This window comes from Neoarius graeffei, chromosome 8 (assembly GCF_027579695.1).
Source record: "Neoarius graeffei isolate fNeoGra1 chromosome 8, fNeoGra1.pri, whole genome shotgun sequence".
Lineage (NCBI taxonomy): Eukaryota > Metazoa > Chordata > Actinopteri > Siluriformes > Ariidae > Neoarius > Neoarius graeffei.
Genome location: NC_083576.1, coordinates 4038069 through 4110157, shown reverse-complemented (window position 1 = coordinate 4110157; position 72089 = coordinate 4038069).

The window sequence follows — 72089 nt, the reverse complement described above, 5'->3', positions numbered from 1 at the left end:
TATTATATCAGTGCACTTGTTCTAATACATTATTGTTTCTATAGTAACAGCTCATTCACAGGGACTTGTTCAGCAGAGCAGAAACTCGGTAAAAAAAACAGAGTTTAAAAAGTGTGTAATCGTTGATAGAGTGATGTTTTTGTTAGGAAACGTTTAGGTAACATTTCTGGAAGGAGTCTCCAGTGTCAGTGCTTTCTAACAGTCAGAGATAAAAGCTGTAACTTTGAGTTTTTTATCATCTTCAATCTTATTCTATAACATACAGTGAAGGAGAACAGGAGATATCTTCCCCAACATTAGATGAAACTGTACCGTAAATGGATAAAAAGTATGTTGTGTTGTTTGTTGTTGAATTAATTATAAATCATTCGCAAATTGGGGGCGGCACGGTGGTGTAGTGGTTAGCGCTGTCGCCTCACAGCAAGAAGGTCCGGGTTCGAGCCCCGTGGCCGGCGAGGGCTTTTCTGTGCAGAGTTTGCATGTTCTCCCTGTGTCCGCATGGGTTTCCTCCGGGTGCTCCGGTTTCCCCCACAGTCCAAAGACATGCAGGTTAGGTTAACTGGTGACTCTAAATTGAGCGTAGGTGTGAATGTGAGTGTGAATGGTTGTCTGTGTCTATGTGTCAGCCCTGTGATGACCTGGCGACTTGTCCAGGGTGAACCCCGCCTTTCGCCCGTAGTCAGCTGGGATAGGCTCCAGCTCGCCTGCGACCCTGTAGAACAGGATAAAGCGGCTACAGATAATGAGATGAGATGAGATCACTTTAGAACAGGCTGCTACAGGAAAATAACCCCCTTCCGTGTGGTAACACAAACTTCCCTCCTCCAAGCCCCCACACTGTTGTTGATTATTTTCCTGTAACAGCTCAAGGCAGAGTGTTTTATTCAGTCCTTCGTGCAGCTTGTGTGTTTCTGATTGCACCTGAATTGGTAATGTGACATCTAAACTCGTTGAAATGCAGCTTGGCTTCATTTAGCATTCATAAAGCACACCACTGATTAGCTTCTCGCCCTGCTAATGCAATTGTTTGCACTTGTTCACCTCTGCTCTGTGTTTTCTGTCTCACACTCACTGCCTTGTCATATCCACATGGCAGGGTCTATGACCAAACCTCCAATGGCAGCGATTTCCCATCCTACACTTGTTTGTGAGCTGCATAAACAAGTAAGCATTCATTATAACATCATAACATGTTTCTTTCTATCCCATTAAACCGATCTCAGGGTCTTAAAATGGTTCCCAGTACCAGACTGTATTTGAGAAGAATCTCCTCTCCTTCATGACATCCATTAGCTTTGTTTCCCTGGAGATCGAAGCAAGTTTTTTTTTGGTTTTCTATCTCTGGCTTTGGTGCTTGAATTTCTGTTATTTTCAAAATGTCTGACTGATCTACTGAAACTCGATGCTACAATCAGGGTAGGGTAGACCCTAATCACGCCTTCATTCAGCAACCGAGGATTAAGGGAAGAGCCCAGACTGGCCAGAGTTCACGACAAAAGCTTTCAGGTGAATTCTTAAACTGTGCTACATGAACAGAATGGGGATGATTTCATGATTGGGCTGCCATTTAACCCTTAACTTTGCCTGCGATCTCCATTTTTATTCCTTTTCCATGAGGTAGGTGGAAGGACTGTATTTTCTGGTTGTCCATGCATCCATTTGAGATTCTCATGAGAGTGATAGCTCAAGAACGAGTAGCTGAATGTTTGTAGGGTTTATCATGGAATTATCACAGTAACCAGAAGATGAATTCACTGGGTTTTAGAATTGATTCCCAAAGGGTCAAGATCATAATAGTGTCCGACGTCAGTAGCACCCTTTTTGTTTGAAGTGTATTTTAAGTGTATTACAGGTTACAAGAAGGACTAGACATGTTGGTAGAGGTGGCATCTCTCTGAACATTATTAGAGTTGAGTTCTACTTGTTTGATCACGTCTGGTATCTTGTAGAGGAACACAAGTTTTGTTTCATTTTCCATCCATCCGTTATCTATACACTGTCAGAAATAGGGGTACAGGAGGAGTCCAGTTCTGTTCCCCAAGGTACAATTGGCACTAATGTACCCCCTAGGGCTCAATATTGGACCTCAGGGTAACTATATATAGCTTTTTAGGGCCAAACAGGTACAAATATGTTCCCAAGCAGCATATAAAGGGTACAAATAAGTATTTTAGAGAGAACTGATCCAGTGACAAGCCATTCTATCCCTCAAGGTACAATAATGTATTTACTCATCAGGGTTGTGAGGGAAGCTGGAATCAATCCCAGCTGACCTCAGATGAAAGGTATAGCAGGGTTTCGGGTGAGGAACACACTGGTTACGTCTAACATAGAGACGAACAACCATTCAGACGTCTGGGCAGTTTAGAGTAGCCAGGTGACCTGACCTGCTTGTCTTTGGACTGTGGGAAGAAACCAGTACACCCAGAGTAAACCCGCACAAGCATGAGGAGAACATGAAAACACCATACAGAAAGCCCAGAGATGGATACAAGGTTGGAACCCAGAATCTTCTTCTTGTGAGACTCAGTCTCTCTCTCTCACATCCCTGGAACATATACCACATGGTTGTCCAGTCTCATGTGTACGTTGTAAAACATTATTTCACTTTATTTATTCAAAAGTGCAAAGAATTGTTCATACCACAGCACGTCTCGATTCCAATCCATGGACCGAACTCCATTTCCCAGCAACATGAACTTGAACTACAAACTCTACCACATGACCAATCACATGACTCATACCTGAGCTCACAGCCAGATGATTATGAAGACAGCACACCTGCTCCCAACCACACACTTCCTTTAAACAAACCAGACTTCCATTTATTCACTGCCGAGTCTTACTCCTAGCATTTTTCCAATGATGATGATCATTCATTGTTTTCCTTATTGTGACTTTTTTTTTTTTGTGCCCTGTTCAGTCTGCTTGCTTATTGCCTGACATTTGCCTGTTTTTGATGATGATATTGCATTTGCCCTTTGGATGGTGTTTTCTTAATAACATGCTGCATTTGCCTGCATCGCTGTTCCGACAGCGAGAAACCTTCCTATGTGACCTGGATTCAGATAGTAAGCCTTTTTATTTGTAATTCACTTCAATTAAAAATAGAGAAGGAAGGAAGACAGTGGGAATGTAGCTACTGTATGCAATTTCTGTGGTTGAATCTGGTTAGATCCCAGAATCCACCAAACTGTGCTGGTTAAACTGGACATACTTTACTTTGAGAGTGTGTTTTGTTGAAGAAGAGTTAATGACCTTTAATTCAGGAAATAGCTGAAACGTTCCAGACTGTTCCTGACTTTGTGTTTAATGGGGCCAAGCAACACAATCCTGTAAAAGCCAGCAGTACACACTAAATCATATAAACATCTCTCTCTCTCTCTCTCTCTCAAGCAGCAACAAAGTAGGATCCAGTTACAGAAGAATCTAAAAAGTGACTCTCTAAACAGTGACCTAATGCTTCATTGGTAACGAGTGATTGATTATTTGATGACTTGAATTTGGCACCTAGAGTATAGAGTCTGAGTCTGTAATATGGATTAGAAAGTGAACCTTCTGGATCCCAAATGGTGCAAGAAAATGTCATGAATTAATCATCAGCATCTCTGAGCTCATGTATGTGGAAGACGGTGGATAGCAGAGGGAGGATTTCCTCTTGTTCTGTGATGTATAAAGTGCAAAAGTTTGCATATAACTTGTCAACATGACAGTAAACATAACTATAAATGATTACTAATAATGCAAATAAACATTACAGGCATTTAGCAGATGCTTTTATCCAGAGTGACCTACAGCATGCCCAGAGCAGCCTGGGGAGCAGTTGGTGGTTAGGTGCCTTGCTCAAGGTGACTTCAACTATTCCTGCTGGTCCAGGGAATCAAACCAGCAATCTTTTGGTCCCAAAGCTGCTTCTTTAACTATTAGGCCATGGCTTCCCTGATTTTAAAATTATGTTGGTCCAAATCTTCAGCACCTCCAAGTCCGAGGCCATGGTTCTCGACCGGAAAAGGGTGGCTTGTCCTCTCCAGGTTGGTGGAGAAGTCCTGCCTCAAGTGGAGGAGTTTAAGTATCTCGGGATCTTGTTCACGAGTGAGGGAAGGATGGAGCATGAGATCGACAGGCGGATTGGTGCAGCCTCCGCAGTGATGCGGCCGCTTTACCGGTCCGTCGTGGTGAAGAAGGAGCTGAGCCAAAAGGCGAAGCTCTCAATTTACCGGTCGATCTACGTTCCGACTCTCACCTATGGTCATGAGCTTTGGGTAATGACAGAAAGAACAAGATCGCGGATACAAGCGGCTGAAATGAGTTTCCTTCGCAGGGTGGCTGGGCGCTCCCTTAGAGATAGGGTGAGAAGCACAGTCACTCGGGAGGAGCTCGGAGTAGAGCCGCTGCTCCTCCACATCGAGAGGAACCAGCTGAGGTGGCTCGGGCATCTTTTTCGGATGCCTCCTGGACGCCTCCCTGGGGAGGTGTTCCAGGCATGTCCCCCCGGAAGGAGGCCCCGGGGAAGACCCAGGACACGCTGGAGGGACTATGTCTCTCGGCTGGCCTGGGAACGCCTCGGTGTTCTTCCCGAGGAGCTGGCCGAGGTGTCTGGGGAAAGGGAAGTTTGGGCTTCCATGCTTAGACTGCTGCCTCCATGACCCGGTCCCGGATAAGCGGAAGAAGACGAGACGAGACGAGACAAATCTTCAGAACACAATTTCTGCAGTGCTCCATTTTGTCCTTTGGCTCAATTTGCATCCTGTGGCTCATTTTTGCAACTTTCAAATTCTACAAAAAAATGGTGCAAATGAAAACCTGCATCATGAATGATTCATTTCCTCCAGGTGAGTCGAATCGCACAGCACCGACTCACTCTTTCATTTGAAAGATAACCCAGACCGCGTTGCTCAAACTTTCTCGAGTCGAATACAAATGCTGCGTTCTCAGATACTTAAAATACAGCATCAAAGATGAATCGCTCATCTGGTTCGAACCCTGACAAGTTAACACTGCACAAGTGAAAGCATCCTTAGATGCAGCATGCTACAGATGACTTGAACAAGAACTAAAGGTTAACACCACTGTAAAGTTACTGCATTAGCCCTGCTAAAGTGGAAATACAATCTAATCGAATCTAAGTGATTGCCTTGGAAAGTGGACAGACTTTTTTTCCTCTCCCAGGCAGGGGCATAATTGCCTTCATGCACTGAGGGATGTCATAAAACTCTCTTCAGGATGTGGTGTTCTAGGAAAATAATCAACTTCAGAGTGCTAACAGTAACTCCACATCACACTGCTTGATTGTTGATTGATTTTTCTGAAAATAACACAAGTGTTTTATTCCTTTACATATTGCATCTGCAAAACATAAAACAATGAAGAGGAACCATGTGTTCTGTGTTTGCTTTCACCATCACCAGTTGGGAGAAACCGGGAATGCCTACACAATCCTCCAAGGTTAAGATGACATCTTGTCGGTTCCCAACCTCCTGAACCTGGGTCGCTTATTTATGCGCTTGCACACAGGTACAGCTGACTCTCTTTCTGAAGGAAAATATGATCCAGGATTTGGGACATGGGTTTGTGAGTGTATTTATTTCCAAAGACGAGTGTTCCTAGCATGCCAACTGGGGAGGAAAAAAAAAACCAAAGAATAGGAACGGGGATGAGTCTTTAAAACAAAACATCTGTGGTCCTTGAAAGATGATTTAGGAAACAAGAGGGAATGAGTGCTGGCAAGCCACACAGTAGACTAATACGGCTTTCCTGTTTCTCCCATCTGGTGTGTGTTCGTTCGTTCGTTCGTTCTGGCCAAGAAGATTTTACTCTGAGAGAAAACAAACACCACAGTTTTGGTCCTTGGCAAATGATTTCATTGCGCTCCAGGAGTTCCTCAGTGCTGAGGGCCAGATATTTCATCTTGGCTCTCTTTTAGATAATGGTTAATTAAGAGAAGTATTGGATGTATGTAAGGACTAACAGTTGTAAGAACATTTTTTTAATTTTGCAGAACGTCCATGAATGCACCTTCTGACCAATCAGAACCCAGAACTCAACAGTGCTTTCAGTGATGTGATGTTTCTTTATCTGCACCATTGCAAGATTGTTTTTGTTTCTACAGTAATCAAGAACCGTTTTCTTTCCAAGGTTATGAGCCTGGGATAGGGTTACATCTCTGTAGTACCTGTTCCAGATCAAGTTGAGCGTGAGGTGTGTTTGTGTGTGCGGTCTCCTCCAGGCTCATGACCTTGGGAAAGGAGGTTGAGCTTCACTTTCAACACCAGGTTATTTGACACCTGCAATGAATCAATAGCGCATCCATCATCTTGGAGCTCGCGGCATCAGCTTCAACGCTGAGTTTTACTGTACAGTGTTCAGGAAGAAAAAGTAATCATTTACAGATAAATCGATGCCTAATTCAATGAGGATTCTATTGATTCATAGTTAGTTGGTTCTTTATGGAAGGAAGAAACTTTAGAATCTCACGGTTTGAGATTCTAAAGTGTACTACTTTTGGCATAAATTGAAAAAGTAGTTCTTTTTCAATGCTAATTCTATATTCTGCAAATCAGCTAATATTCAATGAACTGGACTTATGGATATAATGTGGGGTGTTTAATTTAAATCTAAATAAATGACCAAGCAGGGTATTCGCAAAAATATAGTTTAGATGACGTATTGAGAAGCGTACAGTCAAAATAATGCCATAAAACACTTCTTTCACAGCCTCCCAGGAATAATACAGATATTTAATCACTGTCTAAAAGCAGAGCTCCTGATGAGTTTATGAGCAAAATATTTCCAAGGGCACAAAATGAACCGCAAGAGAATGATAATAATATTGCAGCACTATGAATGAACCGTCGAGTTGTGTTGTGTTTTTCACATCAATAAGTCACTGCACTGTGTGACAGTGAGACCAATAATGAGATGTACATCAGTTACAATACATATTTATTCTCTTCTTTGACACCGCATGCCATGCGCCAGAAACACCATAATAAATATCGTCAATGATGCACTCATACACTACCGTTCAAAAGTTTGGGGTCACCCAGACAATTTTGTGTTTTCCACGAAAAGTCACACTTTTATTTCCCACCATAAGTTGTAAAATGAATAGAAAATATAGTCGAGACATTTCTCTGGCCATTTTGAGCATTTAATCGACCCCACAAATGTGATGCTCCAGAAACTCAATCTGCTCAAAGGAAGGTCAGTTTTATAGCTTCTCTAAAGAGCTCAACTGTTTTCAGCTGTGCTAACATGATTGTACAAGGGTTTTCTAATCATCCATTAGCCTTCTGAGGCAATGAGCAAACACATTGTACCATTAGAACACTGGAGTGATGCTGTGTTCATGTGCTATGGGAAGATGATATTTTCCAGTTGGGAAGTGGTATTTACCAGTGTGTTGTGTTCACATGCTTTTGTTGTTGTTGACAAATTAAAGATGGTGGACCAGATTCAGAATCAGGCCTGTTATTTGGCTAAAACAATTTATAGATTGCCTTGTTCATCAGCTGCAGCAGGAATATGAGTTATCAAAAGTCAAAAGGTAAATAATGCTGAATATTTCCTCATCATGACAAGTAGAGATTTTCTTAACACATTGAATGCCACGCAGTTTTTGGAAATTTGGCTGTAGCCACAATGAGAGTAGCCAGTATCTAGATCACTGTTGGCGTTCTTTGGACAGCCACAGAATATTTTGTATTAGGCTATAATATACATATTATAATAATATAATATCCATAACATGACTCATTTAAAAGGTGAGTCAGCTTTCCGTAGGTGAAAACCACTTCTTTCTTGGTTCATAAGCTAGTCTTGTACTGCTCGCCGCCATGTTGAAAAGGTTAAAGTTCATCTCATCTCGGCAACTCATGTATCAAAATTTTCCATGTCGGCGTTTGGTATTTACCATAATTCCCATAGCACATGAACGCACCATGATAGTTGCTGGAAATGGGCCTCTATACACCTATGGAGATATTGCACCAAAAACCAGACATTTGCAGCTAGAATAGTCATTTACCACATTAGCAATGTATAGAGTGGATTTCTGATTAGTTTAAAGTGATCTTCATTGAAAAGAACAGTGCTTTTCTTTTAAAAATAAGCACATTTCAAAGTGACCCCAAACTTTTGAACGGTAGTGTATGTACTGTAATGTTAAATCAAATGCACATGCAGAAAGTCACATTCACATTAGCACAAAGTTATTTCACTGGGACAGTCAGACTGGACATGTAATTTTGTACTGGTTGGTGTATTGAACATGTGATTGTACATGCTCAATATTGCACTTTGTCAGAATATCAAAAAATCACTTATCCATGGTCTATTGTTGGCTTGTTAAAGGGGGAGCAGTGTTTTACTGGGAAATACACCACTCCTCTTTTTCATCCAAGCTCCATCCGGGACATGGAGAACCAAAACCGTGACCTGAATCTCTCGGTCACTTGTGAGGAAATTGATGAGTGAGTTGTTTTGATAAATTTGTGTACTTTGTTTGTGAATGTGTCGATATAATAAAAAGAATCACACATTGGTTTGAAGATATGAAGTTTATCTTCTCGTGTTGAAAAACTCGCACGTTTTTCATACGAAATACATCATGGATCTGAGTGACGTATTTAAATAATATACCACTCAACACCAGCCAATATCGGATATATTCCTTTCAGCTAGCATGATACTGAACAAGTTTAAGACAAGTAGCTGAATGAAATACAACTGTTACACCATGAAAAAAGGCAGCCATTATTTATACACACTCTTCATATCAACATTCTCAAAGGCCAAAGTGAAATTACCTGCAAGTTGGCACTGTCAGCATGGCAGTGAAGTCACCTTCCAGCCGGTGTAGCATTCATCAGGAGTGCTATCGAGAGCAAGAAGCACAGGCTACCAACTGAGAAACTATTGCCGCTTTTCCACTACCAACGTGGCTGAGTTGGGCTGAGCCGTGCCGTGCTGAGTTGGGCTGAGTCGAGCTGAGTGGGGCTGTTGGAGTTGCATTTCGACTACAACCGCGCTGAACCGTGCTGGCTGGAAGTGGGTGGACACATTGGGTGGAGTTAGTGAAAGTGGGTGGACGTCACATGATGTCTTAGGCAGCGCAAACAGTGACATCAATGACCTTTTAAGCGGTAGTCTCACGACCCGGATAGTAAACAATAAACATGGAGGACATGGAGTCGTTAGTGTTGCTGGTCTTGGTGCTGTGGCTTGTTGTCACCGACAACGCCAACAAATACTGGCAAGAGCGTATAGATGAGGCGAGGCGCATAAGGCTTCATAATTCTCGTAATTCATAATTATTCTTCTTCCGGGTTTACGGTGTTTATAGATCCCAGCGTGCTCGCGGGGCATGTGTGGGCATGTGAGGACACTCCTCCTCACCAATCAGTGCACAGGGGAGTGTCTCCTCACACCCCTAGCCCCACTCGGCTCGGTTTGGCTCGCTTCAGCCCCACTCCAAAACCGTGCGAGTTTTGGGTGCTGAGTAAGGCTGAAGCGAGCTGAGTCATGCTGCTCTGAGGTAGTCGAAACGTGAGCCGTGTCGGGCTGAAGTGAGCTGAAGTGAGCTGAAAAAGGGTAGTGGAAAAGGGCCATAAGATTTCTGTCTCCAGACTCTTCTTGCACGTTCACCACAGTATTTTTCACTCCGACTTGGGTATTTTTCATTGTGTCATTTATTTAATTACTTTTCAAATCAACTACACACAGCAGAGTGACCTGGCAACCAAAATTTCTCTCAATCTTCCATGTTTAACAAAGCCAACCTGGCGGCCTTGTTTACTTACAAATTGTGACAATCACTTGCGAGCATGGAAGTTTTACATCTGTGTCTCTCTCTTCCAGTTTTTCGATGTCTGTTGGTATGTTTTTCTCTTGTAAACATGTGAAGAAAATCTAACGAAGTTTTGGTAGCCTTTCAGGTGTTCAATGCAGCTTTCTTTTTCCTGGCAAACAAAGAAATGGTTGTGCACATCGCACAGCAGAAAACCTTCTCTTTGGATATTTGCATCATCTCTGATGTCATGTTGTCGTGACAACTGTGCAATATCGTAAACCATAGTCAACACTCATTCTCCACTGGATGTGTCCAGATAGGATAAATAGCATATAATAGCAAATAGCCCTTTGTATTTAATCCTTCGTCTGTCAAATTTTTATTTATGTTTGACATTTTCTTGTTACTGTAACACGTGAATTTCCCCAATGTGGGATGAATAAAGTGAATCTAATCTAAAGAACATTTACACAGTGGTGCGAAGATATGAAGTTCTAGTATTGAAAATATATTTGAGTGAAAATCTTTGCGCCATCGTGTGTGTGTGTGCATGCAAGAATGCCGTTGAGCTGAGTACCATTGTTCAATTCACAGGAACATTTATTTGGCCAAAGGCTAAAAGCCATATTACTTTACTATTGTATGAAGACTAGTCCAAAGAGTCTGACTTGGCTCACACTCGCTGTTTTTGTTGTGTGTGTGTGTTTTCGCCATTTATTGAGCTGTGCCACCCAAGTCCAACCTAACCTTAAATAACTGGTGGCAGATGCTGGGAGAACAATTGCAGGGCGAGACACAATGCAGGGGAAAGAGCTCGGCTGAAAGCTTCAATAAGAAGCAGGCAGTTTTGCTGTCGCCAAGACAAAAAGCAGCTAGCGGCCATTTGTTCGAGTGGAACAGAAGAGCAATTGTGGAAGAACCGTAGCATGACATTGGGGGAACAAAAAACGCAAATGCTGCATGAGTGAGATAAGGCTGCACTGAGTAAGGGGGGGAAAATGTATTTCTCATCATGAAGTCGCAAAAACAGATTTGCAGTTGAGGATTGAAAAAAATCGTATACCTCATTTGGTTTTTCTTCATGAATTTGAACACTTTGGCATATTATGTGGAGAAAATGAGTTGTAGCAGTGTGTTGCATAAGTATCTCCCCCCCCCGAACTTTTTTCATGTTTTGTCACAAACTGGAATGGACTTAATTGAGATTGTCATGAAAATAACCAGAATAATGAAGTTGGAGAGGAAGAGAATCATCATTGATTTATGCAATCCTACTCATTACTGTGTTTATTTCTGGTGCAAATAGCTACCAAGCCAGAGCATTTTTTAACATAGTTACTGAGAGACCAAATGGTCTCCCAGTGGCCAGATTTGGTCTCCTAGTCAATGCCAAACCAGCTTCACTGGGAGACCAAATTTTAAACCAAGTTATGCCTTATCATTTGGTTCAATCAGTTGCAATTAATTAACCAAGTACCATGTAAGTATACATTTAACAAGGAAAACGAAGACCTATGTTATAAGATATACACACAAGATCATGTTGGTGAAGAAAAACAAAACTAAAATTTGGTTACTGAGACGGCTGATGTCAGAATCCGATGTGTAACTTTGAGTGTCTTTGACATAACATTTGTGCTTGGTAATTGCTCTTGATAGCTGTGTAGTCACTGTAGTGGGTTTGTCTGTATGGTGATTGGTGAACCATTTGGCATCACAGAATATGCCGCAGCGGTGCAGCCGCATGGACTCTGGGGTCTGTGATTGTATTGCCCAGACCAGTTGGTCTCCTAGTGGAAAATCCTTTAAAAATGCTCTGTACCAAGCTACAAATAATTAGCAGAATTAAAGTGCCATGTGATGACGACGTGTCAATATGAATCCACGTGTTCCTGGAAGAACCCAGCATCATCGCGTCCATCATCTGTATTTATTAAAAAAAAAAAAAAAGCCTTCCAAGGAATTGCACTTCATGCAAAGTGTAAGCAAATGTAAAGCGTTCTATCTGCAAGCTATAATTAATTCTGATGCGGAATTCAAAGTGACCGTGTACATGCACAAATATCAGTGCTGCTTTTGTTTTTTGTGTCATTTGTGATCTCAAAAGCAAGCAATAATCAGAGCATCTGTCCATTTCAGAAGCTCCTACCACAAACACAGCACACAAAGCATTTTTTTTTAATGATAATAATAAATACAAAACATAGGAAATGGTGCATATGTACTCTTTTTGGTTTTAATAGAACCAAACACTGTTTTTGTGTCAGGACCAGAAATGAAGTAAAAGATTTTATTCCTTATTTGATTTGTTTCAAAATCTACATGAAAGCTTCCCTCCCCATGTAATTAATAGCAGATACAAAACCTCAAAGCAACTTTTTTTTTTTTGTGTGTGTGTGTGTGAAAATAAAGAATTTATCAACAAAGGATGCATTTTTCTGAAACGTCTGGTTTTTGCTGATATTGCCATTCACTTGAGGCAGGCTAATATGCCATTGATTCTTTCTTTCAGCAAGCTTTACCGCTTTGGAACTGTATTTTAAGGTGATAATGGATATAATGAAAAGCGGAGTATCACAATGTATGTTATGTTCAGTGCTAAATCATTCTTGGAGTGTTTTGCTTTACTACAGTCATACAGCAAAATATCCAGTATTCCCAGAACTGCTTTCCTGCTTTTAACTGGGGTGCATGATGAGCAAGGAGCTAATCAAAACAAGTCTGGGATGAAGTTATGGAAAATTTATTATTGAGGGATTTTGGTTGTGAAACTTATCCCAAACTTTTTTGTGATAAACCAAGACTATTGGCTAGGTTAATGGATATTCTGGCTAAAGAAGACCACCAAATATCATTGAGCTGATAAAGAAGGGATCAGACACTTTGTTAACAATATTGTGAGATATTTTTGTGTAGGATTTTATATCATACACACACACAAAATAAAAATACACTACCGTTCAAAAGTTTGGGGTCACCCAGACAATTTAGTGTTTTCCATGAAAAGTCACACTTTTATTTCCCACCATAAGTTGTAAAATGAATAGAAAATATAGTCGAGACATTTTTCTGGCCATTTTGAGCATTTAATCGACCCCACAAATGTGATGCTCCAGAAACTCAATCTGCTCAAAGGAAGGTCAGTTTTATAGCTTCTCTAAAGAGCTCAACTGTTTTCAGCTGTGCTAACATGATTGTACAAGGGTTTTCTAATCATCCATTAGCCTTCTGAGGCAATGAGCAAACACATTGTACCATTAGAACACTGGAGTGAGAGTTGCTGGAAATGGGCCTCTATACACCTATGGAGATATTGCACCAAAAACCAGACATTTGCAGCTAGAATAGTCATTTACCACATTAGCAATGTATAGAGTGGATTTCTGATTAGTTTAAAGTGATCTTCATTGAAAAGAACAGTGCTTTTCTTTCAAAAATAAGGACATTTCAAAGTGACCCCAAACTTTTGAACGGTAGTGTAAATCCAAATAAATAGAATGGCATTTCAGTTCCTGGTTGCAACACAAACTCAAAGGCCATGCGGGAAAGTGTATCTCTCTGCCAAGCCACAGAATCAGATTTGCACCAAAATCTAATACTTTGTTCTTTTGCCCATGGCTCACCTTTCCTCCTAATTTCATCAAAATCCGTTCACTAGATTTTGAGTTACATTGGGAACAATAAACAAACTGCAGCAAAAACATGACCTTCAATAAAGTTTAGAGGTAAATATGGTAAAGTTCAAATGGGGTTAATACTTATAGACACATTCAATAGCATTCATTTTATTGATTTGCTTGTCAAAACAGTGTGCAAAGTAAACCTTCAGGCCTGATTGTGAGTGTCCTACACTGCCGACACATCCAATTATTTCAAAAAAAAAACCTCTGACGCTGCTTTGTCTCCTCTGGTTTGTTATTTTACTGATGCCAGAGAATTTCCTCTGATTTGCTGACTGAAAAGCATGAGGTAAGCAAGTTTCCTCTTCCTGCTCTGGCTCCAAGACATCTGATTCAGCTCAGGAAGGATTACCTCACACCCATCAGCAGGTGCTGTAAATACAGGGAGAGTAAAATAACAATGGCGGGACAGTAACAGAGCACGGTTTACAGTACACGGGATTAAAGCAGACGTGCCATGTTCAGCACTGCATGAGTTACTCTGCTCTACTGACTCAATTCATGTTATGATGTGCTAATTATCAGACAGAGCTTGTCGTTAGTCCTGGAGCAGGGATAAAAGGCATTATTTACAAAAAGACAAACATATTCATGTGTAGGGTGTGTTTACTCCAGGAATGAGTGGAACTATTGGTGACAAATCAGGTGTTTGTGTACAACTTCATGGTGCGGTTTAGGATCGGTTTGTTGTTTTCAGATGCAGTTTTGTTTGGCTTGCGACTTAATTCAATCGTGATCTTAAGTTACACTAGTGGTTGGATTTGAGTGAAATTTGGATTTAAGATCCATCCATTTATCTGTCAGGGTCACGGGGGCAGCTGGAGCCAATCCCAGCTGACTTCGTCTGAGAGACAGAGGAGCAGGGTTCTCCTTAGGCATGTCACCAATCAATCGCAGGGCTACACAGACGAACAACCATCGCACTCGTACACCTCTGGAGGGTTTCCAGTTTCCACACATCTTTGGACTGTTGGAGAAAACCAGAGACCCAGAGGAAACCCAAACAGGCATGATGAGAACATGCAAATTCCACACAGGAAGACCCCAGTCAACCATGAGGGGTCAAACTCGGAACCTTCTTGCTATGAGGCAACAGTGATAACCACTGCACCACGTGGATTTGTGATCATTTTCCCCCCAAGAGTCAATTCATTCATCTTCATTAAGCACTTTGTCCTGTTCAGTGGACCTGGAGTCCATCCCACACTGTAAAAAATAGAATTACTCTTTGTTCAAGTAATTCCATATTCACAATTGAATGGACAAGAAAATATGAATAATTATTAACGAACAGAAAAATCCACATCAAACTGATAGGGTGCACCTCAATGATGTGTAAATATACAATAGTGAATAATCTGAATTGAAAATACATAATTGCCACAGGTGTTTATTCAGCACATGCTCTTAATGACCAAGACACGGGGTTTCCTCTCCCAAATGCAAGGGCTGGGCAATGTGGTTCTCTCTCCGGTTGAAGCTCATGTTGTTGTGGCTCAGGTGGATAAGGCGCCATACCATAAATCTGGGGACCCAGGTTCGATTCCAACCTAAGGTCATTTCCCGATTCCTCCCCGTCTCTCTCCTGCTCATTTCCTGTCTCTACACTGTCCTGTCCAAATAAAGGTGAAAAAAGCCCCCCCCAAAAATTGTGATAACCTCAATTGCCCTTTTGTACTATTGTGAATGCCACTGTTCAGCAAAAAGAGAAATCTATGTTGCCAGAATGAGGTATTGAAAATTGACTTAATTAAGAATTCTTAATAAAGATAACAGTGTTATCATAGTTTGGATTATCATGGGCACATCATTGGCAAAACATAAAATTCTTAATGCAGACGGTTGCCTTGAAATTTCAAGTATTCTCAACTATTCTTTTTTTACAGTGCAGGAACACCACCTGCAATGTCAAGAATACAGTCATGAAGATTTCAGTTACAGCTTCACCTCTGAGTGTTAGAAAGCACTGACACTCCATCAATCAGTGTTAAATGAACACTTCCAGAGAGAATGCATACAGGCACAAGAACAACACCAAGATAAACTCAAAGGTGGTAACCTGAGCTCAAGATCAAATAAGGAACCGTAGAGCTGTGATATTCATCTCCAGCAGGGCTTTTTAAAGTGTGGGGCGCGCCTCCCCTAGGGGGCACCAGAGTTCTTCGGGGGGGTTAAACGTCAGGAAAAATAAACCAGAATAAGTTACTATTGTGGACATTTAGCGAACTTCAGCTAGCCTTTGCCAGAGACAAAATGGATCGATTTTTAGTACCTAAAGCTACAGTGAGTGAGGAGACAGAGTCTGGGCCAAGCAAAAAAAGAAGGAAGTATGACCACGATTATTTAAAGTTTGGATTTTCATGGACTGGATCTGAAGATGCACCACTGCCACAGTGTGCTGTCTGCCAAGAGGTGCTAGCTAATGATGCTATGAGATGTTTAAAATGTGTAAAACAAGATGTTTAAAAAAAAGCACAGATGTTTAAAATGTGTAAAAAAGATGTTTCAAAAAGCACAGATGTTTAAAATGTGCAAAAGAAAAAAATGTGTACAACAACCATTTTTTTTTAAATATGAATAGAACATTAAGTATAGCAACAACAAAAATTGTAAGGGGGGGGCGCTGTTGTTTATTTGCTCTCTGGGGGGGGGGGGGGGGGGGGGGGCGCTGACTCTCCCACACTTTGAAAACCCCCGATCTACAGTATACACTGATCAGTGATAACATCAAAACCACTGACAGGTGAGGAAGTGAATAACATTATCTTATTACAGTGGCACCTGTTAAGGGGTGAGATTAGGCAGCAAGAAAGAGAAGTCAGTTGTTGAAGTTGATGTGTTGGAAGCAGGAAAAATGGGCGAGCTTAAGGATCTGAGCAACTTTGACACATTGCGATTGCTGGGTCTGAGCATCTCCACAATGGCACATCTTGTGGGGTGTTCCCAGGATACAGTGGTTAGTACCGAACAAAAGTGGTCGAAAGATCCAAAGGACAACCAGTGAACCAGCGACAGGGTCATGGGTGTCGAAGGCTCATTGATTCATTTACATGGGGCATGAAGGCTAGTCCATATGGTCCAAGCCCACAGAAGAGCTCCTGTAGCACAAACTACTGAAAACTTTAGTGCTGACACCTTAATAAGACACCACCAGATTCCAGTATGACACCTTTTGAATCCCAGTAGAAAATCATCCAACCAGTGACATGCACATGTTAAACCAGTGTTTCCCAGATAACCCACGCTGGGTTGCCTGGTTTACAAACGATGCGGTGAGACAAACTCTCAATCTCCTCTTTTATTTGATTCATTTATCTTATAAACTAGATGACCATTTGGTAGAGTCCATACCTCCACCAAGCCACATATTCAGATTTGCATCAAAATCTAATCAATTGTTCCTTCGTCTATGGCTTGCCTTTCCTCCAAACTTCATCAAAATCCGTTCACTACTTTGAGTTATGTTGGGAACAAATGAACAAACAAAGAGAGGTGAAAACATAACCTCCTCCAACAAAGTTGTCAGAGGTAATCGTGTTAGGTCAGGCTGGGAATCGAACCCGGGTTGTTGTTGTAGTAACCCAGCAAACACCCACTAGACTAGGTAAAGGAATGACTCAAGTGCAGAGAAGTGAGGCCAAAGCTGAAGTTCAGTGAAGTTTATTAGCCAGAGCACAGAAGTTCAGGAACATCCACAGCTTGTGAAAAAGCAAAAATCGCAAAGGTAAAATTTCTATCAGTCAGGAAAGCCTAACACACCAGAGATACAAAAAGTTTCAAGAGTCCAAAATTCCAAAACCAAAGAGAAAGCAAAAATCCAAACGCTCAGGAGATACAAAAAAATGGCAAAGTTCCAAGATAACAAAAACTAGTCCAACAAGTCTCAAAAGAGCAGTAACCCAAAAACAAAAGTCAAAGATACACAGGACAAAACGTGACTCACAATCAAAACAACACAAAAGACTCAGTGACTAGAAACACAAACTGGGGTAGTATAACACTACGTTCAGACTGCAACCTGAAACGACCCATATCCGATTTGTTGTGAAATCCGATTTTTTTGTTCGGCCGTTCACATTACCAATTATATGAGACTTGTATGCGATCTCCAATATGAACAGAAAACGACCCAAAAGTGTCCCGCATGCGCAAATTGACACGTAATAAGCACATCTACGTAATACGTAAACAAAAAAAATGCGCACTCTTCAAGTTTAATGATTTCTTTTTTTGTTTGTTTTTTTGTTTAATTATCTGGTTAGTGTTAAAGTGTGAGGTCTCGTGTGTGTTTTTGTTTCTGAACTGAAATGAAAACGTGTAGCCTGGTAACGAGGGTTGACTCCTAAATGTCTCTCTAATTTCTATATACAGTAAGTGCACTACATGTTACTAGGAAGTAATGGATTTTTAAACTCTATATAGTGCACTCGAGCTTCAGTAGGCAGTCATTTGGGATACGGCCGCTGTATTACCAAACTCTTAATTCAGGCTTAATAATTTGCACATATTTATTTCGTCATATTAATAAACTTTTTCTACATTTTTATAAATATTTATTTAGATTGTTTATAGCCAGCTGAATTCTGCAACTTCTCTCAGCTCTGGCTCAAGGTGCAGAAACACCAGTGCAGTTTGCGATGGAGATGAGGCGAGACCTGGCGATGTGGTTTTTGTGGCGGCGGCGGAACTCACACAATAATCTGATTAATGTGGGCAGCAGACTAATGAGACCGAAGGTGTCAAATTACTGGAAATTTCCAGAATAATCTTATAATCTTGTAATCCAGGATGGTTTAAGTTATAAATCAGTTATAGAAACTGTTTTATTTAATCAGGCTAACAGATCAACATCCAGGTCCCTACCAAATCCACCATTAGCTTGATCAATTCTATAAAAGTCTATTTAAATTCTGAAAACTGTACTAATGTTGTTGTTTTCCACCAAAGAGGCGGGATTAGCCAACGCAGAATAGTGACGTTTGTCTCTTGTTGATGACGTGTAGGTCGCATGAATGCGACCTGTCCGGTCAGACTGCAGTCGCATGTGAAAATAACGGATATGCATCGGATTTAGGACCACATATCCAAGCGGCCTGGGTCGCATGTGAAAAAATCGGATCTGTGTCGTTCAGATTGTCAATAACAAATCGGATACAGGTCGCATATGGGCAAAAAAATCGGATATGGGTCGTTTCAGGGTGCAGTGTGAACGTAGTCTAAATACCCAAAGTAATTGAACGCATGACCAGGACAAAATTGGCAATTAAGAAAGGGCGGGACAGTTAACAAGGCACATGACTAACAAAACAGAGAAGCACATGGCTGTCAAAATAACAAACCACCTAGCTGTCAAAACAAACATGACAAGTCAAAGATACAATAGCGGCCTCTAGAGGCCAAGATAGTCCCAAAGCCTAACATTATGAAGACAAGACTAATTTTGAAGATAAGCAGGATAGTGGTGCAATGGTTGGCACTGTCGCCCCACAGCAAGAAGGTTCTGGGTTTGAACCTCACGGCTGACAGGGGCCTGCCTTTATGGAGTTTGCATGTTCTCCCTGTGTCTGTGTGGGTTTCCTCTTGGTGTTCTGGTTTCTCCCACAGTTCAAAGACATGCAGATTTGGTAAAATACCCAGCCACTGGAGTTGCACAAGCCAGTGCATACTTTAGCACCGGCCGCAAGCCCGGATAGACTGGGGAGGGTTGCATCAGGAAGGGCATCCGGTGTAAAACCTGTGCCAGAACAAATATGTCGAACAGATCCGCTCTGGCAACCCTTAATGGGAGCAACTGAAAGAAGACTAATTTTGAAGATGTATTGTGTGCCATACTGTTTTGAAATGTTACACTGAGTCACATTAAAGCAAGCATTTAATAAAAATGTACAAGTCTACCTCCAGTAGTTCCTTGAATAATGGAAAATGAACACAATTATTCAGATTTTATGCAAAGTACTGAATATTGATTTGATTTACATTAGCATGACCTTAAGAACAAACCAAAACAATGCTAAAACACAGCATCGTTGTCTCTCATCTCATCTCGTTATCTCTAGCCGCTTTATCCTGTTCTACAGGGTCGCAGGCAAGCTGGATCCTATCCCAGCTGACTACAAGCGAGAGGCGGGGTACACCCTGGACAAGTCGCCAGGTCATCACAGGGCTGCACATAGATACAGACAACCATTCACACTCACACTCACACCTACGCTCAATTTAGAGTCACCAGTTAACCTAACCTGCATGTCTTTGGACTGTGGGGGAAACCGGAGCACCCGGAGGAAACCCACGCGGACACGGGGAGAACATGCAAACTCCACACAGAAAAGCCCTCGCTGGCCACGGGGCTCGAACCCGGACCTTCTTGCTGTGAGGCGACAGCGCTACCCACTACACCACCATGCCACCCCCAGCATCATTGTGTGCACTGAAAAACGATTGTTCCATGTATGAAAAAGAGGTTTGAATGTTCTAATAATACCTAAATTATAAATCTGGAAAATGGAAACTGAGCAAGAAAATTCATACAAAACCCATTCAGTGTTTTTGTTCAATAAACAGTTTGGGAATCACTGTGTTAAAACATTGGGGTGTTTTTATATTGCAATTAAAAATGTTATTGGAAACAAAACCCAAGTTCATACCATTCCAACACCATCAGTAATGTAGAGAAACCTCAAATAGTCTCCTTTTTTTCAGCAGGACTGACAGTTCCTGACAGCTGTCAGTGATCATAAATGTCCACACGTTTTCTTTTCTTGCCCCCTTTTTCTTAAAAAGCCGCTGCACATCACACTGGAATTTCAGTCCTGAAATCAATAAAACATACAGTCTACTCTCATTCCATGGGCCATCACATCACCCCACACTTTCACAAAGATAAGCAAAGGAATAACTCTTTCCCTTCATTTCATTCCACAGATCTACACTAGGTTGAATCTTGCAGGATTCATGCACATGTCTGAAAAAAGTACATCAAGTATCAATATTACGTTCGATGTGGGACTCTATCCTCAGCTAGCAATACAAGACATCTTAAAATTCTCGATTCTGATTGGTCACAGCAGCTCTGAGAGTACTGCACAGGTTTTTAAGGATATATTCATTCTCATGCGTTCTTGTTTCTATAGTAACGGCTCATTCACATTTATGGAAGGAGTCTCCAATGTCCGAGCTAAAGCTGTAACTTTACAGATCTGTAACTGAGGAGTTTATGCTTTGAGTTTTTTCAGGAACATGATGAGCTTTTTTTTTGGTCTTATTAGCTTGATATGAGAGAAAGAGAGAGGTGTATTTTAATTTAAGAAAAGTTAATGCTGGTAAATTTGCTGTTGTAGGCTATAAGAGAAATAAAACACTACAAACCATGCTGTTCTCAGAAACTAATTGCTGCAGCAGTAACTCCAGCAGAGTGGGTTATTCCTGTCATGGTAGTGCCAAGATAGCACAGGACTACATCAGCCCCTGGAAGTCACGTGCCTCGCCCACAACTGTCTAGCTTCTGTTTATCTATTGTAGCACCCTCTAGTGACAGGATGTGACACTGACATGAGGTGCAAAAAAAAAAGTGGGTCTCGGGGTGTGAGGCATGATGCCCTTTTCAAAGGTCAAGGGAAGCAGCCTTGCAATCTTCCCAGTGAGGGAGGGCATTGTCTGAACTTGTAACCGCTGGCAAACGGAGAAATGCAGCAAGTCAGATGGTGGCATTCAGAAAGACGTACTCCTACTCATTCTGGGCGCTCATTAGTGGCCGCCAGGTGTGCTGCATTAAACCACTCTTTGCTTTGTGTCTGCATGAGGCGCTGTTTTCTGCTGGTGGTGCTGAACTGCCATTGCTGAGTTTTGGCGTGGAGAGTGGGGCGCTGTTCTTTCAGCACCACAGCAGAGGTGCAGAGAAGGAGAAGATGGCTACCAGCTCACTGTCGTTACACCATGCTCAGGCTTGTTGCATGTCTCGGTTCTCTGGTTGTGCAAAAAATATTGAGTTTTTCATTTGTATTAAAAATGTTTGCATGTTCCTGAGTGGTGCGACAGAAACACATTTGCTGTGTCATCTGGAGATTGAGAGTTTGAATTCTGATGATGCCCCAGCCTGTGACTCTAGCCAATTAGGAGTGTGTGAGAGTATACAGAACAGGGACACTTCCTGGTGCCTCCTAATGGACCTTGGAGGAAACACTGTGATGGGTGAGACTTGTCTGGTGAGAGGAAACTGCCCATGACTTTTTTTTTTTAATATTTATTTATTTATTTTTTTTTTTAAATCTGCACTTAGTTTGTGTGTGGAGGCATAGTGAAAGCCTTGCCTCAGTCATGGTGTGTTGCATTCATGTGATTTCGAGACTGCACATATCCCAGTGGACACTGAAGCATTTATCCTACTTGAATAGATTCCAGTCATTTTGGACCCTGAGGGCTGTGTGAGGTTCTTGATATGCAGCCATGGAGCACTCTCAAATACAACCGGATGTAGAGGACTGAGGTTGTGCATCTGCTCATGGTTTATTCAGGGGTGTGTGTACATAAAAGTGCACTGGGAGGCTTAAGTGTGCATGATGTACATCAGTGCCTCTCCTTTGCAGCGTTTGCTCAGTTTGTCTTGCGGGTCAGTAAATAAACAGGTGAAGGAGTGTGTGTGTGTGTGTGTGTGTGTGTGTGTGTGTGTGTGTGACTTTTGCTCATCAGTTTTTCTCATATGTGGTTTGTTCTTAGATAATTTAGCTAAGTAAATCCACCAATTGGCATGTTTTTGTGAGGAAACCAGAGAACCCAGAGGAAACCCACATGGACACATGCACAGAACCTCCACACAGACCATAACCTGAAAATAAAACAACCAGAAATAATTACAGTGCAAACGAGATTTTAATTTGTTTTTTTTTGGGGGGGGGCTTGTGTGATGGAGGAAAAGGGGAGGAAAACCCCTTCCAGTTTAGACAACACCCACTTCAAGTTCAAATCTGAAGACAGAGATGAGTATATCGAGCACTAACCTGATTCAGATACAGGTAGAGCTGACATTGTTACAGCTGTTCTGATTCAGTCATGCACAGCAGGTTCATATCATCAAATTAATGTAATGAATCTGAGAAATGGAAATCTTTTCATTTTAAATAAAGGAGGAGAGAAATGAATGTTTATAGAAGAGATGCCTCAAACATCTTCAGCATTTTTCCTGTTTATTTCTCTGTTTGTAGCGCAACTGACGTTTCAGCCTGAATGAAGTCATTAGCACACGTCTAAATTTTTCTAAATGCTCCTAAACTCTGTGTGTTTCGCAGAAACCAACTTGTTACCAAACGTCTGCTCTATTGAGCTGTGCTTCACTCCTAATTTCACAAAGTAATATGCGCCTAAATCAATTTAAAACTCGGTGCATTGGGAAAAATCAATACGCTCTGTGAAGAACTCCATCTTTACTTTTTACTCTGTACTCTTTACAGCTGGAGATAAACTCTGACCATCACATAATGGACTGTCTACTCATGTTCCACTTCCTGTCAGGAAACGGCAAAATAATTTAAATCCCTCATTTCAAAGTGACGTTCTGTTAACACAGTTTGGGGAAAATGGGAATGTTGGACCATGCTTTTGGTTAAGGGTTTCCTAAAATGTGAATAAATATTTAAGCTTTATTGTTCTTGTTATATGTCCATCTCAAACTTAAAGTAATTGAAATGTTCGGGTTGGAGGTTTTTTTTTCCTCTTTCTGTTGAATGGATTCTGAGATCTGATCAGAGCATAACTTCTTCCAAAAAAGCCAAGAAATACAACCTCAATTCCAAAAAAGTTGGGACAAAGTACAAATTGTAAATAAAAATGGAATGCAATGATGTGGAAGTTTCAAAATTCCATATTTTATTCAGAATAGAACATAGATCTCATCTCATCTCATTATCTCTAGCTGCTTTATCCTGTTCTACAGGGTCGCAGGCGAGCTGGAGCCTATCCCAGCTGACTACGGGCGAAAGGCGGGGTTCACCCTGGACAAGTCGCCAGGTCATCACAGGGCTGACACATAGACACAGACAACCACTCACACTCACATTCACACCTACGCTCAATTTAGAGTCACCAGTTAACCTAACCTGCATGTCTTTGGACTGTGGGGGAAACCGGAGCACCCGGAGGAAACCCACGCGGACACGGGGAGAACATGCAAACTCCGCACAGAAAGGCCCTCGCCGGCCACGGGGCTCGAACCCGGACCTTCTTGCTGTGAGGCGACAGCGCTAACCACTACACCACCGTGTCGCCCAATAGAACATAGATGGCATATCAAATGTTTAAACTGAGAAAATGTATCATTTAAAGAGAAAAATTAGGTGATTTTAAATTTCATGACAACAACACATCTCAAAAAAGTTGGGACAAGGCAATGTTTCCCACTGTGAGACATCCCCTTTTCTCTTTACAACAGTCTGTAAACGTCTGGGGACTGAGGAGACAAGTTGCTGAAGTTTAGGGATAGGAATGTTAACCCATTCTTTTCTAATGTAGGATTCTAGTTGCTCAGCTGTCTTAGGTCTTTTTTGTCGTATCTTCCGTTTTATGATGCGCCAAATGTTTTCTATGGGTGAAAGATCTGGACTGCAGGCTGGCCAGTTCAGTACCCGGACCCTTCTTCTACGCAGCCATGATGCTGTAATTGATGCAGTATGTGGTTTGGCATTGTCATGTTGGAAAATGCAAGGTCTTCCCTGAAAGAGACGTCATCTGGATGGGAGCATATGTTGCTCTTGAACCTGGATATACCTTTCAGCATTGATGGTGCCTTTCCAGATGTGTAAGCTGCCCGTGCCACACGCACTAATGCAACCCCATACCATCAGAGATGCAGGCTTCTGAACTGAGCGCTGATAACAACTCGGGTCGTCCTTCTCCTCTTTAGTCCGAATGACACGGCGTCCCTGATTTCCATCAAGAACTTCAAATTTTGATTCGTCTGACCACAGAACAGTTTTCCACTTTGCCACAGTCCATTTTAAATGAGCCTTGGCCCAGAGAAGACGTCTGCGCTTCTGGATCATGTTTAGATACGGCTTCTTCTTTAAACTATAGAGTTTTAGCTGGCACCGGCGGATGGCACGGTGAATTGTGTTCACAGATAATGTTCTCTGGAAATATTCCTGAGCCCATTTTGTGATTTCCAATACAGAAGCATGCCTATATGTGATGCAGTGCCGTCTAAGGGCCCGAAGATCACGGGCCCCCGGTATGGTTTTCCGGCCTTGACCCTTACGCACAGAGATTCTTCCAGATTCTCTGAATCTTTTGATGATATTATGCACTGTAGATGATGATATGTTCAAACTCTTTGCAATTTTACACTGTCGAACTCCTTTCTGATATTGCTCCACTATTTGTCGGCACAGAATTAGGGGGATTGGTGATCCTCTTCCCATCTTTACTTCTGAGAGCCGCTGCCACTCCAAGATGCTCTTTTTATACCCAGTCATGTTAATGACCTATTGCCAATTGACCTAATGAGTTGCAATTTGGTCCTCCAGCTGTTCCTTTTTTGTACCTTTAACTTTTCCAGCCTCTTATTGCCCCTGTCCCAACTTTTTTGAGATGTGTTGCTGTCATGAAATTTCAAATGAGCCAATATTTGGCATGAAATTTCAAAATGTCTCACTTTCGACATTTGATATGTTGTCTATGTTCTATTGTGAATACAATATCAGTTTTTGAGATTTGTAAATTATTGCATTCTGTTTTTATTTACAATTTGTACTTTGTCCCAACTTTTTTGGAATCGGGGTTGTAGTTATTGTAGTTGTTAGATGCAACATTCAGAAGTGAGATTTTGTTTTCAAGTAGTTTGTGGAATACAATTTTCATGTAACTGTGTCAGTTGCAACCTTATTTTTAAAAATTACAAATAAAACGTTTTAGTGTTATATACCGATTTGTAAACCATTTTAAGACCTTTTGTTAAATGAATGGTTTCTAAATGGGATCAAACTTCCATTTGTCATTAAATTATATAAAAACAATTTTTAAAAAAGTATTGTCGAGAAAATCTTTGGGAAAAGAGAGGAATATTGGACTCCATTTGCAAATTATGTGCATGTTTTTATATACTCTGTGTGTGTGTGTGTACTATTTTAATCAGTGATTTTTAAAATCTGATCAGCTCTTACAGTAAGTTCAGTAAAAAAAAAAGTGTGAAACCAAAAAAAAAGAGAAATTAAGTACATAAAAATGGGGGGGGGGGGGCAAACAAAGGGGGAAAAAAACTAAATATCTGCAATTATGTCAAATTCACAACCTTCACAATAATTTTTAAAGTGAGGGGCTGCTGGTTTTTAAAACAGGGGAAGCCCATTTTACGCATTCATCGTAAAACCTGTAGGCCGGATATCAAAGCATAGAATGGTGTGCCCCATTAGCATAGTGAACTAGACAACCCCACCTAGTGGCAGAAAGTATTTTTGCTTGTACATTTCATGTTATAGTCTGGCTTGCCAGGCTAGTGCCTCATATCCTTAATCAAAAATATCAAACATCCAAAAATCACTGGCTATTCAACAAAGAGCCTTGAACATCATACCCTGATATGCAACACAGAGTCTTTAACACAACACCCAGCTGTGCAACACATCCTTGAACATCTTCTGCAACACAGTCTGGAAATTCATAACCAGGTAGGCTATGCAACACACAGAACCTTGAATATTATACCCAGGTATAACCTATAACACAGAGCCCACCATTCTCTTAACATTACTGAACAATATACACACTTCACATTCATGAACATTATATGATGCACACTATTTATACACAAACTCTGCCCTCCGCTCCTTTTCCAGAAAATGGTCTGTGACCCTGTCATACCAGCTGGTTGTGCTTTCCAGAGACTTTACCAATTTCTGTTCACAGCTAGCACTGCAGATCCCAATAAGGCTCAAGCTAGCCTACAAATTGAACTACAAATGAAATAAACGAGTGAATTTGCGAATGATCAAACTGATAGAATGGATGAAAGTTAACGAAGCACAATGAGTAATATTTACATTTATTTACAGAGTAATGTACAGAGACATCAATGAGAAGAAACGTTTATATGAAAAGAAATTCGGACAGCACTTTAGCACACGACTACACTTTCTCAACATCTGCTAGGGACTGATCATGCTTCCATGTTCCTCGCCAAAGTACCGCCCTCCTCATGTCTTTCAAACACTACCTCCAATAATCCTTTATCAGCCCGGCTTCTTGTCCCTCCCACTGTCTCGTTTAGTCCCAGAGAAGCCCGGCTTCCCTGGAAGTGACGATTTTGTCGATTTTAACCAATAACAACTAGCCGAAATTGGCTGTTCAGAGCCGTCTCATAGACTGCAACGGATACCCGGCTGCCAGCGCATAGAGCCCATTGAAATAAGAAAGGTTACAGCCAGTGTTGCCAGATTGGGCGGTTTTAAGTGCATTTTGGCTGGAAAATGTCAGCAGTATCTGGCAACGCTGGTTACAGCCTGGCAGCAAAGGTGATTCTCGTAGCAAACTGCAAGTTCGTCAGACATCACTCAAATAAGTTACAGGATAGTTATGAACGTAAATACAATCTTGGGCATATATTATGTTATGCAAGTTATTGTTTTAATGAGAATTCAACGTCATAGATGCTGCAGTTTGGGGAGAGAATTTTAGGGGAAGCTCGGCTTCCCTTGTTGTCTCTGAGAAATCGCCCCTGATATAGATTATATATATATATATATATATATATATATATATATATATATATATATATATATATATATATATATATAGTGTGTGTGTGTGTGTGTGTGTGATTCAGATATTCAATTGTCTAGAACAATCAGAATCATATCCTTTTTCATTACAAATTAAATGATCAATTTTTTGTGCACAAAATTATGTTTCTTTTCTTTCTTTTTACTGTTTTTTTCATTCATTTATTCATCCGTACATTTCCACACTCTTATAATATTCATAAAACTTGTATGTGTGCACATGCTAGAGGCAAGAGCCAAATATACTTTTTTTTTAAATTGCTTGATTTAGAAAAACAAAAGTCGAGCACTTTAGCACGACATAAATATCACATCTGAGACCTGGAAGCTTTTCAGTTTCCATATTTATTTCCAGCTCAGTTCACTCACCCCTGCCAAAAACAGAGCACTTCCTCCTCTTTAATAGTGTGTGTGTGTGTGTGTGTGTGTGTGTGTGTGTGTGTGTGTGTGTGTGTGTACCCCAAATTAAACTTGCATAAAGAGAAGCAAACAGTGGATTAAAAATTCTCCTCCAGCTGAATTAATCATATTTTTGGCTTCATGAACACCGAGAAACAGCTCGATGTGCAGTTTGTGAGGAGAATGTAAAGAAGTGAGCAAAGGCTCAAAGTTAACCCTTAACAGGAAGTTTGTATCAATAAAGTAGTTTTAAAATATTAACATAAACTTGCATCTCTCTGCAGATATGCTTGGAAAATTCATATCGTATACAGCATACATGCGATCATAAGAGTAACTCATTTAATCACTCTTTACAAACATGGAAAGCAGAAAAGCAACAAATCAATCCATCCATCCACTGACCATCTTTTGGTGGAACCACAGGAACAAAAAACAATTCCCACTGCAATTATTCCCGTTCAGTGAACGGTAGCAAAGTACACTGCAACCCCGCTATAGCAAACTCTTTTACTACGAACTTTCGCATATAACGAGCTAAGTTTGTGTCCCCTGCCTTTACTGGCAGAGTCGGAGTCTTCAAAGAAAAATCACTGAGCCATGCGCTCCTCTTTCCCACAGAGACAAACTATAGACCCTTTTCAGTCACGTGACCTTCGTAACAGCGACCGCCATTTTGGACATGTAGTGGACTTCGGCTCAAATCGGTTTGAATGCGAGGAAGGCGACAAACATAAAAGAAAAAGGAGCAAGATGCAGAAGGAGCGAGATCTGGCAGCTATTTACACCGGATCCAGTGTAAATAGCTGACGGAGCCAACGTCCGAGCTAGCGAGCCAGCGCTGGCTCTGAGCCGCCGCGAGCCAGCGCTAGCGAGCCAGCGCTAGCGAGCTAGCTCGGACGTTCTAGTTTACTGTAATTATGATCTGGCAGCTATTTACACTGGATCCAGTGTAAATAGCTGCCAGAGCCAACGTCCGAGGTTCCGGAGCCAGCGCTAGCTCGCGCCCGGCCAGAGCCAGCGCTAGCTCGCTAGCTCAGACGTTGGCTCCGGCAGCTATTTACACTGGATCCGGTGTAAATAGCTGCCAGATCATAATTACAGTAAACTAGAATGGAATGTTAACAGCAATGTAATGCCTTTTCTGGCTAATTTTATTCGTCTTACCTCCAACAAAGTGGTCACTACACAAGCGTTGGTATGCCGCTATCCATCTTCTCCGTCGGTCAGCATCTACCGGGATCCGATAAAACGATAACCCTTGCCTTGTTTGTTGATGGTTACTACATCCAGGTGCACAACAATATAGTGGCATGATGGAAGTCTTGCTGAAAGTAAAAACTTTCTTTGCTGTCGTTCCTCAATGTTGGCTGTGGTAAACTACTGGTAGTACATGTCCAAAATGGCGGCTGTGTTTGTCGTGACGTCACGTGAAAAGGGTCCATAAGTAATCAAGTCTTCAGGTGAGTTTCGAGTTAACAAAACATGTTCACGCCATTAAACAAAGGCTTAACGAGCCTCGCTGAGGTGCCAATCGCTAACAATTATTGAGAACAGCAATCAAAGGATCGACAAAAGGACAAAATGACTACTGATATTACTAAACTTAACACCTAGTTAAAGCACACCGGTTGTTGTTTTTATACACCCCACCCGCCCTGCAACATGACAAATGACATCATCGGTGATTTTACGACAGATGAATGAACTGAATTAGCCTGGGAAATCCCATGCTGCTTTGCACAATCGTTCCGATCTGAAAAGACAGCATGGAAACTATGGTCTAAAGGCTCGCCTGAGTTAGGGAGCCAATCAGAGAGTGGGGAGGGGTGGAAAGACAGTGACAAATACTACTCGACAAACGGAAGCTTGTAGTTTATTTGGGACTGTTTACGGATCACATTTAACATGGTGGCAAGCGGTACGAACCAAACTTTCGATCAAGCTTTAGACACTGTTCTGAATAGTTTAGAGCGAAAGTTTGTTTTAAAAAACTCTTTCCTTCTCTTCTTCGCCTCTTCGTCGCTCTAACTACGTCACCGGGTACAACTGCCATGATTGGCCATGGGCTACGTATACGCCAAATGATAGACATTCGCAACATCCAATAAACGGCCGTTGACAATCGTAAACCACACCTCCCCTACGAGAAATTCAATAGGCGGATTCCAGACCATATTTCACTTGTGATATGGTCTGGTGTTAACCAGACTAGAACTGAATGGTGAAGATTTAGAAAACTGAGTGAGTCAGTGTTTGGACATTGACAATGATACAGTGATAATCTCCGTCATTTTCATAACAGATGAAGAAATCGATTATCGCCTCCGTCCGTTCGTGATCTTTAACTTGGTGAACTGTGATAGTGACTCGGAAGGAGGAGAAATTTGTGATGAGGAATCTTAATGCGCTGAAAATTTTTGCATATAATAGTGACAATTGAGACCAGTTCAGTATGATGAACTATTTGGACATTCATTATAGTGGGGTTGCAGTGGATCACTCCAAAGGGGGGAAACCTTTAAAAAAAATAAATGTACACTACCGTTCAAAAGTTTGGGGTCACCCAGACAAATTTGTGTTTTCCATGAAAAGTCACACTTTTATTTCCCACCATAAGTTGTAAAATGAATAGAAAATATAGTCAAGACATTTTTCTGGCCATTTTGAGCATTTAATCGACCCCACAAATGTGATGCTCCAGAAACTCAATCTGCTCAAAGGAAGGTCAGTTTTATAGCTTCTCTAAAGAGCTCAACTGTTTTCAGCTGTGCTAACATGATTGTACAAGGGTTTTCTAATCATCCATTAGCCTTCTGAGGCAATGAGCAAACACATTGTACCATTAGAACACTGGAGTGAGAGTTGCTGGAAATGGGCCTCTATACACCTATGGAGATATTGCACCAAAAACCAGACATTTGCAGCTAGAATAGTCATTTACCACATTAGCAATGTATAGAGTGGATTTCTGATTAGTTTAAAGTCATCTTCATTGAAAAGAACAGTGCTTTTCTTTCAAAAATAAGGACATTTCAAAGTGACCCCAAACTTTTGAACAGTAGTGTATCACTGACTGAATCGTTCTTCTGTTCTGCAAAAGAAAGTCCAGATGTTGCATGTATGTCCAGTGGGTCAGAACAGAAACGTGTAGAAGTATAATTGCAATCAAAACAACGTAAAAACAGAAATTTGAGATGCAACAATGTGAAGTAATTTCCTGAGCTGATCCTCCATTACAGGTACGCTGGTTCATGAATTTGGCACTCGTTAAAAGTGTGAAAGAAAAGCACTAAACTTGGGAACAATTCATGAGGAATCTGCTTGTGTTCCTCCTCCTCCTCCTGCTCTTGCAGTGATTTATTGCCTCTTTAAAAGTCCATATCTGGAGAAGCCACATCGAGACTTGGCCTCATCCTGGGCCTGACAGATTGCGTCTGTGATGGTGACGATGCTCTCAGGCACACATGATGGTGCCTTGCTCTCCGCACAGTGCTAACAACACTGTTTCCTTATCGTGCCACTGCAGTGAAATTCAAAGTGTCTACTGCTGTGAAAATTGCATAACGCTCAGTGGAGAGCCTCCTGCCATCTCCCCGACCTGTTTAAAATCTCACTATGAAACTCCGTTCATTGCTACTGAATCTGTTCCACTTATGCAAATACTGTAGTGTGATTAGCATGCTGGTAATTCTTGGTTTAGCATAACAGTGGAAGAAAAAAAAACACATACATTCAGGGAGCATTCTGTATAAAGAAATGAAACCAAATCCATGCTGAAGGTCAGGTCTTTTGTCCCTCAGCACAAAAGGCAAAAATAGAAGCACAATGCAGCATTCAGCAAAAAACCCCGATTTGCAGATTTGACTTTAGCATGCGGCATGAAATAAAATCCGTGAAGCACTAATGCATGGGTGTGGGCGTGCGAGATAAACTTTACCATCAAAGTCTAATCCACTTGCCCACTTCTCCACTTCCTGAAGGTATGGATAAAGTCTTAATTGAGTTCCTGCCTACACATCTATAATGGAAATGGCCTGGAATTAGATTGTGGCTCTCAGATGTGGACTGATGGTAAAGGTGAATCTGAGATTAATATCATGAAGGAAATGAATAAAGTATAATGAACTGATGATAAAGACACTGAAGAGTGAAGAGTCACGGTGTGTAATAACAGTGTGATGGATCTCTGCTGGACGTCTGGGAGAAGTTCACTGCGTCTGTGATTATCGGCTTTGAGTTAAATAAAGGTTATCTTTATTTTTTTTCCTCCGTGCTCTCACGGAAGACGGTCGCATTTCTCTGCTCTCCTCTCCTCTCCTTTTTTTTCCTGCTTGTGCTCTTTGTTTTGTCTCATCTGCCTATACTTTTTTTTTGAGAGACTCTCTCCACATTGAATTTCTAAACTAAAAAAGCATGGATTTGATAAACTGGTCTCCTAACGAAATTGACACAGTTTCTGGGTTCGGGGGAACCCACCTGTCCTGCCGGAACATCTGTGGAGGACATTGGAGATATCTACCTATTCGGAACCATGATTACTAGACTTTTGCTGATTGGATTAGGCATTGTCCTGGTATATCGAGGAAATCAGACAATGGTGACAGATGTTCAAAGCCCCACAAAGCTGCCCGATATGATTGAAGCAGTGGGCAAAGCTGTCGGCACTCAGACTGTGGGAGAACTTGAACCACAACATGGTTGTTATCTGGAGACACTTTCGGCTTTGCAAGGAATAAGTATTTCGGAGACCAAATGGAATTGAATTAAACAGAAATGGACAGATATGGACGAGTGGTGTGGACGTGTAAAGAGTGCATCTGTTCGAAAGACCAAACAAACAATCTCTATCTTATCGACATTCAGCTCCCTGAACAGCACCGGCCTCGATCAAGGCCGTTGCTGGGGAAACATTTCCCCCAGAAGGTCACTGCTGGGAGACACTCTCACTCGCATTCCTTCCCCAATTTTCTGCGGTCGCCGTTTTTCACCCCCAGTGTGACGAGCGGGTGCGTGACCAGCGCCGTTTGCATGGCTGCAGGAGCGGACGGCTGCTTGCTTGCGCTGGGTTACCTCTACCTCCTCCCCTCCCCTGCTACCCCCTTACCCCTTCCCCCACCCCTGATTGCCCCCTCCTTCCCCCCTTCCCCCCCCTCAAGTCCCATGTTTTAAAGTGTACTTGTTATTGTGTGCTTGTGCGGAGGTTTTTTAAATGCTCCCACACTGTACTCCTGATAGGAGCATAGTGTGGGGGTGTTCTTTTTTTTCCTCATCTTTCCTCATGTTACTACTGTGTTTCTTTTTCTTTTATCCCTGTCTTCCTGTCCTGTTCCCCCTCTGTAAGGACAGGTTGATGGTCAATTTCACTGGTAACAGTGACAATAAAGGGTTCATTCATTCATTCATTCATTCATTCATTCATCTTTTGGTATCGACTTGGTGAGATTATTACTTGTGCTGTTAACATCAGTAATGATAAACATCAGTGTTACACTGAATATTATACTGTTACGCGGAGTGTTCTCGCGATATACTGAGCATTATATGGTTATACGGAGCGTTCCAGGGAAATACGGAGCGTTGTATGGTTATACTGAGTGTTCATTATAGTGATTTATTCCTCATCAAGGTCAAGGTTTTTTATTTGTCATTTCAGCCATATACAGTCGGTCCTGTACACAGTTAAAATGAAGCGAGGTTTCTCCAGGACCATGGTGCTACATTAAACAAACATCACACGGCGATAGTCTACAATACAACATAAAGTGCAAGAGTTCGAGTGCAAACATTGCAGACAATAAACTACATCAACAACATAAAGTGCAGAGTTGAGTGTGCATATTGATGTAGGATGAAAAGGGAATACGAAATGTAAACCTTGTGTATGTGAGAGATCTTGTAAACGTTGTAAAGTAATAGTGCATTCTTATCCACTGTGTACAGACTGCAGTGTGAGTGGTGTTCGAGAGATATACTGAGTATTCTATCCACATTCACTGGATATGAGCAATCACATGCTCTGATTGGCTTCTCTACTACTCGGCTATCAGGTCCTATACCGTAAGTAGAGAAAAACAAAATGACGGTGCGTGTTGCTGAACCAACTGAGGATGAAATAAAAACTACTCGAAAACAAAACACCAAAAAATCTCATCTCATTATCTGTAGCCGCTTTATCCTGTTCTGCAGGGTCGCAGGCGAGCTGGAGCCTATCCCAACTGACTACGGGTGAAAGGCGGGGTACACCCTGGACAAGTCGCCAGGTCATCACAGGGCTGACACATAGACACAGACAACCATTCACACTCACATTCACACCTACGCTCAATTTAGAGTCACCAGTTAACCTAACCTGCATGTCTTTGGACTGTGGGGGAAACCGGAGCACCCGGAGGAAACCCACGCGGACACGGGGAGAACATGCAAACTCCGCACAGAAAGGCCCTCACCGGCCACGGGGCCCGAACCTGGACCTTCTTGCTGTGAGGTGACAGCACTAACCACTACACCACCGTGCCGCCCTGGTAAGAACTTATCTTTTTAAAAAGAATTCAAGAATTCTCATTTTTCACAAATTGTTCCTGTCATTTCGCCGGTTTGTTTACATGCTAAGCATAAATTACTTTGTTGGATGTTTTGTATAATGTTTTTATTTATTGAATTTGCAAAAAAATAAAAATGCTCTGTTTCTGGGTGGCACGGTGGTGTAGTGGTTAGCGCTCTCGCCTCACAACAAGAAGGTCCGGGTGACTCTAAATTGAGCGTAGGTGTGAATGTGAGTGTGAATGGTTGTCTGTGTCTATGTGTCAGCCCTGTGATGACCTGGCGACTTGTCCAGGGTGAACCCCGCCTTTCGCCCATAGTCAGCTGGGATAGGCTCCAACTTGCCTGCAACCCTGCACAGGATAAGTGGCTTCAGATAATGGATGGATGGATGCTCCATTTCTCAAAATCCAGTGAATGTGACTAGAATAAAAGTTATTCCACTCAATCTCGTCGTACATGGCTTATAGCCAACTCGGTGCTACAGTACGTGCCTCATCACCTATCAGCTCATGTATGATTCAATTTCATGGAATAACTGTTAATTATATGGTTATGCTGAGTATTATAGGGGTATATGGAGTATTATACTGATGTATGATGGTTCAGTTCAGTAATAAAAAGTAAATGAACACTAATTTGCTGACATGTCTCGGCGCTCTCGTTGGTGCAGCCATCTTGCAGCGCACCCGGGAGATTCATAGACATGGAGTGATGACAAAATTTAATGAAGTGAAATGAAAAGAAAAAAGAAACTTGACTATGTCAGTTCTGACAGTTTTATGCATGAAAGTTGTGAGACAGCAAATTTGATAAGTCTGATTCTTTTTTTTTTCTTCAAAGTACTTGATTTTAAAACGTGCAACAATGACGCTTGAAGCAAATAAAAAAGACTTGGGCTTCGCTGTGCTGCTCAGTTTTGTGCTCGGCCTGTATTCAGTCACTTCAAGTAAAAGCATCTTTCAAAGGAATGAAAAGAAACCTACAAATTAACTGTCTCGCTGCTTTGGTGATTTCCATATTAGCATGGTTAAGAGAAAATGGGAACTAGAGAAATAAAAATAAATAAATCAAAGCAGACAGATAAATGCACATGGGTCCTGGAGCCACTTTAATTTGCATCAGCGCTATTATTATAGTGACATGGCTCTCGTTCTCTTCATCTTCAGCAGGAATGAAGTTGAAATGAAAACAAATCACATTATAGCTTCAATGCATGGTTGTTTTATTACTGCAGACGTCTGAAACCTAAAAGATGAAGATACTGGCTGTGAGTGGGGTTTAAACCCAATGAATGCGGGTGGAGATGATATGATGATGATGACGATGATATTACTCCAGCACTGTGCAGCGTGTTGGTTTAATAACTGCACAACTTGACATTGCAATATGTTACACACTGCTGTCATGTTATATAATCAGGAACAGCCTTATTTTCACACAACATACAAAAATTACTGAGATCCACACGACAAACCCTCCTGTATGAGCTCAGAGATGTACAGTGCATGTTCGATTATGCAGTGGATTCTCCAGAATGTGGAAATGTCTCATCTCATCTCATTATCTGTAGCCTCTTTATCCTGTCCTACAGGGTCGCAGGCAAGCTGGAGCCTATCCCAGCTGACTACGGGCAAAAGGCAGGGTACACCCTGGACAAGTCGCCAGGTCATCACAGGGCTGACACATAGACACAGACAACCATTCACACTCACATTCACACCTACGGTCAATTTAGAGTCACCAGTTAACCTAACCTGCATGTCTTTGGACTGTGGGGGAAACCGGAGCACCCGGAGGAAACCCACGCGGACACGGGGAGAACATGTAAACTCCACACAGAAAGGCCCTCGCCGGCCACGGGACTAGAACCCAGACCTTCTTGCTGCGAGGTGACAGCGCTAACCACTACACCACCATGCCGCCCACTGTGGAAATGTATTTATATTAGTGCTGTCAAGCGATTAAAATATTTCATCGTGATTAATGTCGCGACAGTCAGAGTTAACTCGCGATTAATCGCAATTTAATCGCACATTTTTGTCACATAAAAGACCATTGTAATTCTCTTATCAGCATAAAAAAGTGAATGGGCTTGCTTTGTACCAATGTTTTTTTTTTTATTACAAAGCATAACACGTCTTGTCACAGCCACTGCAAAGTAAAACCTAAGCCGAGCACCGGCGCGGGGCTAGCAAGAGAACCATGAGTGAAATGAGCTACTGTTTGAGTTAGTCTACAGCTCTAATCAGAGAGACAGGTTACACAGTGACGGTAGGCTTGACATGCTTGATTATAATATAAAGTACACTATTATATTAACTTTAAGTTGTTCGTTGATAAATATTGCATTGAATCTGATCTTTACTGTTTCAGCTCACTTAACACATTTTGTACTTTTACACTTTCTGCCTGTTGATGCATCGCGCTGTCCAATCAGAGGCGGCCAAATTTGCATATTACAGGAAGGATTTCTGGGATAGCATTGAGTTTACAGTTCAGAGGGATCTGGCTTCTTTAGACGCTGTCTTCTTAAAACTGAATAAATATTTAAAAAGAGCCAAATGAGCCAGTCTTTTGAACGGCTCTTTTCAAAGAATGGATCACAAAGATGCGGATCCCATCAAAGAGCCATAAATCCCATCTCGACTAGCGCGTCCTGCTCACGCTGGTTCTCAGGGGGGCAGAGGACTCTGGTTGTGCGTGGCATTACAGTCTAGCTGCTATCGTTTTGTCTCTGTTCCAAGTTCCTGGCAGTTTCAAAAGCTCATGAAAAACCTACATCATGTCACAGAGCGTTAATCTCGCGATAAAAAAATTATCGCCATTAAAATTGAGTCAAGTTAACGCGTTAATAACGCGACATTTTTGACAGCACTAATTTATATTAATGTTTTTTGTTGTTATTAAAGGTGACATTGAAAATAAATCAAGCTTGCCTTTCTGTTAATTTGACTGATGATGATGACTTTTGTAGATGGAGTACGAGCAATGCAAAAAATTACATCTTAGCAAGTGGAAAGATCATAAATATACAAATGTTTATAGGATTTTTTTTTATTATTTTCTTATAAGATTACAATAAACCCAGTATAAGATTATTACATCAATTTCATAAGATGAAGCTCGATATAGTTATCTTCTATTCTTTGTTTGTAATAGACGTCACTTCTGGTTGTGATCCGCTTCATTACATATTCAGATTTCCAGCTGAAGGTCAGGCATCATATTTGTTTGCAGTAGTTTCTTGTGTTTCGCCCCCAGATTGCTGCTCTGTTGCTCTGTATTTGGATGTTCAAACTGATCAAATTGAGAAACACAAAAGGTATTCTAGGATACCAAAGGAAGTCGTGCACAAGGGTGAAAGAATAAAAAATATCTCAAAGATGCTATGAAAAATGGCTCACAAACCTTTCACTGAGCTTGAAAGGAATCGAGAGTCCACATGCTCGTGTTTGCAGCCATCGTTTTGTTAAAGATACGTACATCGGTTTACGGTTATTTCACACAAAAGTCTTTTAGCCCAAATCCAAAGCACAAGTTCTAAAGTCTTTTAGCAGAACTCTAAGTTCTTTAGCATGAGATTAAAGAACACAATCTTTATTATGAATACTTACTCATTGTGTTTAAAGATGTTTGGTGGATTTTTTTTTTTTTTTATGAAAGTTGCCAAGATTCCGATAAAAAAACGAGCGATTGTATTTCTTCACTCCATCTTGAAACCGCCATGTTTGATGTCGCCTGTATGTTAGTCACATACAAATGATTTAACACAGCACAAACCCTGACCCAGTACACCGCTACAGCCAACTTCCAGGTTTGTTTTGTCTTAATTTAAGCTTAGAACTTTAATAACATTTATTATTTACAATTTGTAGCGCTGTCGCCTCACAGCAAGAAGGTCCTGGGTTCGAGCCCCGGGGCCGGCGAGGGCCTTTCTGTGCGGAGTTTGCATGTTCTCCTCGTGTCCGCGTGGGTTTCCTCCGGGTGCTCCGGTTTCCCCCACAGTCCAAAGACATGCAGGTTAGGTTAACTGGTGACTCTAAATTGAGCGTAGGTGTGAATGTGAGTGTGAATGGTTGTCTGTGTCTATGTGTCAGCCCTGTGATGACCTGGCGACTTGTCCAGGGTGTACCCCGCCTTTCGCCCGTAGTCAGCTGGGATAGGCTCCAGCTTGCCTGCGACCCTGTAGAACAGGATAAAGCGGCTAGAGATAATGAGATGAGATGAGATATTTACATTTTGGATAATTGCTGTGACTTCTAAATACAAGAAAGTGAAATAATTAAACTTGAAACAAACAAAAAAAAAAGAACTTGATAATCAAACTGCAGGTGCCACTAAAATGCACACGATTTAAGAAGTTTGAAGACTTTTTTTTGGAAACGATCCCATGAACAATAAATCGTGGACTGTAAATTGAGGTGCTGTCAGCGCTGGATCCTTTCGGGATCAACAACTGATCCTTAACATGCACAGCAGCAGAAATTCCGGCTTCCAGTCCCTAAGCCATCATAATAAACCCCTTCCTCTATCAAGATGAGTATTTTTTTCAATTATTGTGACCATAATCCAGAGTTGTGCTAAAACCTTTTTTGTGCTAAATAACCAGATACCCGTGCATCATGATACTTTATGTATCTAAAATCAAAACTCCTTTAGCATTAAACGTTTTATGTTTTGGATGTCGTAAAACAAGCTGTTGATGAAATGAGTTACGTGCTACACTTCGGCTTGCGTTACTCACCCTCGCAAGAATAAGATGATTATTGTTCTTTAGACGTCTTATTCCCATGCCATGAACCCAGCCACAAACAAAGCTTATCAGCTTCAAGACTTTTTTTTTTTGAAAGCTTTCATTTTATTCTTCATGTAGAGCACAATGTTTGGATGACCAGATAATTAGAAATGTCCTGAAACTGTACATTTGGAAAGTTGTTGAAATCACTTAGTCTGATGTGTGTGGGTGTGTGTTTTTTTTTTTAAAGCTGTCTGGGGTCTGATCCATCTCTCCCTCACATACATATGTACATGTGTGAGAGAGAGAGAGAGAGAGAGAGAGAGAGAGAGATGGATCAGACCCTGACAGCTAAATAAATATATACCGGTACATTTTTTTTAATTGATCTCAATTTTGGGCAGCACGGTGGTGTAGTGGTTAGCACTGTCACCTCACAGCAAGAAGGTCCAGGTTCGAGCCCCGTGGCCGGCGAGGGCCTTTCTGTGCGGAGTTTGCATGTTCTCCCCGTGTCCGCGTGGGTTTCCTCCGGGTGCTCCGGTTTCCCCCACAGTCCAAAGACATGCAGGTTAGGTTAACTGGTGACTCTAAATTGAGCGTAGGTGTGAATGTGAGTGTGAATGGTTGTCTGTGTCTATGTGTCAGCCCTGTGATGACCTGGCGACTTGTCCAGGGTGTACCCCGCCTTTCGCCCGTAGTCAGCTGGGATAGACTCCAGCTTGCCTGCGATCCTGTAGAACAGGATAAAGCGGCTAGAGATGATGAGATGAGATGATCTCAATTTTGCTTTTGGTCCTTGTCTGTTAACAGTCAGATGAAGGTTTTCCCCAAGATGATGACAGATGCATACTTGGCTTGGATGCCATCTTTGATTGTTACCCATCACTTGGAAACCAGAAGTGAACCAGGAGGCAAAAAGTCACATGATTGCAAAGAAAGAATTGGCAGATAATTTTGCTAATTTTTTACATTTGTTTCCGAAAAGAAGCTACGGAAGAGGATTAGGGCCACTGTGAGGAAAAAAAAGTGAGTTCTGACTTTAATCTCAGAATTCTGAGAAAAAAGTCAGAACTCACTTTTTTTTTTTCTCACAGTGGCCCTAATGCTCTTCCGTAAGAAGCAAAATTATTTTCAAATAGAATAAGAAAATGTAAAGCTAGAAATTAGTAAAAATGACCAGAAATGGGTGTAATAGTCATAGAATGGCTTTACTGTAAGGAAATTGCATGTTTGGTACTCGTCAATACTGAGATCTAAAATAAGTGACTTCCTTAATCCTACTCTGTATTAATCAATCAGGGGCATCACGGAAGGTTTCCTTTCGCTTTATTTAACGGTGTTTTGATGTTAATGTGACCGGTGTGCTTCTGCGTTCTGTTTTCGACAGTCATGCTGTGACACTGGGACTTCTTTGGATATCTCATCTCATCTCATTATCTCTAGCCGCTTTATCCTGTCCTGCAGGGTCGCAGGCGAGCTGGAGCCTATCCCAGCTGACTACGGGTGAAAGGCGGGGTACACCCTGGACAAGTCGCCAGGTCATCACAGGGCTGACACATAGACACAGACAACCATTCACACTCACATTCACACCTACGCTCAATTTAGAGTCACCAGTTAACCTAACCTGCATGTCTTTGGACTGTGGGGGAAACCGGAGCACCCGGAGGAAACCCACGCGGACACGGGGAGAACATGCAAACTCCGCACAGAAAGGCCCTCGCCGGCCCCGGGGCTCGAACCCGGACCTTCTTGCTGTGAGGCGACAGTGCTAACCACTACACCACCGTGCCGCCTTCTTTGGATATGATATCTGTTTATTGTGAGCCTGACATCATGAACAAAAAGGACAAAGCACCTCCATGTAAACAGTGCTGCCTGCTTCAGCTCCAAAACACATAAAATAAAAATGTTGGCAAACCGAAAGTTCATTTTAAGCTAGCAAGATTTAACACTGAAAAATAATAGTTTCAAATACAACTCTGCAGATATCTACAGAACATTAGATCGGGACAGACATCATGACAATGTTGGGACCAAAAAAAAAAAAATCTAAAATAAAGGAGAAACTTTAAGTTGGGTTATGATTGTTAACTGACTGAAGAATGACACTCACCTCTCAAACAGGAGAATTATACAAAGGGCAGAAGTGAGGACAGAGTTTTATGTTTAAAATGTCATGTTTAAACAGTATCTTTAATCGAGAGCGTGAGGACGGCCCACCTGAGCGCGCAGAACGGAGTGCAGACGCGGGAGAGTAACAGGGATTTAAACACACGTGGCTCAGTGCTCGCAGACGTGAACTGCTCTCTCTCTTACGTGAGAGTTTCTCTGCACACAAAACGCTGTGAGGAAAGATTGTTTAAATTCCTGGCACTGAGCACTTGCATTTAATCCCCTCTCTCTCTCTAAATAATTGTGTAATGATTGATTTATTGTATTGAATGTGTCACAACTTTCAAATTCACCTGAATCAGGGATTTGAAATTATTTTTCATTTTGGCTCGTACTGAACAGAAATGATGTTTTTTACATTCCCTCTACAGTGTTCCACGCCCACCCGCTTTAGTTTGAAACCAGTTAGAATGGGGGGGGGGGGGGGGGGGGGCACTGTGTTAACACATGATAACCTGAGCTGCTTATAGAAAGGTGAGAGAGTATTTTAAAAAAAGTCACTGCAGTATTTAACCAGAAATATTTCTTTTTAACATTTTCAGCATCCTTATAATTTGCAGGATGATTTTATTGTTGGGGCGGCACGGTGGTGTAGTGGTTAGCGCTGTCGCCTCACAGCAAGAAGGTCCTGGGTTCGAGCCCCGGGGCCGGCGAGGGCCTTTCTGTGCGGAGTTTGCATGTTCTCCCCGTGTCCGCGTGGGTTTCCTCCGGGTGCTCCGGTTTCCCCCACAGTCCAAAGACATGCAGGTTAGGTTAACTGGTGACTCTAAATTGAGCGTAGGTGTGAATGTGAGTGTGAATGGTTGTCTGTGTCTATGTGTCAGCCCTGTGATGACCTGGCGACTTGTCCAGGGTGAACCCCGCCTTTCGCCCGTAGTCAGCTGGGATAGGATCCAGCTTGCCTGCGACCCTGTGGGACAGGATAAAGCGGCTACGGAGAATGAGATGAGATGAGGTTTTGCGATTCTCAGCATCATTTCCTGTTTGTCCTTCCTGTTTTGTTTATCCCTCTATATTCCTCTACTTTACACTTTTCGACATCTTTCTGTTTGACTGTAAGTCTGCCTGCTGTTCCAACCATTCCTAAAGAATTTCCTCACACTTCCAGGACACCAGAATGGATAACTGGAGGAAGATGCCAGAGTTCTTCCGCTTGATATTTTCAGTTTGCAGTCTGATTTGATTTGATTGCTGTCATTCATCATGAACTGCATCCAGATCATTGTATCACATAATCACAGTGACATCACCTCGGATCAGAGATTATTTTATGAGATTGAGTCAATGAGCACAGATTATAACTGATACCTGATGCATCCATTTATTATTATTATTATTATTATTATTATTAAGGTTTGGAGGACAGACAAAATGGCAGAATGCAAAGAAAAGGAAACAGCATGACGTCTCTGTTTTATAACCTTATGTAGCCGTTTGAAACTGATTAGCAAACAATAAAAACAGTAAAACTCGGCTATAAGCGGATTTAAAAAAAACAACAACAAAAAAAAAGACCTCAACTGAAACCAGTTGGCCTCCTTTTCTTTTTCGTGATCCATGAGCCGGTGGGTTTTGCTAAACAGCTCCAGATATTTTTCTTTCCCTTTGGGAAACAGTGACACGTTTTAGTTTGGCTCGGGTTCTTTGCTGTTGAATATAGGACGTTAAATTAGCCAGGCATCCTTTTAGTGTGATTTTAATCAACATTCAACCTGGCTGTGAGTCATTCATATACAGCTGTCCTGATTGGTCAAAATGTGTTGATTAATTCTCTATAACAGCATCTCAGACAGTAAGGCAGGTTTATATTAATGCACTTGTTCGGATATGTTATTGTTTCCATAGTAACAGCTCGTTCACAAGGACTCGTACAGCAGATGCTCAATATAAACTTTTTTTACATTTTTTTTTTCCTGTAAGGACACGTTGGTGTCACGTTTACAGAAGGAGTCTGAGGTGAAGCTGTAACTTTAAGATTGCTGACGTCTTCAGGACCGAGGAGTTCACGCTTCTTTGCAGTTTTTCAGGAAAACAAGCTGCTGTTCTGAACAAATAGACAATGATGCAAGTGCACTCTGAGTATTTTACTGAAGACACAAAGGAGAGAAGTTCAGGGTCAAAAACAGGCACAGGTTAATCGAACAGTCAGCAAACAGGACCTCAGACAGAGCAAATCATCAAAAACCAGAGAGGAAACCGGATCAGGCAGCAGGGTATCAACCTGAACAAACAGTGCTGAGTGTATGTAATGATGGTTTTTGAGGGTTGCTGGGAACTGGAGTCTGCGTCCACCATTTTTGTAGTTTGAGTGTTGCTGGGAAATTGATTCTGTCATGTGACTCCGGTGCAGGCTTGTAGCACTCAAGTCCAGGACTCAGGCTCGAGTCTGACTCGTGCCCTAATTTTAAGGACTTGTGACTTGGACTTGAGCACTGATGACTTTGATTCGGACTTGTGCATTAACTGCATTCGGACTTAAATTGGAGACAAGGACTCAGATTTTTTCTTTTCTTTTTTTTTTAACATGCCATTATAATTTGGCATAAGATATTTACACTACCGTTCAAAAGTTTGGGGTCACTTTGAAATGTCCTTATTTTTGAAAGAAAAGCACTGTTCTTTTCAATGAAGATCACTTTAAACTAATCAGAAATCCACTCTATACATTGCTAATGTGGTAAATGACTATTCTAGCTGCAAATGTCTGGTTTTTGGTGCAATATCTCCATAGGTATATAGAGGCCCATTTCCAGCAACTCTCACTCCAGTGTTCTAATGGTACAATGTGTTTGCTCATTGCCTCAGAAGGCTAATGGATGATTAGAAAACCCTTGTACAATCATGTTAGCACAGCTGAAAACAGTTGAGCTCTTTAGAGAAGCTATAAAACTGACCTTCCTTTGAGCAGATTGAGTTTCTGGAGCATCACATTTGTGAGGTCGATTAAATGCTCAAAATGGCCAGAAAAATGTCTTGACTATATTTTCTATTCATTTTACAACTTATGGTGGTAAATAAAAGTGTGACTTTTCATGGAAAACACTAAATTGTCTGGGTGACCCCAAACTTTTGAACGGTAGTGTATATCTACATTAATTTTTGTGCGAATTTCATGCAAGAGTGTCACACTTGCATGCCTTGGCAGATGCATCAGATAGACTTTCAGGCATGCTCCGGACAGCGGGTGCATTAAGCGGATTCTCACGCACACCGTAAACAGTTTCACATAAAGGCAGCAACAGCACTGTCAAATGATGCAGTTGGAGTCTTGTTCTTGGACTCGATTCTGACTCATCTTGAAATTTTCTTTAATGACTTGGACTTGACTCAAGACTGGACTTGGACTTGAGGTTTAGTGACTCGATTACAACACTGTTCCGGTCTGGATGTGACTGTCATGTTTTATCTTTTGAATCCAACAGAGTCTGATGTACTGCTTATAGCTGCTGTAATGTAAGTTTAGTGGATGCTCCACAGTGTTGAAAGGTAACCATAAATGGATAAAAAGTATGAGGTGTCCCTGACAGAGGTGGACAATGTACCCAACTTCATTACTTAAGTCAAAGTACAGATCCCACTGGTCAAATGTTACTCTGATACAAGTGAAGGTAGTAAAGTCAAATTTTTACTTAAGGTAAAGTATTGAAGTATTTGCTTTTAAAAAATACTCAAGTATTAAAAGTACATTTTCTGTCAACACATTGTTGTATTATTGCCACAATGCTTACAAAACCTACAGTAATGCCTCTGAAGTACAGTAACTGACTGGATTTACTAACGAGCTTGTAGAACGTGTAGAATAAACACCTGGGTCCGGTTGTTCAAAACATAATTATTTTAACGGTAGGTTAACCTGTAACAATGCGTTAAAATTTTAACTAGCTGTTGAAAAATAATTTCTTGAAGCTAATTTAACCGTACCATAAGCAAACCAACTGGTTTAGCCCTAACCAATTGTTGGTTATGATGTCACATAGTGTCAAAATCAATCCCACAATGCCATGCCCACCAAGACTCCTGACTTGAAGCGGGGGGAAACCCTGCCGCTTGCATCAAACCTAAGGGCAGTGAGTACCTGCTCCTTAACGGACAATGCATGGATTCTTCAGGTTTGGCATTTCAAATCTTCTTGCACCAAATCCAATATATAACTGGGAGATTCGCTACCAAATCAGTACCGATGTTGAAGTTCTGTATCATTGTATCAAAGTAACTCGTTTGGTCCTCGTCAGAATTGTTTTGGACGGCGTGCATTAACAATTGGGATCGTACCAGCAGCGTTCGCCTGTAAAATGAACACCATTTTGATGTTTACATAACCACTTGGTTAAAAGATAATGGAGGCTGGGAGGCGTGTTAACTTTAACAGAGTTTTGAACAATAGTTTAACGGTAGGTTATATTTAACATAATGTTAAATAGTGATTTTAACCATCAGTTAAAAGAGAACCATGTTTTGAGTAACCGGACCCTGGTAGAATGTTCCAAAATTAAATACAACTGAATTGACAATCTTTTTTTTTTTTTTAACACCCCCCCATAAAGCAGCCTGGTAGTGTTCTGACACAACTCTGGCAGTGTGTGTATATTAATCAGAAAGGCCGTGGAATAGCTGTACTTACTTCAATATACTTCCGCAGGTTGAACGTCGAGTTTTTGTAGGCTGTGATGTGGTTAGTTTTAGGCGAACAAAGCAAACGTTTAAAACCAAACAAATCTTTAATCCTTTTCGTAAACTGAAACGTGGGTTCTAGGTATGGCCACGTTCCCCAGAAGAACCGCCTCCCATCATTGATTCTGCCATCAATTGATCATTTTCACATAATGCTGCTGAGATCCCTGAACTTGATTTTTATCCGGTTTATGGACGTGATGTGACCCGAGTGATTTACTGATACTGTCTCGGTGACGCCTGCAAAAAAAGCAATCACGTTTTAGAAAAGAAAAGGAAAGAAAAGCATCCACTTTCAAACTGCTTTGTAGTAATGAGTAACGAGGACCTTGATAGAAATGTAGTGGAGTGAAAAGTATGATATTTGTCTTTTCAAATGTAGTGACGATGAAGTCATAAGTTTCCAAAAAGAATAACACTCAAGTAAAGTACAGATACTTATGCCGCTTTTCCACTACCAACGCAGCTGAGTCGGGCTGAGCCGTGCCGTGCTGAGTCGGGCTGAGCCGTGCGGTGCTGAGTTGGGCAGTTGAGCTGAGTGGGGCTGTTGGAGTTGCATTTCGACTACAACCGCGCTGAACTGTGCTGGCTGGAAGTGGGTGGACACATTGGGTGGAGTTAGCGAAAGTGGGTGGACGTCACATGATGTCTTAGGCGGCGCAAACAGTGACATCAGTGACCTTTTAAGCGGTAGTCTCACGACCCGGATAGTAAACAATAAACATGGAGGACATGGAGTCGTTAGTGTTGCTGGTCTTGGTGCTGTGGCTTGTTGTCACCAACAACGCCAACAGATACTGGCAAGAGCGTATAGATGAGGCGAGGCGCATAAGGCTTCAGAAATTCTCGTAATTCGTAATTCTTCTTCTTCCGGGTTTACGGTGTTTACAGATCCCAGCGTGCTCGCGGGGCGTGTGTGGGCATGTGAGGACACTCCTCCTCACCAATCAGTGCACAGGGGAGTGTCTCCTCACGCCCCTAGCCCCACTCGGCTCAGTTTGACTCGCTTCAGCCCTACTCCAAAACCGTGCGAGTTTTGGGTGCTGAGTAGGGCTGAAGCGAGCTGAGTCGTGCTGCTCTGAGGTAGTCGAAACGCGAGCCGCGTCAGGCTGAAGTAAGCTGAAGTGAGCTGAAAAAGGGTAGTGGAAAAGGGTCATTAGTGTACTTTAGTACAGTACTCAAGTAAATGTATTTCATTAATGTCCACCTCTGGTCCTTTTAAAAAAAATTACCATCATTGGCAAATTGTGTTATTGGAAAATATTTAACTTTGGGACGGGAGCAGTAACTCTGCTTCATCATGTCACTTGATTTTGTTTTCCTGTAACAGCACAACACGGTGATTATTTGTATGTATGTATTTATGTATGTATGTATAGTGGGCAGTGGTGTCTCAGCGGTGAAGGCTCTGGGTTCCTGATCAGACACGAATTTCCCAAAAGCCTCTTAATGCTAAGAGCATCTTCACTTCGTTGTCCTGCTCACTCTTGTTTAATGGTGATCTTTGTGCTGTGATGGTTTTAGGAAACTCAGGCCAGAATGTTGGGGGTTCTAGCCCCAGCACTGCCAAGCTGCTACTGTTGGGCCCTTGAGCAAGGCCCTGAACCCTCTCTGCTCCAGATTATATCATGACTGTATCATTACTGACTCTGCGCTCCAATTCCAAATTCCTAACACGGGTCTACTTCTGCCAAGCCATATATTTGGATTTGCACGAAAATCTAATATCAGTTGTTCCATGGCTCACCTTTCCTCAAAACTTGATCAGAATTTGTTTCCTACTTTTTGAGTTACATTGAGAACAAACAAAACGGCAGCGGAAATATAACCACCTTCACCAAAGCTGGCGACAGTAACAAGCTGAGAAATGTGAATTAAATAATTCCACTTTGCTGTTATACACATTTGATGTATAAAAGTGTCATTTCTCAAATGACGTCATCAGAGCTCGACATAAAACCATCAGCTCTGAGCATGCCAACATCTTGTTTGTCAAGTCCCCCATTTTCCTAAAATATCCCCACGTTTATTTTTCCATAAACATGCTGCATGCGAATCAAGCCTGCGAGCAGCTTTGATGAAGACGATCAGCACCAGATTAACGACGGCTTGTCTGTGCTGTCGCATTTTGCCCCGCAGAAGCGTCATCGCTGACACTCTCACAGACGGCACTCGCAAATTCAGCTTTGATGTCAGCTGCCTGCGAGCTTCTGCTCAGGAATTTGCAATGCTTGCATTAACTTACCTCTGAGAGTCCAACAGCTTTCGCTCCAGAACCAGACTGAATGTTTTATGGCTTTTATGCTCAAATATCACAAATCATTTGCGTTTTTACGGCCCAAGGGAGCAGAGGTGTGCGCTGAAGCTCGGGCCTGATTGCGTATTGACTGGCTCGGATTGGCGTCGACGAAGGCATGAGCAATGGAAGAAAAAATAATCAGGGAAAAGAAAATACAAGCTTTTAAAGTGGTGTAAAGATGGTACAGTCTATAAACTGCTCCATCCCTCAGGCCTAATTTGTGTGCAAACTTCATGATGAATGGAAGGATATGAATAAACAATGAAGATTAATGAGCAGCGCGTGTGTCCTAATGAGCTTCGTATGCAACCAGAGAACAGAGAAATCACTGAAGGGGGTCATCTGTGTGTTTCTTATGGACAGCAGAGGGAATAAGGATATTGGTGGAGAGATACGGATTTGTTCCAAGTGTGTATTTGTATTGATGTGAAAAGAAATTAAATAAAAGAAAAAATGGAGATGTAATGGATAAAGAATTAGACATTTTGTTTGTTTGCCTGCTACTTTAATTATGTTTCCATTTCTTATTTTCTAAAAAAAAAAAAAACTAAATTGTTTTTTTTTTATTAATCTTAACCTAATTTCCTAATTTCCCATCAACTTTTGTTCTGTTTCTTTTGTACATTTTAAGTCAAGAAATAGATGTGTGTATTGGGTTATGCATGCGCATTCTGTGCTATGCACTTCCTGGTTCCTAAGTTGTTTGCGACGAGTCTTTTTTCCGCAAGTGTTGGCGTTAATTACTAATCTTCTTCTTCTTTTTTTTCTACAAATACTTTTCCATTTTGCCCGTAGTCAGCTGGGATAGGCTCCAGCTTGCCTGCGACCCTGTAGAAGGATAAAGCGGCTAGAGATGATGAGATGAGATGAAATACTTTTCCAGTATCCTCTTCTTTTTTATTGTACTGTGGCTTTCCTTTTTCCATTTTTCTCTTTTTTCGGAAGAACGCAGAGACCGGAAGCTTTCTTTTTTTTCTCCTCCTGTGTAAAGACCATAAGCGGAGGCCATCCACATCGGCTCTGCTTTAAGACCAACAGATCTTCAATTAAGGTGCGTGAATCCTTTCATCATGGCACACCTTCAGCCTGTTCAGTGTGCTGAGTCCAGGATGTTTAGTCAGTCCTCCTCTGTCGCTAGCGATAGCTTTATTTGTGATAAGTGCAGATTAGTTAGCTCTCTGACGGAGAAGATTATAGTGTTAGAAGCACATATCCAGGCTTTAGAGAAGGTCAGTGTGAATGAGAACAGTGGAGTTTCTGTAGGGGAAAGTCTGGATGCCCTAGGTGGAGTTAGTAATCCCCCAACTCCGGCATTAGAGCCCTTAGAGCAGGGCGAATGGGTGATGACTCGGCGGCATAAGCATGGAGCCAAAACTACCGCTGAGGCTTGCCCATGGGAGCACCACTCCTCTTTGCGTCACATGTCGAACAGGTTTGCTCTCCTTAGTGATGCACCCACTGAGAAACCTGAAAGAGCTCTGGTTATAGAGGACTCAATCATATGGCATGTGAAATTATCTCAGCCTTTAGGGGCATCAGCAGCTTTAGTCAGGTGTATACCGGGAGCCAGGGCACCGGACATAGCAGGTAATCTTAGGTTCTTAGGCAAGCACAGGTTCTCAAAGATAGTTATCCATGCATGAGCTAATGATATACGCCTTCGTCAGTCTGAGGTTACTAAGAGTAACTTTGTAGAGGTGTTTAAATTAGCGAAGGTGATGTCCGATGCTGTAGTATGCTCTGGCCCCATCCCAATGCGGTGTGGCGATGTAGCTTACAGCAGGTTATGGTCGCTGAACTGCTGGTTGTCCAGGTGGTGCTCTGAAAACAGTGTGGGCTTTATAGATAATTGGACTAATTTTGAGGGCACTGCTGGCCTGTTATCCATCCCACTCAGGAAGGTGCTTCTCTCATTTCCTGCAGCATAGGTCATAGTCTCAGAACAGGCCTAGTTAATTTCTGACAATCCAGAGCCAAGGCCAGGGAGCAGACGAACAGGCTAAACCGACTGTCTGCTAGCTGCACAGAGTCGTCACTCAGGGCCCACTACATCGAGACTGTGTCTGTTCCCCGAGCTCAACAAAAAAGTAGAAATATTCAGATAGTTTGTTCCAGTAACCTAATCAATATAAAATTAGATCATACTGACTGTACAGCCGCTGCCAGCACCTGTGATCTAAAGGTGGGGCTATTAAATATTAGATCTCTTACATCTAAAGCGCTAATGGTTAATGAACTCATAACTGATCAGGAGTTTAATGTACTTTGTTTAACTGAAACATGGATTAAGCCAAATGAATATTTTGCATTAAATGAAGCGAGTCCTCCTGGATACAGTTATATACACCAGCCTCGTCTAACTGGCAGAGGAGGAGGCGTCGCGGTTATTTATAATAATTATCTAGGTGTAACACACAAACCTAGTTATAAATTTAATACATTTGAAGTTCTTCGTATTAATATAATGTATGTAGCCAAGAAAAATAAGTCTACCCAGTTCATTCCATTAGTTATTATTTACAGGCCCCCGGGGCCATATTCTGAGTTTCTTTCTGAATTTGTGGATTTTTTCTCAGATCTGGTTATTTCCTTAGACAAAGCTTTAGTTGTTGGAGATTTTAATATTCACTTCGATAACCCAGAAGACCCTTTGGAAACAGTGTTTGTGTCCACTTTAGATTCAGTAGGGATTAATCAGAATGTCATAGGACCGACCCATAATGGTGGTCACACCCTCGATCTAATACTAACATTCAGATTAAATGTAGGAAATATAGTCATACTTCCACAGTCTGAGGTTCTCTCAGATCATTATCTCATCTCATTCAAAATATGTCTGAGTAATAATATATGCACCTCACCACGCTACTGTATTAAACGTACATTCACGTCAAATACTGCACAGAGCTTTATAAATGATCTCCCAGAGTTATCAACTTTGATTGGGTCACTGTCAGCCCCTGCAGAACTTGATCAGGCAACTGAATGCTTAGAGTCAACATTCTGCCATACCTTAGATAATGTAGCTCCTCTAAAAAGGAAAATGGTCAGAGACAAAAAATTTAGCACCCTGGTATAATGATGACACTCGCACTTTAAAACAGACCACTCGAAAACTGGAATGTAAATGGCATCAAACAAAACGTAGTGTTCAAATTAGTGTGGAAGGAGAGCTTCCTGAAGTATAGAAAAGCTCTTAGTGCTCTTAGATCAACATATCTCTCTCCCTAATAGAAGATAACAAAAATAATCCTAGATTCCTATTTAATACTGTAGCAAAATTAACCAGGAATAAGTCCACTATAGACACATGCACACCTGCAGTATGTAGTAGCAATGATTTCATGATTTTTATTTTTTTTAATGACAAAATTGAGAATATCCGACTAATTTAAGGTCAGACAATGTAAGTGACCCTGTAGTTAATAATATAACTGTATCAGATCAGCAATTAGAATGTTTTAATCCCCTTAGAGAAATTGAATTACTTTCATTAATCTCGGTATCAAAAGCCTCAACTTGTGTACTGGATCCCTTACCTACACGTCTATTCAAACAGATAATACCTGAAGTAATTGAACCACTTCTAAAAATAACAAATTCTTCTCTTATGATTGGCTATGTACCCAAATCCTTTAAACTAGCAGTTATCAAACCCCTGATTAAAAAACCTGACCTTGATCCCTGTCAGGTGTCCAATTATCGGCCAATATCAAACCTCCCCTTTATCTCCAAGATCCTTGAAAAAGCTGTGGCACAGCAGTTATGCTCATATTTACATAGGAATAACATTCATGAAATGTATCAGTCAGGATTTAGACCTCGTCATAGCACAGAGACAGCTCTGGTTAAAGTAGTAAACGACCTACTGTTGGCGTCTGATCAGGGCTGTGTCTCGCTGCTTGTGTTGCTTGACCTTAGTGTAGCATTTGATACCATTGATCATCCCATTCTTCTGGATAGACAAGAAAATGTTGTGGGAGTTAAGGGAACGGCCCTCTCCTGGCTCAGCTCTTATTTAACTGATCGCTATCAGTATGTTGATCTAAATGGTGATTTTTCTAGACAAACTGAGGTAAAGTTTGGTGTTCCACAAGTTTCTGTCTTGGGTCCACTGCTTTTTTTTTTTCTTTATATACCATATGTTACTGAAGCAAGACTCTGATGTGGGTGGAGCACAGAAGCACAGCAGGTGGTTGTTTGTGACTTGATTATTTTATTGCTTCTTTTCAGCACACAACTCAGACTCTCTCTCACTGACACACACACACACACACAGGCTAGTAGCAAGCCCTCAGCACCAACCTCCCCTTCTCACTCTCCTTTTATAGGGCGCGGTCACTGGAGGAGACACACACACACGTTAATTGATGACAGGTGTAGTGACATGACCACTCACCTTCCCTGACTCCGCCCTCCATTCACAGACTGATGCTCGGCCACACCCCTGCTGCCACATACCCCCACCACCCGACTCAGGCCAGGGTGCCGTCCGGCCTGAAGCCAACTCCCCCCCCCTTGACTGTAGAGGAAGTCTGGCACTGCCATCTGTGCCCCCGGCCTGTGGACCACCTCGAATTTAAATGACTGGAATGCAAGATACCAATGGGTGATCCGCACATTGGCATCCTTCATGCGGTGGAGCCACTGGAGGGGCACGTGGTCAGAACAGAGGGTGAAAGGGTGCCCCAGCAGGTAGTACCGGAGGGCAAGGACTGCCCACTTGATGGCTAGGCACACTTTTTTTCAATAGTGCTGTACCTGCCTTCCCGCATCGACAGCTTCCGGCTAATGTACAGCATGGGGCGCTCCTCCACCTCCTGGGACAGAACGGCCCCCAGCCCTCTGTCCAATGCGTCTGTCTGCAAAATAAAGGGGAGAGAAAAGTCAGGGAGTGTAACAGTGGCCCCCCACAAAGTGCAGCCTTTACCTTCGAGAAAGCCTGTTGGCCTTGCTCCGTCCACTGGACTGGATCTGGTGCTCACTTTTTAGTGAGCTCAGTCAACAGGCTGATGACGTCCGAATAATAAGGTATGAACCTCCGATAGTAGCCAGCCAGCCCCAGGAACTGTCTCACCCCCTTTTTGGTCTTGGGCCTTGGGTAGGCTGCAATCACTGCCATCTTATTAATTTGGGGACGCACCTGCCCATGGCCCAAGTGGAAACCCAGATACCATACTCCCACCCACCCAATTGCACATTTCTTTGGGTTGGCTGTGAGACCCGCCTGCCTCAGGGACTTTGGGACGGCCCTAAGGTGTTCAAGGTGCCGCGGCCAGTCATTGCTGTAGATGATTGTCATCCAGATACATGGCTGTGTAGGTGGCATGGGGGTGGAGGATCCTGTCCATAAGCCGCTGGAACATAGCAGGTGCCCCAAACAGCCCAAAAGGAAGTGTGATGAATTGGTGTAAGCCAAACGGTGTGGAAAAGGCTGTTTTCTCTTGGGACAGAGGAGTCAAAGGGATCTGCCAATATCACTTCGTTAAATCCAGTGTCAAATAAAAATGAGCAGTGCCTAATCGATCAAGCAACTTGTCAATGCGAGGCATTGGGTACGCGTCGAATTTAGACACTGCGTTGACTTTCCTATAGTCCACACAGAACCAGACCGACCCATTGGTCTTGGGGACCAGGACCACTGGGCTGCTCCAGTCACTGTGGGACTCCTCGATCATACCCACTTCAAGCATGGCTTCAAGTTCATCCCGGACCACCTTTTTTTGTGTTCGGGCAGATGGTAAGGGCGGCTGCGCACTACCACCCCCAGTGGCATCTCAGTGTGGTGTTTTATGAGGCACATGTGGCTGGGCAGGGGCGAAAACACATTGGAAAATTCTTTCTGCAACTGGGTTACCGCCGTGAGCTGGGTCGGGGAGAGGTGGTCTCCACAGGGGACCGGAGTGGTGGGCAATGTCAATTTTCTTTTTTGAACCTCTGGCCCCAGCTCCTCCTTCTCTGGAATTACTGACACCAACACCACGGGGACTTCCTCATTCCAACATTTTAATCTTGCAATGCCCCACCCCTGTCCATTCGCCTCACCTCATAGTCGACGTCCCAGACTCGCTGTGTGACCTCGAAGGGCCCTTGTCACTTGGCAACCAATTTGGAGCTCGACGTGGGCAGTAATACGAGTACTTTGTCTCCCAGTGTGAACTCCCTAAGGCGTGTGCCCCTGTCTAACAGTCAGGCTTGACATTCTTGCGCCTGCCGCAAATTCTCCTGGGTTAAGTGCGTGAGTGTGTGGAGTTTGGCGTGCAGGTCGAGAATGTATTAAATTTTGTTCTTACTAGGTGAAGATCCCTCCTCCCAATTTTCACATAGCACATCCAAAATGCCATGCGGCTTATGCCCGTAAAATAACAATTTGAACAGTGAAAAACCTGTGGAGGCTTGTGGGATCTCTCGTACTGCAAATAACAGGGGCTCGAGCCACTTATCCCAATTACATGCATCTTCGCTTACGAACTTCCGAATTATATTTTTGAGAGTTTGATTGAACCGTTCTACTAAGCTTTCCGATTGTGGGTGATAGACGCTGGTGCGGATAGGCTTAATCCCCAGTAACCCAGACAGCTCGTGCAGTGTGCATGACATGAATGTAGTGCCTTGGTCTGTCAGGATTTCTTTCGGAATCCCAACCCGGGAGATAAAGCAGAAGAGTGCTTCTGCTATACTGCTTGCTGAGATATTGCGGAGAGGCACTGCTTCCGGATATCGCGTTGCATAGTCCACCAAAACTAAAATAAGGTAATATCCCTGTGCTGACCGATCTAATGGCCCGACGAGAGCCATCCCAATTCTTTCAAACGGGGTCTCGATTAAAGGGAGAGGGCGCAAAGGCGCTTTTGGAGTGGTTGCGGGATTTACTAATTGGCATTCGCGGCACACACCACCGATGGACATCCCCGCAAATCCCTGGCCAATAGGGATTACAATACGAGAAAGTGAATTGGCTAACAGCAAGTGACCCACATCAACAACAGTAAATAGGCTACTTTAGTAATATGTCATGGATGGACCAAAAATATAGAATCTATTTAAAATGTTTATGCTGAGTATATTATATTGGAATATATATTTTTCTGGATATGAATTAAACACAGCTACAATTTGGAAAACATTTTTAAACAAAAACACAGCCGAGAACATTTCACACTACAGACCTGGATTAAAAGTGAAGGGTTATCAAAATTGTCAATAAAACATTTCTCAGTCAAAATAAGTAAAATATAGGGAAAGTGTCATTGAATGAAATGTGTGGCCCCCAGCTCTACTGCTGAGGTTCCTGACAAAGAGCTGCTTTCAATAATGATCAATTTTTAAACAACATGCCACAATTTTAAAATATAAAATGTTAAAATATACCCCCCCAACACCACCATCATGTATATTGGACAGTAGGCTAATGGGCCAAAAGAACCTGTTTTTTCACAGTTTGTGACCCTGCCAACAATCAGCCAGATCAGAGGCAAGAGTATGGGCAAAATTGATGTTTTTTCTTTTAAAATCTGGAAATATCGTAACCGACCAGCCTCCCCTGTTTGAAAGACTACCAGCCGCCACTGATATATATATATACACACACACACAGGCTAGTAGCAAGCCCTCAGCACTGACCTCCCCTTCTCACTCTCTTTTTATAGGGCACAATCACTGGACGAGACACACAAACACATGTTAATTGACAACAGGTGTAGTGACATGACCACTCACCTTTCCTGACTCTGCCCTCCATTCACAGACCGATGCTCGGCCACGCCCCCACTGCCACAGTTACCTCCGGGTGATATTATTCATAAACATTGTATTAGTTTCCACTGTTATGCTGATGACACACAGTTGTATGTTTCTGCAAAACCTGATGAGAGACACCAGCTTAATAGAATTGAGGAATGTGTGAAGGACATTAGACACTGGATGCTTATTAACTTCCTTCTGTTTAACTCTGACAAGACTGAAATACTTTGACCACATGCAGCTAGAAGTAAGTTTTCTGATTCCACAGTGACTCTGGATGGCCTTTCTGTTTCTTCACGTGCAGCAGTAAAAAACCTCGGCGTGATTACTGACCCCAGTCTTTCATTCGAAACTCACATTGATAACATTACCCGGATAGCTTTCTTTCATCTCAGAAATATTGCTAAGATAAGAAATTTAATGTCACGACATGATGCGGAAAAACTAGTTCATGCTTTCGTTCCCTCCAGGTTGGATTATTGTAATGCCTTACTGTCTGGATGTTCCAATAAGAGCATAAACAAGCTCCAGTTAGTTCAAAATGCAGCAGCAAGAGTCCTTACTAGAACTAGAAAATATGACCCCATCACCCCTGTCTTATCCACACTGCATTGGCTCCCGATCAAATTTCGTATTGATTATAAAATACTACTATTGACCTTTAAAGCACTGAATGGTCTCGCTCCACAGTACCTGAGTGAACTTCTGTTCCTCTATGACCCACCATGCGTACTTAGCCTGCACCTTTTAATCTATCTACTGGTACCTCTTATAGTAAAGGCTATATCAGGGGGCGGAGCCTTTTCTTACAAAGCCCCACAGTTATGGAACAGCCTTTCAAGTAGTGTTCGGGAATCAGACACAGTTTCAGCATTTAAGTCTCGGCTGAAAACATATCTGTTTAGTCAAGCCTTGTGTTAATGGTGTTTATGAGGTAAAGGTGTAGATCTGGAGGATCCTCAGACAGAGTGTTTTGGTAAACTGGGATGCATGGATGCTGTCAGTCCCCACTCGCTTGCTCACTCGAGTTTGTTGATGGTGTAGTGGCTGCTGCTTTATGTCCCGGGGCCCCTCATGCCTGTGTTACCTTCTGGCTCTCCCCTTTTAGTTATGCTGTCATAGTTAGTTGCCGGAGTCCCTGCTTGTACTCGATGCAATATGTATACTGTTCCTACTTATTCAGGTGACATTGGGCATACCTAACAACCTGTGTGGGGTTTTTTGGGGTTTTTTTCCCTCTCTCTCTCTCTCTCTCTCTCCTCCCCCCCCAAAAAAAATCTGTCCTTCTGAGTTACATGTCGGTCCTGGGATCAAGATGTTGACCTCTTCTGTTCCTCGGATCTGCCTGATCCATCCTGGTGCCCTGTGTCTGGTTGGAGTCTCGTCGCATCGCTCCTGTGGAGGGCGACCCCATGTGGACAGTTGGGGCTCGTGCCTGGAGGACGCTCTGGACTCTTGCAGTGGTGCTTTTGTGGCTGGGGGCTGCACTTGACTTGCTGACTTTGGGACCGCAGTTGTCATGAACGGTTTTGCGCTCAGGTTTCTGTCAGTGGGGGGTTTATAGCATCAATGAAGCTGACTTTATGTTAAAACTGTTAATGTTATAGTCAGGCTGTCTGTTGTTGCCCAAATGAGGATGGGTTCCCTTTTGAGTCTGGTTCCTCTCAAGGTTTCTTCCTCATGTCGTCTGAGGGAGTTTTTCCTTGCCACCATCGCCACAGCCACAGGCTTGCTCATTGGGGATAGATTAGGGATAAAATTAGCTCATGTTTTAAGTCGTTCACATTCTGTAAAGCTGCTTTGTGACAATGTTTATTGTTAAAAGCGCTATACAAATAAACTTGACTTGTGTAAAGTTTAAAAAAAAAGTGGAAGGTGAATACATAATAAGTCTACTTTATTCGTTTCTATTTCTTGATTTAAAATGAAATGAAAAATAAAAGTTAAACACATGCTGTTCACTAAAAACAGGAAGCTGGTATTTATTTAAAAGAGTTTTTTTAAATAATTTTTTGTAGTGCATGAAAATACAGCAATAAAGATTTTTTTTTTCTTTTTCACTTTTGGTTTACTCAAGTTTGATGTGAATTCCATCAAGCTGTGTAAGAGTCACAAGGTTTGGTTAGCTAACACACACACACACACACACACACACACACACACACACACTCTCTCTTTCTCTCTCTCTTTACGGTGTGTGTCCACGGAGGTTTTGTGACATTCGCCTGCACAACAAGCTCCTTTGTGATTGGACGAGCTCTCGGGGGAGACGCAGTTGACTCTAAGCAATTAACACCAAATGCCTGGTTCTACTCTCAGTCACAGCTGCTTGTGTTTAAATGTGTATTAACTGGCGTAACGGGCATTTTTTCCCCCCATACAGTAATACACCTAGCAACAAATTCTGCTCTGAGGCATGAGCTAGTGTAACGATGTCAGAGTCTTAAAGGGTCTGTACGCGGAAAGGTTTCTACACTGATCAGTTTCCAAAAATATACATCTTTTTCACTTTGCTGCAACAGTGTCAGTGGGTTTATTTGTTTGTTTGTTTGTTTGTTTGTTTGTTTTTAAATGTAAACTAAAACTGAAATGTTCTCTCTAATATGTAGGAGGATGAGGCAGGCACTTGGTGTGAATTTAATTTTGGTGCTGAGCAACTATCAACCCCAGAGTTGTAAGTGGTTGCTGAGGTGCCAGTATTTTCAAGCGTGCTTAACTTTCTCGTTGATGAATGTTGTCGTGTCAGTGCCATGACAAGTAATAGCAAGACCAATGCTAAGGAAGATGGCCAATGAGAATATGAGAGGAAACCGAAAACGTGTGCCGTCATGTGCAGCAGATCTCTGAATCTGAGTTCAGGGGCAAAATGTAATAATAATAATAATAATAATAATAATGCTTATGTAAGACATTTATTTGTCGTGTCAGACCCAAAATAAATGCACAGTATAAAAACTTGATTATACGTCCTCTTCCAAGGGCAGAGGAGTGAGTTTGACTTCGAAGGGACACACCTGCAACGATGAATCAAAGCCCACCCCGTCCCTTCAAATATTAGCTAGCGATAGGCTAATTCCTCATCCATATGGCAGGAATGTATACTGTATGTACTGTATAGTTGTGTGGAATCACAATTAACAAGAAGACAACAATGCATCAATATCTGTAGTTATTATTATTATTATTATTGGCTTAAAAGGTCAATTTTCTACTTAAACATGGTACTACACTGTACATATCTGTTATTAGAAGTCTTGGAAATGAAACGATCCAACGTTGGAGGTCAAACGATCCAATTTCTGGGTTATGTACAACCTGCTTGTCCCATTTCATCTTGCAGAAAATGGCTGGCTGGAGTCTTCAACTGGACTAAATCCCAACCTCATCATATGATGTTACTATGCTGTGTTTTAATAGCTATAATTAGCCATCGTTACTATTTGTTTTGCTCTCTTAGCCACTTAGCCAGCCAGCTTGGCCTTCAGGCAACATTACTAGTTCATTAGCTAGCTATCGCTAACTCGTGTGCTAGCTGATGTAAATCTCAGCCAGTGACAGACCATCAAAACTCATCAGCTGGTTTCATTGTATCCATTGTTTAATTTAATACTGAGAGACTCAGTTACCTCATTCAAAGTTTGAGTCATTACTGAGCTCAAATTTGAAGCCAGTGAACGCTAACCTCACTCTACCACCCTGACTCTCTGAGATGATGGTTGAAGCCAGAAGTTTGTCATTAGTGAATATTCAAATGTAGCATGAAATGGGAAGGTTGTGCGATTTTTGACAAAATGCGTTACCCTCAGTGTCACATTTTCAAAGTTTACAGTTTTTCTCCTGCCTTCGGTGGCAAAAATGCAACGGTTTCCAATATTGGGGTTCCTACACCATAGTCCAGTTCTCTTTGCAGAACAGATGATCTTTGCTGCTTGCCTTTCTCTGAGTGACCCTCCTTCCATGGTTTTCTTATATTTTTCAGAACAACAAGAGCTACTTTATTTCACACATACACTTAAGCACAGTGAAATTCCTCCTTTGCATTTAACCCATCTGAAGCAGTGAACACACACATACCCAGAGCAGTGGGTAACTATGCGACAGCACCTGTACCTTGCTCGAGGGAACTTCAGCCCATGGTTGCCCCATGCTAACCTCATTCTCATTATCTCTAGCCGCTTTATCCTTCTACAGGGTCGCAGGCAAGCTGGATCCTATCCCAGCTGACTACGGGCGAAAGGCGGGGTACACCCTGGACAAGTCGCCAGGTCATCACAGGGCTGACACATAGACACAGACAACCATTCACACTCACATTCACACCTACGCTCAATTTAGAGTCACCAGTTAACCTAACCTGCATGTCTTTGGACTGTGGGGGAAACCGGAGCACCCGGAGGAAACCCACGCGGACACGGGGAGAACATGCAAACTCCGCACAGAAAGGCCCTCGCCGGCCCCGGGGCTCGAACCCAGGACCTTCTTGCTGTGAGGCGACAGCGCTAACCACTACACCACCGTGCCGCCCCATGCTAACCTAACCTATTAAAAATGTAGCTAATAACTTGCTAATAAATGTAGCATTTTTTATTAACCTTTTCACTCACTGGCCATTTTAATAAGAACTTGTTGTTGATTCTACGATCCCTGTTCTTGGCTGCAGGAGTGGAACCCAATGTGGTGTTCTGCTGTTGCATGCTGAGATGCTTTTCTGCTCACCACGGTTGGAAAGAGTGATGATGAGTTACTATATTCTTCCTGGCAGTTCAAACCATCCATCCATTATCCATAATCGCTTATCCTGTGCAGGGTCACAGGCAAACTGGATCCTATCCCAGCTGAGAGGCGGGGTACACCCTGGACAAGTCTCCAGGTCATCACAGGGCTGACACATAGAGACAAACAACCATTCACACACTCATTCACACCTGCAGTCAATTTAGAGCCACCAATTAACCTAACCTTCATGTCTTTGGGGTAAACGAGAGCACCCAGAGGAAATCCACACAGACACGGGGAAAACATGCAAACTCCGCACAGAAAGGCCCCCGTCGGCTGCTGGGCTTGAACCCAGAATCTTCTTGCTGTGAGTTGACCATGCTAACCACTACACCACTTTGCTGTCCATAACGCATGACAGAGCTGTCACTTTTTTCATGAGAAGGCAGGAGTCGGTCTTCAAAGATTTTGTTGCATGGAGTGAACCTCATCTGTGGAAGTTCTTATTGTGCGGAAACCAAACTACTGATCACAAGTGAGAAAAGTGTGAGCAGTTCAATGATTCAGAGAGCTTTGAGTGTAATGTAATGTTTAGAACATAGAACAGGTGAATACAGTTAAAGGGGTACAAAATATAATATATACGGTTGCTGATGTGACAAAGTAACGTATTCTTAAGTATTCTATCAAATTTATATACTAGAAAACAACGAAATATCTTGGTAATTGTAAATATAATACTTTATACGCTAAACCGCACAAGAGTCGCCATTTTTAAAAGACCGTGACGTCAGTGCTACCCACTGCACTAGCGGAACTCTCCGAAATAGAGGAGATAAGCGTGTAATCATGGCGTCGGGCGCATCAAGTGAAAGCGACAGCTCTGTCGAATCATACGAAGAGATCCCGCAAGACACACTGCAAGCAGGCTATGGCTTAGAAGGGTACCAGTTTGAACCTAGGAGAGGTACTCTCGACTCCGGTGACGAAATAAGAGAAGAAAGCTCAGATGACGGCGAGGATGAGACTGATGCTGACCATGGGCATGGCGAGTGTGGGGCAGAGCGTCTGCGTGCAGGTGACACGGCGTGGTGCTCGTGCAGAAAATGTTACGTGGAGTTGCTCACGAGTCCAGCAGAATTTATTTGCTGCAATGAGATAGGCGCCACCCGTGGACTTGCGAAATTGTCGCAAACAGGTATTTCACACGTGCTATTCCCAACCTCAATGAGCCAACACAACTGGGCACATACATATGTCATGAGTGTTACGCAGAGAAAATGAACGTGCATTCTGATTGGATAAAATTAATATCAGGGTGGGCTGTTCAAACTGCGGAAATAGTTTGCTCGAGCTACTTTCAAAACACTATAACTTTCCAACCTTAGAACAAAAAACTTTTGTAAGTCTTGAATAAGGTTCGTTAATGTGTGTTTTATTGTTATATTTACTCTATAGGGCGGCACGGTGGTGTAGTGGTTAGCGCTGTCGCCTCACAGCAAGAAGGTCCTGGGTTCGAGCCGGCGAGGGCCTTTCTGTGCGGAGTTTGCATGTTCTCCCCGTGTCCGCGTGGGTTTCCTCCGGGTGCTCCGGTTTCCCCCACAGTCCAAAGACATGCAGGTTAGGTTAACTGGTGACTCTAAATTGAGCGTAGGTGTGAATGTGAGTGTGAATGGTTGTCTGTGTCTATGTGTCAGCCCTGTGATGACCTGGCGACTTGTCCAGGGTGAACCCCGCCTTTCGCCCGTAGTCAGCTAGGATAGGCTCCAGCTTGCCTGCGACCCTGTAGAAGGATAAAGCGGCTAGAGATAATGAGATGAGATGAGATGAGATGAGATTTACTCTATATATTGCCCTCTGTTCCCCTTTAAGGAAAGGCACCAATCACAAGATGGGGGCTGAGACCAAACCAAAAACAAAATGGGAACTGGGATGCAAAAGGGGAAACCGGGACTTTCATGAACAAACCTTTATGTCCAAAATGAAACAAATATATTTTCACTTGTAATAGGATAAATGATGAGATAAAACACTTTACTGTACAATTATGTAGCTGTTATCCTCAATGTACGGTATGGCCACATGATTTTTTTTCCCTCTCTCTCTCTCACCAGTGAAACATGGCCTCTTTTCCGCTTATTATTTTGCCTGAAAGCACATGTGATGTTTGACTTTTGCTGTCAGACAGCTTTCTGCTGCCTCACGGCTTTTTCCTGAGCAGAAAAAAAACACCATCACCGCATCATTTCTCCTCGCTGCTGTCGTAACCGATGCCATGTTTTATCTCAAGTCTTCACACTAAAGCCTAAGTACAGTACGAGATATCATTTCAATTTCATCTACAAGTCTCTGAAGCCTCATACAGTGGATTTGTTTCTTTTTTTTTTCCAATCCCAGCTAACAGTTTCAGGTCAGCAGAATGTATTTTTAACGTCATGGTTGTATCTCCAACTCAAACATGCCTCCGATTTTCCTGAAGCTTGGTTTGACGTGGGTTTAACATATATAACCTGAACAAAGGACCAAGTGCTGGTTTTTTTTTTTTTTGTATTGAATATTTAAGCAAATATAAATTTGCCTGAAGGAAGATGTCAGCATTTGCTGAGTTCTTATGAACTGAACTGACAATAGCAAACAATGCACTAATTACAACATCAGGTGACTCTAAATAAATAAATAAAAGCCACTAATTAAAGCGATGTGTCAGGAGAGGATGTGGAGTTGTCAGAATGATATATTTGACTTGGAAAAATGGAGTAAGTGATGCCTGAACAAAATATCGACTCCATTTTGAATTCATTGTTCAGTTTCTCTCTTCTCTTGCTTGTGCTTGGATTTAAAAAAAAAATCATAAAAATATAAAAATGTGCAATAAAATTCCAGTTAATCCAAATGACCTGACTGTCACTTGTCCATGTTCATACACAGGGTCGTTAGTGAACATTTGGAGGGCCGCTATCATTCAGCATCTTGGCAATCTCAAGGGCGTTTGCATGAGGCGAAAAACAGTAACAATATAATAAAACCAACCAAACAAGATCATCGATACTAGCTAGCTATTTTTCCAAGTAAGCGGAAGCAAGAACACAGACAAATCCAATTAATTGGTATTGACTTCATCAGTGTTTTGGGTTTTTTTTCCGGAATATTCTTTTTTTTAATTTCTTCTATCTCCGATAGCTATAAACACTTTTTATGATCATTGTTTCATCATGAAGTTTCTCCAGGCAGTTTGTTCTTTTACCACCACAAGGGGGCGCCGTGCAACTGCCTGATACATAAACTACTTCACCAAATGATTAGAGGATTATAATTATTTTTTTGGCATATCTGATTTAAAACTCAGAGCGCCCCCTGGTGGTTCAGAAGACTTGGCACTGATTTTTCAAATAAATGCGTCTATTTGGGCAAAATTTCCAATAATCTGAAATCTCCATCATAAAATAGTTGGGTTTTTTTGTGTGTAAACCCTAATTTTGTCATTTTTACCCAAACTAGATTACATTTAAAACATGCTCATGCCCCCCCAATGTTTTGGTATGTTGCCAAAATATTTGTCAAGATTTAACCCCCCAAAAAAGAGCTCATTATTCTAAATAAATGCCACAAGGCTATTTTTTATGCAGAATTTATTTTATTTTTATTTATTTCTTTATTTATTTTTGTGGACCAACCTGTTCCAGGTGTTCTGTATTCTCCATTAAACATATCACATCACCTTATTTTCAGTTAACTCAAATTTTCTTGAGAATTTAATCACAAAACATGCCGGTCTTACGCAAATGAGAACCAAATGTTTTTCAATTTCATTGCCTATCCAAGCCACTCCCACTTCACTTCTCCAGGGTTGGCGCCACCCCATTGCTGTTGTTGGGCTGCTTTGTCTCATTGTGTGTCTTTGATTAGAGAAACGACTTATCCCAAACTGAAGTCCAGCTGAAATAATAATGTGAGATAATAATGACCTGGGTCTGGACCACAGTCAGGGTGCAAGTGTTGACTCCGCTGATCTCCTTCTCGTTTGCTTCGTGAATCTGGAGAAAAGCGAAGATCATGTTCCTGTAATTGATGGAAATGTAGACTCTGTTCTCAGTAAACAAGTACTGCTCTTGGAATCAACCAATAAAACTGACATTCCTGTGGTTCTGCTGGTATTTTGGACACCAGAACAGCCCAAAACTGTTCAATGTGCTGTTCTACAAGACGAAGTCCAGTATCACACCTCTCTTCCTCTCCGTCCCTGTAAACTTGTAAAATGTAACCAAAGAACACAGGAGCACGTCTCCTGAGATTGTCTGCTGGTCTTCGACCTGGAAACCGGCGCCGGCGCTGCTATTTTAATCTAGTTTGGTGTCTCGTTAATTAAGATATGTATGCTGGAAAGTTCTTTTGGTCTGTAGTGAGACCTGGGTGTGTTAAACATCAAGAGAAACTCCCATGCATGAATGTACTAAATTAATGAAGGCGAACAATGAAACTCTTCTGTAATTCTTTTGAGTTTCAGAAGTGTTTGGATGTTCATTGATCATAAAGTTCGTTTAAATCCTTTTAAAAAGTGAAACTATTTTTTTTTCCCCCTGACTCAAAGTTTTATTTCTTTTTTATCTCTTCCAGGGAACAGACGTGAACTCTGGTCCTCACGCTACAGCGACTGTGACAGCGCATTTTGTTCTTATCTGGTAAGACGCTCTCCATCTTGTCACTGAGAGTTGATGCTGATTTGCTTGACAGGTCCATGCTGAGAGGAAAAAACAAACAAAAAACAGGAACATGGAAGAAACTCTGGAATGTACGGATCATTTAAAAGTGATAATTTGGCCAAAAATAAAATGCAACACGTTCCAAATGTTTCCTTTTCCCCCAAATGTACCTAGAGATCAATCAAATCAATATGGTGCTGTAAAGTGTTATTTACTTTGCTGCTCTGGAAAAACTGTCAAAAGTAAATGAACACGTCCTCACCAACCACTTTCTTGCTCATTCGTGTGGTTATCTAGTCAGCCAATCATGCGGCAGCAGCAAACTACATAAAAGAGCTTCGAAAGATCACATCAGACATCAAACATGTGATCTGTGACTTTGCTGGTGTCAGACAGTCCAGATTGAGTACTTCAGAAAGTGCTGACCTCCTGGGATTTTTGCACAGCAACAGTTTCTACACAAAAACATTTAGTGAGCAGGAGAGAGAGAGAGAGAGAGAGAGAGAGAGAGAGAGAGATCAGAGCTGACAGAAAGACAACAATAACTCAAATAACCACTCAATACAACCATGATGAGCAGAAAAGCATCTCAGAACATTGCATGAGCTGCAACAGAAGACGACCATGTCACGTTCCTCTCCTGGAATGGAGTCAAGAACATGAATCTGATGCTACAGTGGGCACAGACTCGGCCAAACTGGGCAGGTGAAGAGCATCGACTGGTCTTCAAACATTAGGCCACGCCTCTTTACCTGAGTCTGGCGCTGGGGGCAGACCGACACCAAACTTGAGCAACTTTGCAAAGCAGTGTGCCAACGTGCTTTGTGACCGTTGTAAGTGATTGTTAGCTGATTTAGGCCCCGGTCACACCGCCCGAACTTTGCTGGAGCGTTCCTTGAACGGTAGGGAGGGGGGCGCGAATTTCGACAACGCTCGTCACCGCGCACAAAATGGGAAAAAAATTGAAAACACGGGCGTTGGCTTAGCGGTGTACCGCTGAAGCCGGCGTTGCTTTAGCGGTAGCGAGCGGTAGCGAGCGTTGGTTTAGCGGTGACGCGAGCGTTGGTATAGCGGCGTTCTGCGCATGTGGGCTTTGGCTCGGCGGGGGTATAAAGTTGGTTTAGCACCAATCATAGCAAGTCTCTCAGCATCCATGGTGATCCAGTTTTACTGTAACTTTGAGCAAATTCGATATAGATGAGGTCTGAACTCAACAGCAGCTCGATTCCAAATGAGCTCCTGGTCCATTTCTCCCCGTATTTATAGCCAAATTCTGGTCCCACTCCGACACCTCTATACCAACGCCAAACCAAAGTTCATCGCCGCCATGGATAGCTGCTTCAACGCCCGACACCGTTCCAGCAACCCCGTGTCCGCTCGTAAAACGCTAACAACCGCTCCACCGAAGTTTGTGTAACGTTTAATCGCCGCCCAGGCAACACTGGCGAAGCAGCGGTGGTCCAGCGTTCAAGATTTCTGCATTGGCCTAGCGGACCCAAGCGTCCACGAACTTGTGCCTAGCGGTGCCAAACATTGACTGGGCGTTGGTGGAGCGGGGGTGAACTTTGCCGGGGCGGAAAATTGCCCCCTCCTCACCGCTCGCAATATTTTGTGCAGCTCAAAACTTTCGGAGCGGTAGGAGAGCCCCTCGATAAACATCAGCGGTGGCCGAGCATATACGGCGTTGCTTTAACGGGGGCCAACTTTTGTTAAACGGTGGTGAACGGTTACAAGCGGTGATGAATTCTTTTCACCGCTCCAGGAACGCTCCAGCAAAGTTCGGGCGGTGTGACCGGGGCCTTAGCCTCATAATTCTGTGGGTTACATGAGAAATCGTGTTTCATTTTATTTTTTGGCCCAACTATCCCTTTAAGAGTGACATAAAAAAAACAAAATCATCGTCCTTCATGTGTCATTTATGTGGAGCTCATTGTATAGGCAACTAGGACACGCAGCACAGACTCTAAGCAATGCAATGTGTCCTTGACACACACACACACACACACACACACACACACACACACACACGTGCACAGATATTAATAAGAGAGCAGATGAAAGGAGATGAATATTGGCTTAAAGGCAAAAACAAGAATGAGTTTCACTTCAGCCATCAAGAAGCGCCTTATTTGCGTCAGGAAATGAAGACGTATCGTGCTCCCGGACCGAAGGCTATTTATTCACACACAGCCATGCATTACACTCATCACGGTGACTTACAATCACGTTTCCCAACCTGAGCATCCTCACGGCTGTTTTCTGTCCTGACCTGTACAAGGTCATAAAGTAATGTGCTCGATACAGAGAATACTGATTCGCTGAGCACGTGGACGTCATTATCATGGATGCAAAATGGGTTTCCTGAAGCAGGAAGCTGCCATTTGGAATTCAACTGAAAGTGGGTGTGGCCTAAACTGGAAGGGTTTACTACAGAGGTATTATTTAAAGACCCACTGACAGTCATTTCGTATTAATTTTTAAACAAAGAATATATGACTCCAAAGATAAATTCTGGTTTTAATTCTTGGTTTAACTGTCCGTTTTAAACATCAGAAGTAATTTTAAATTTCGCGCAGGGAGACTGACCTGGATATGAACTGGGCTCATTCAGAGACGCCGGAAGTGACGTCACATCAGTGTGTCGTTTTTGTTTACAAGTCACTATGTTGGTTCAGTTCTCACAAGTCTTGTGATATTGAGCTGTGGTTTTGTTGTGATTTCCTTGCGTGAAAAAGTTAAATGGCGTCTAACCGAAAAGGGATTATATGTGTGGCTTACAGGCCTCTGCATGCTCTTGCGACAAGGCTTTCGCAGATAGCTTTTCACAGACAGTTGTAATTTATTGTTGAGCGGGGAGTAATAGGCGTGCGCGATGTTATTCACCGGCACAACGCAAGGGGGCACGAAGTCGCTAGGAGTAGTTGGTGGGTGTGGTTAGTGGAGTGTTTATCCTCCGGTTACTTATAATGACTAGCAGGGATGTGATTTTTCCGCGAATTCGCGGAATTCCGCTTTTTTCACCTCAAAACTTGAAAAAAAAATGTTTCCGATTTTCCCCTCAAATCCACATTCGTATCCTATTCGTTCCGACTTCGTTTGAAAGATGGCAGCCTCAGATTTGCATCTTTACGCTTCGATCACGGAGGCTGCCATCTTTCAACTCTTTGTTTGAAGCGAGCACATTCATTGGTTGTTACAGAGCGATGGCCCAATCATGTACCTCGTTTCATCTCATTGACGTAATTACGTCATTTACGCAATTACATCATTGAGATGAAATGAGGTACGTGATTGGCCCATCGCTCTGTAACAACCAATGAAGGCGCTTGTTAGATAGCTGTACGTAAGCTCGCTTCAAACAGTGTTGAAAGATGGCAGCCTCCGTGATCGAGCGTAAAGTGCGCGCGCGAGAGAGAGAGAGAGAGAGAGCGTGAGCGAGTGAGAGAGAGAGAGAGAGCACGAGCGAGTGAGAGAGAGAGAGCGAGAGAGAGTGCGCGCGCGAGAGAGAGAGCGCGAGAGAGAGAGTGAGAGCGAGTGAGAGAGAGAGAGCGCGAGAGAGTGCGCGTGCGTGAGTGAGAGAGAGAGAGAGAGAGAGAGAGAGAGTGTGTGAGAGAGTGAGCGAGAGTATGTGTGTGTGTGTCAGAGTTGCATGTTGACCATTAAATTGGCTTGAATTTGTTAATCATGACAAGTTTTTTCTTGTGTGTTTGCTTGCCATTTTACAATTTTTAAGTCAGAAAAACCCCCAAACCCAGGAGCTTCGGGGGGCTTCCCCCCTTGTCCCCCCCACCAGGGTGCTGCCCTGGACCAGCTGGGGGCCTGTGGCCCCCAGACCCCCGGCTAAAATTTTCAGATAATTTCACCAGCCCCAAATCACATCCCTGGACTAGAACTTTTTTTTTTTATAATGACTAGAACTGGAGTCGTATAGATGTACGTACTTCCTCACTTCCTCAATCAACCGTTCTTCATGCTGCTCCATCTTCGCTCGTGTTTTTAAAAATGCCGGTCGTGAAAACAAAACAAACCGGGAAAGTAGGGAAGCGGAAGTGCGTGTACAGCGGGTAGAGTGGATCAATCAGAGCCCTCTTGTCTGCGGTGCTGTCTGCGAGGCTTCTGCGGTGGTCACAATTTTTGAGAGGTGCGCGCAGAGCGTCTGCGAAGGTGGGGGGGCTACGCAGACACCGTCTGCGACACCGTCTGCGAGGACTGGGTTGTCAGCATAAATTGGCCTTACGGGTGTTCTAACACCACGTCGGAAGGAGTGAAACTCCATTCCTTTCCTTGGAAAAAACACCCTGAAATAGCAAAAGAGTGGGAAAGAAACGTTTCCAAAACACGTGCGAACTGGAAGTCAACAAAATGGTCACGTCTCTGTTCAGCACGTTTCGAGGAGCACTGTTTCACTTTGTCGTCCAGAACTCGAAGAACGTTTGATCCAACTTATCCACTGGTGTTGGAGGAGTCAGCTGTGCCGACGTTGTTTGACAGGCCCGGGCCGAATCAATCTGGCAAAAGAGAAACAGATGACAGAAGACCCCCCGAAGGGGCGGTCAGAAAGCGAAAGTCCGGTGGTGCCTTTGCCAAAAGAGAACGAGCCAGGGTACGCGGCTATGTGTTGTTATTCAATACATGTATGTTGTTTAAAATTTGTTGTAACGTCACAAATGCGTCTTATACCATTGCATATTACTTATCAATAGGCCAAAGCAGCTAATACCAGTAATGTACAACAACTGAAAGCCCAATACCTTGTTTCATATATTTAGTTAGGATAATATACATGATATATGTGTGGAGTGATAGATATAAGATGTCATCCGGCATGTTTTGAAAGTTTGTGAACCCTTTAGAGTTTTTGATATTTCTGCATAAATATGACCTAAACTTCTGGTAGCTACTGTATCTAACATGATCTAACAGGAGCTTAGACATGATGTTTTTTGGAGTGGGACCAATAGTGTGACGTGACCAGGACCATATGTTTAAGACATTATGCTGTTTAAACAGAATCTTTAATAGACGTGAGGGCAGACAATCTCAATAGCTTCCCTGCTTCATGTTTTGTTTTCATGCAATCCAGAACGACATACACTGATGTGACGTCACTCGCCCTAGCGGCAAAAACGGGCAAATGGCTCATGGCGCTTGTAGAAGCCGGGGCAAAAAACACAAAATCAGCTCTGAAATTCTTTATTTTCTACAAAGACGACCCTTTATTCAAGTTGAGTTTTGGATATTTTATTTCACAATACAGCAATAAAACAATAAATACACACATTACGTGGTGTAAAAAGTGGTGTCAGTGGGTCTTTAATGTAGACAAACTAGTCTTCTAATTTAAAGCGGCGTGATCCTGAACAGGCGGTTACGAAGGATGAGTGAATGTTCTACTTTCACATTCATGAATGTGGTCTTTCTTTTTCCCACAAGCTTCATATCCGACCATTTGCTCACCTCGATGTGAGATTTATGTGTGTTTGGATTTGTTCCTGTAGATCGCAGTCCCAATGTATCTGTTTAGAGCACATTATCTGTTCAAGTCCAAGTAATTCAAAGGTATTTCTTTGCATTAGTGCTAAATAAATTCAACCCCTTGGTGAAACTCAGCCATTTTGGATAAATTTGCAGTTGTGGTGCTTGTGCCTTTCTCCAAGAAGAGATTACAATCCAACTTAAACTCAGCAAAAATACAGACATTATAGACAACATTGAAAATGATTGGTTTGACGAGCAGATTTGATCAGATTTGTACAATAAGCAGTTAAAGGAGAACTGAAGTCATTTTTAAACTTGCTTTATTTCTTAATTAACGTGTTCTTCAATTACGTTTTCGGTTTTAGTAACCTTATATCGTGACTCGTATTGGCAGTTAAATGCAATTAAATATTATACTTATCGGCCTATTCGGTTTTTAGCCGTGTTGAATTTAATTCGTTTCGTCCACGGCAGGCATCGCTTATCCGTGCGATCTTCACGAGACTTGTGCGAGACTTCGAAACGTGACGTGTTAGCCAGGTGTCAGTGCCGCCATTTTTAAAACTGTTTTCCAAACGAAATATTGCACAAAAACGAGTTTAAATGACGATTACTGCCTACTTTTTTCAAACTTTCCTGATTGCTATCAAAACAAACAAAACTTCCGGCTTGATTACATCAGCGTTCGAAAGAGGGCGTGTACGTCTTTGACAACGTTGGCAGATGTCGGTCGCTTTGATTTCCGCTGTACGTTTTACTTCCGTCCTACGATGTCTTGCACAGGTCTCAACGAATCTCGTTTACGGCCATTGCTTTGACATATGGACTGATATATTACAGAGCATATTTCAAACACTCATAACTTGCTATAGCAGCGACAAAATAGCGATCAAACATGCATTCCGATATTTAATAAAATGAGAAATAGAATTTTGATAAAATTGCCTTCAGTTCTCCTTTTAATACTTTTATTTTTTAACTATTGTGGAAGAAGCTTATGTTTAGATAGGAAACTTGTCCTTTTTTTAAATTCTGTATTACAGTTAAAATCATTTGCCGGCTTTTATGCGCTGTAACAGACAAACTATCGAAGCATATCTTGGCATGCTTTATTCCAAGATGACAATCAATATAACTGTTGATCATTCTGAACAAATCGAATGAGTTTTCGCTTGTCGTGACATGCACATGTCCTGCAGCTGGATGAATTTCATCTAGGATGTGAACACGCGATACAAGCTAGAGAATTATTGCACCCTATATAGTGGACTCGTACTATCCCACAGTGCATTGTGAAAAGTAGTGTACAACCGATGGTCACTAACCAAGCAATATATACTTACCATCATGCATTGTGGTCGCGCTGATTGTTAGAACAAACAAAGCAAGATTGGCAT